Consider the following 72089-nt stretch of genomic DNA (forward strand, 5'->3'; position numbering starts at 1 on the left):
GAGGATCTGTGTAGCCCAGAATTGGTTTGAGGATTTGAGGAGCTCGAGTAGTGAGGATCCGCTTCAGCTCGTTGAATGCCTCCTGGCATTAGTCGGTCCACCTATCATCAAAGGGCTCATGTGGATGGTGTAAATGGTCTGCAGAGTTGATGGTAGTCCTGCGGCTCCTCTAGTTAGGCAGGTATCCTTTGATGAGGTTCACAAGCGATTGCACGATGTTGGCATATCCCAAAACAAATCTCCAGTAGCAGTTAAAGAAACGAAACTCTGTAATTCCTTCAAGTTCTGAGGTCTTGACCAGGTGAGGAGGGCTTCCGTCTTTGCAGGATCTACAGGAATGCTGTCTGCAGAGATGATGATTTCGCTGTATTTGATGCTTGTCCAGCAAAACTGGCACTTGTTCACACTGACCTTTAGCCCTTGCTCCCTTAGGCAGTAATTCTACCAAAAATGCCCCATAGTGTCCAATGAAAAAAAGGGATCATACTCCGCCACCACCACATGTAATCTACTGGTAAATCTGCCAAACCATGTGGTGGTAACGGTAAGTCCAGTGGATTTACAGACAGAATACTGCCCAACTTGTAATCACCCCCATTGTCAGGTGAGATTTCGTTCAATTTCTGATTTGGCCTTGTACTAAGCAGAGCTTGATGTAACATTACCATTACATGAGTTTATGTTAACATAAAACACACTCAGGCCTATAAATACTTTCTTAAATGATTTCAACATCTTCACAAAACCTCTCTTTTACTTCCTTGAAGCATTATATATATGTAAGGCATTTAATGTCAAAGAGCCCACATACGAAATGTTTAATATCATAATACATCTTCATTAAGGAGACTTCAACATCATCACACACTATCCATGTGAGGACTTCAATATCATCACATATCAACCCTGTAGGGACCTCAACATCAGCACACACCACCCATTTGAGGACTTAAATATCATCACTTATCAACCCTGTGGGGAGCGCAACATCAGCACACACCATCCATTTGAGGACTTAAATATCATCACATATCATCCCTGTGGGGACCTTATCATCAGCACACACCATCCATTTGAGGACTTAAATATCATCACTTATCAACTCTGTGGGGAGCGCAACATCAGCACACACCATCTATTTGATATTAAATATCATCACATATCATCCCTGTGGGGACCTCATCATCAGCACACACCATCCATGTGAGGAATTCAATATCATCACATAACATCCCTGTGGGGACCTCACCATCAGCACACACCATCCATGTGAGGACTTCAATATCATCACATATCAACCCTGTGGGGACCTCAACATCAGAACACACCATCCATGTGAGGACTTCAATATCATCACATATCATCCCTGTGGGGACCTCACCATCAGCACACACCATCCATGTGAGGACTTCAATATCATCACATATCATCCCTTTGGGGACCTCACCATCAGCACACACCATCCATGTGAGGACTTCGATATCATCACATATCAACCCTGTGGGGACCTCAACATCAGCACACACCATTCAGTTGGAGGATTCAATATCATTGCATTCCATTTCTATGGGACCTTGAGCATAAATACATACTATTCTTATGTGGGCTTCTATACAATGACACACCATCCCTGTGAGGACCTCTATGTCATCAAACAACATCCCAACAGAGACCTCAACATAACCACACACCATCCTTTTGGTGGAATCAGTACCATCATATCAGCTCTATGGGGACTTCAGCATCATTACATACTATTCGTATTCACATACCCTTGTATGGCCAATTGGGTGCATCTGTGGCTTCATTTGCATCACATGAATGCATTTTCCTTCACCTTTTGGGTATTTTTGGGTGAATTGGCCACTATTTTTGGCAGTGTTTCGTTCGGTATTTTAACCTGAAGATAGGGTGGAATTAGCATTTTTATTTCCAGTGGTAATTCCACTGGACGATTTAGCCCTGGGGGAATTATCACTGGTTTTCATTACTTATTCCTCCAGCGCTCATTTCTTCAGGGTTAATCCCACCAGAGGAATTAGCGTCCATTTTCAATAACACTTATATCAGCAGATTGATCAAAGTGGCGCCAATTCCATTACTGCCACTTTTTCCCCTCAGAGATCAACTTTTAATGAAACCAAATGAGTATCAATTAAACATCAACCTTGTGAATATGTTTTGAATAATCAGACAAAATGTGATGCCAACATTCAATTAATTCACATATCAGACTATAGACAAGATGACATCTGTGCACATAATGTGTTGTCTTGACAGTGTAGAATTCAATTTCATCACACACCACCCCTATAGGGACTTCAACAAAATCACAGAAAAATAAGAAAGTAAAGTAAGTCACATTGTGATTCGTTTATTACAAAAGTAGTCAATGCTTGAAATGAATCTGGAAGTGTGTTGTGCAATCAATGAGGGAAGACTTACATTGCATATCAATTATATCCAATTCTGTAAACATACAAAATACACAAAAAACAGCTTAATTTCATTATTTAACATTTAAACGCAGAGTTCAGGCCATTTAAAACATAATTGTATTTGTGTATAAATGGTTGCTATGAATCTGCTGTCTGCTGCCTAAGCATGTAGGGCATCCGATGTATCAAGCGTGTTTAAATTCCTGTCCATGTGTTGATGACTGCAATACCACACCCAGCCTGCGGGGGCAGAGCTGAGTAAAAAATCGACACACCAAAATAAACACAGGTCCCCACAAGGCCATTTTTTAAAAAGTTATAAAAAATTGGCACATACGACTTTTAAGTTGTTTTAAATCATTTGGAAGGCATTACCATGTGGGGACTTGGATTTAGGTCCCCACAGTGAAATCAAGTCCCCACAGCGTGTTTGTGTTTTCATACCCAAGTCCCCACAAGGATAGTAACACAAACTCACACACACACACACACACACACTATATACCAGCTCGTAGTGTGTGCATCCATCCTGTACGACATTATAATCTATTTGTTACAGTGTAGCCTGTAATGAATAAACGAGCATGATACCTGCATGGCCATTTGCTCCATTCTTTCCTGTGGTGAGCACATTCACCCGGTTTCCTCTGCCCAAGTATTTCAACACTAGGAGTAAACCATTACATCTGGCGACAAAGGAAGTGAACCACACTCTGGCCATCGACTGCAACGCCTAAAACTCTTCTATACTTGGGTGTGCTCCTCTGCTGCGGAGTCCTGGGAGCTGTCCCATCCAATCCACTATCAGCAGCATGGCATGTGCTTTCCCCTTTGAGCTGCTCGCTGTAAATAGGCTATTCAAATTCCATGGTGACATGTGCTCAAGTAAAATACAAATACAGAATATAACCATAGAAAGTTGTGACAATAAGGTGCACATTCAGAGGTTAGATGTCTTTATATTGAGGGAATATATAACAAATGCCCATACATCAAATCTTTTTTCTTGGAAACCTTTATAGTGAATGCATTTTATTGATTTTTTTTGGGGGGGGTTCGCTCAACACCACTGTTTCCCACCACCAAAAAACCCATCACAACCGTATCCCCAACAAAATGTAACCCTTTGCCCCACCACAAATACATTCACTATAAAGGTTTTCAAGATAAAAGATTCGATACATGGGGATTCAATATAAAAGATTCCATATAAACACTGTATACCACATTCAGAGCCCATCATAACATATTTTCAAGTTAAAAGATGGTTAAAAACCTTGGCTTGGTAACAACTCTTTAAACAGCTTTTAGACATGACTGAAATCAGTCAAACATGGAAGCAGATAAGAATTTAGCACTCAAATAAAATAACAAAAACATTATTTTTGTTTTTCATAGCATACTATACAGATAGTAGGACAGGCAAGAAAATAATTACTAGTACAGGAATTCAGTCAATTCACAGTAAACCGCTGATTGTTACTTTCCTAATATACATAGCCCTCCTTAAAAATCCTAAACAAGCCCAATGGCCATATGGGTGCTCAGCTAAAGGGAGAACAAATAGAGCCGGCCAGCATTGAGTGAAGTTAAGTTGCTTGAGGACAGGAAGGATGTTGGCTTGTCTAACTCGATGATATGCACAGCAAGAAACACCAAATGCATAATATCAATCAGATCCCCACAAAGGGGCATTGTGTAATATCCGGTTCAGCCTGCCAACTCGCCCAATTTGCACTGAGCATCAGGCAATTAAACCTGACTCTGGTAATCAGCCACCAGTCTGATTATTTTGGCTCCAAACCAAATAAGGCTGTAAAGTATCATGAAGACTGATATAGCTGAACGCGTTCTATTGGCAGTGTCATACGACGCAGAGTTTTATACTTGCGTTTTTGAGCATCCGATAGCAGGGTGCATGAACAAAGTGCTAGTACCAGTAATAAAATTAGCTGTTTATGGATAAAAGATAACCACGATATTCGACGCCAATCAACCCTGCGAAACAAAGTTTTGATGAGAAAATGTGTCAGCACTGCCTTGGTGTTGCACCAAAGACAAAACCAATGCAAAACTGGGGCAATGTGCCAAGCATCATCTACATAACCTGCCCCTAGTGCATTATGGACTGCAACATTTGGTGCTGACAGGGAAGGCCCAATAACTTAAAAATATATATATTTTCCTAAATCTGCAGTTCGTTGGGACTAGAAAGTCCCCACAATGATGCACTATGAGTTGTGACTGCCGTACTCTGGTCCTCAGATACTTTCATGATCATGTCCAAGGATTGGCCCTGGCACATGGCCATGAAATGGGAAAGGCCACCAACTGCTTGGCACATTCTAGATTTCTGTTTATGAACATGAGCAAGGCCAGTGGCCACAGAGAAAGATTGAATGCCAGATAATCAACATCCTTGATCCTTGGAATTATGGCCCCATTGCAGAGCATCAGAAGCATTTTAACCCCATTTCTGCCATTTGCACAAGCTGTCACAGCTGGTTTTGTGATATTGATCTTAAAGTCCAAGTCGATCATGAAATCGGTAGAGACCTGCATCCATTTTTGCAGAGCTTTAGTTGTGTGGAATTTAAAAGCCATATCATCTTCATAGGCCAGGTTGGGAAGTGCCCTGCCCCCCACCCTAGGATAATCCGCCCAGGAGTTTATCAAAGCCTTATGCAGACCATTAATGTAGAAAGTAAAAAGGCATGGGACCAAAACACAGCCCTGACGGACCTCAAGGTTCACCTAAAAAGAATCGGTACACTGGTATCCAGGGCCATATCAAAAACAGGCCTGGTTTTCCCTATATATACATGATGGACCATGATGCAGTGAGTTTAGAGACGAGGTCATAAAACTTAAGGTGTGCACTCACCTGGCCTATTTCGTCATTAACACCGAAGCACTTGCTAACTTCATGTGCTTTTTGGAATTCCATACAATGGAAACCAGACCTATCCTAGTACTGACCTTAAAGTATTATCCTGGGCCGCAAAAGGCCCTGTGCAGATTCGTGTCAAGTTCACTACGTTATGATGATAAAAAGACAAGGCTGTGTTGGCCCACAGACATGTCCTGCAAGGGGGAGTACCGGGGTTAACCTTTGTAGGAAGACAAGCTGCAAAAACCATGGGAACAGCAGCCGTTAACTTTGTATATTTGGTATGTTCATCCTAGTATCAAGAAACATCCATCACTGTTTCAAGGGCTGGGAAATGGCTACTTTCATTGAACAAATGTCCCTGATAGGCCGCCTTTGCTGAACAGTGGCCTGTCAGGAAACAATGAGTTAACTTACTGTGCATTGCTGCATAGGTAAGAAACTGAGTGCATGGAGGAGTGAAGTAGTGGTGCATGAATAGCTCCTTGATCATGATCCATGATGGGGTCATGCCAAGATACCTCACCCACAAGAAATAAAGGCAGAGAGGGAATGTCATTCAGGTGCTTGGAGAGGGTGCATGAGTACTTCTAAGGAGTAGCCATCCAGGGAACAACATTCCAGCACAGCTGACGCTTCACAATGAGTCACTGCTTGAGGAGGCTGGCTAGACTTGACGACACTCTGAAACTGATGTGAGAAATACATTTAAAACTACATAGCTATTATGATGACTAGGTATACCCTGACCAAACAGCAAGGACTACATTAGAAGATGGCACGGGTAAAGAACAGGACACTGGAAGCTCTCCCACCAACCAATAGTAATGCTGAAAGGGTCATGGAACAATAGGTCTGGAGGATACAGAGAAATGAGTGAGTAGTGGGAAACTGCTATAGAGCAAGCAGTTGGTTAAGAGAAAATGCAGGCTAAATACAATTCAGGAAAGGATGTACAACCATTGGCCATAGGGCAGGGTGGAAATGATGTCAAGATTGCAGAGTAGGCCATGGGACCAAGAAAAATAATTAACAACCAGACCAGACAAGCAACTGATGCAGATACCCAGGAATTGTGGCAGGAGGAGCGGGTGACTGCAGGCAGCATTTAAGAGGTATTCAAGACCCTCCGTGGGCGTGTTAACTTGGTGTGTGTTTTTTCCGTTGACTGCCTCCATTTCTGTGCTCCCTTGCCCCCTTCTCCCCTTCCGTGTTGTTTGGTTGTTTTCCCTCCCTCCCTCCCACCTCCCAACCCTCCCACTGCACTGTTATTGGCATGCTCTCCCCCTACTCTTTACAGACAGCCCCTTGGCTAAGGGCCCCTAAGGCAAAGGCCAGCTCCCACCATAGCGGCTCTTCCTACTGTGTCTTCAGGTGTCTGCAGGGGACGCCAGTTGCCAGTCAGTCTTCTGCTTAATCCCATGAGCTTCTTGCCACCCTCAGACACTGTCTCAGTTGTATCATATTCCCTGTGTTGTGAAACACCAGTCCTTTCTCCCCTTTTTAGGATTCTCAAACTTAGGTGGTTTTCTCCTTGTTGTTATAATATGCACTGTATCAGTATTTAAAATTGCATTTGAAAAACCTGGCCTTTTCTCCTCATTTTAGGATTCTCAAACCTAGGTGTACCCTCCTACCTGTCTCTAACCGGCGCATTCTGAATACTCTCATCCAGAGTGTTGCTGTTTGTCCTATTACTGAACTCGCTTGCCTCTCGCTGTCTTGTCTGCCTACTCCAGGGACCTTCTCTAGTGTCTTCCCCTCTCCCTTCCTCCCCCTCCTCTCCCGCCTATTCTATGGCGCTCTCTGTCTCTCCTATCTTCTCAAACTGCTTCTCTATTGACTATCCTGCTAACCTCACTAAATCTGGCAGAAAGAAGTTTGAAAAGGACATCCTGGTCTCCAACCCAAGCCCCCCTATCGCCGACACCTACACCAGTGCCTCCTCCAAGGAAACTCGTCAGACCTATGGACCCTTCATATGGTCTCTGTGCTCTCCCCCTTCTCCTCCTCCCCCATTAACGGTGGCATCAAGTGGGACACATTCCTGGCATCCTTTCATTCCTCTAAGGTCATCATTAATGTTCACTCTAATGGGACTGTCCTTGTCCAAGGCCTTCAGGCCAACCTTCACCTCTTTGTCAGACGCTTCCCGCACCTCATCAACTTCCTTTCTTCTCCTGCTGTCCCCTCTCCCCTTTCCTTGGCTACCTTGCCTTCCCCTTCCCTCTCTGCCCCTGCTCGGGCTCCTTCTACCCCTCTGCAGGGTGTACCTCTGATCTGTACCCCTCCCCGGAAGTCCTTCATGGAATCTCAACCTTCTCCATATTGCCACTCTTAACTCTCGCTGTGCTGTCAAACACTCCTCTGATATCTGCCGCCTTCTAGAAGAACTTGACCTTGATGTCCTCGGTCTCACCGAGACATGGTTCATGGCCAGCACTGTCACAAGCTTTGATACTCTCTTACCTGACGGCTACAAGATCCTCTCTGCACCCAGGGCCAACCGCTCTGGTGAGGGTGTAGCCCTGATCTTCCCTGAGTGGATTCCTGCCTCTGTCACTCCTACGCAGGCCTACTCCTCTATTGAATGCCTCGTCTGCAGGCTCTCTCTCTCCCCTAGCTATTCACTCACTGTGGCTACTATCTATCGGCCACCTGGTCAGAATTCAACCTTCCTATCTGAGTGGGCTGACCTCTCTGCCTCACTCCTGGCCCCCACTACTCAACTCCCCCTTCTTGGAGACTTCAACATCCACCTGGATGCCTCCTGTCCTCCCTCTGGACTCTTTCGCAATCTCTGTGACTCTCTCTCACTCTCCATTCTCCCCTCTGGCCCAACTCCCTCTACAGGGCATACTCTGGATGTTCTGATCTCTTCAGACCTTCCCCTCTCTGTCCCTCTCACCACTCCTCTCTCCTGGAGTGATTGCTTTCTCCTCTCCTCCCACCTCACTCTCCCTACCCCTCAGGCCAAGCCACCTCCATCACTGCCACCCACCTTCTCGGTCATCCGACCCATGAAGCGCGTGTCAGCTGAGACTTTTGCTACCACCTTCTCACTCCCCAACCCCCTCAGGCTGACTCTCATCCTGACAGAGCCCTCTCCACGCTCCACTCTGCTATATATGATACTCTTGATATCCTTGCCCCTGTCATGAGAATCTGCCTGAAGCCCAAAGCCAAGTGGAACTCCTGGTTCGACTCAGACCTCGTCACCCTTAAACGCAAGCGTAGGGTTGCCGAGCGGAAATGGCGTGCTTCATGTGCATCCTCTAACAAGATGGTCTGCTGCCTGCTGCAAAGGCAATACCGGCTCTCTGTCGTAACCAAGAAGAGAGCATATATCCAAGCCAGCGTCTCTGCAGCATCTAAAAACTTGGTTGGGTTGAACTCTTTAAAATCTGCAAGGAACTGGCCAATCCTGCCGCAGTCTCTACCTCTCCCAGGCCCTCTGTACAGCACTGGCTTCTCATTTCATCTCTAAAACGCAGGACATCCTGTCCTCTCTCTTCTCCTATCCCCTCCCTCCCCCTACTCCCTGCTCTTCCTTTGGCCTTTCTGCAGCCTTCTCTCCTCCCTCCTTCTCTGCCTTTCCCCTGTTCTCCACTGACAAGGTTTCTTGACAAGTCTGATATATGAAAGTCTCGTCAAAACAAGTTTACCCCTGCTCTTCCAAAACCTTAAAGGACTGCATTGATTCCCTGGCTCCTGCCCTGGCTGATTTCTGCAATCACTCCTTTATCACCGGAGTCTTCCCTTCCACCCTGAAGCACTCCCTTGTTCACCCTCTTCTTAAGAAACCCTCTGCCGACCCCTCCTGCCCGGCTAACTATCTCCACATCTCCATCACTCCCTTTCTGGGTAAACTCCTGGAAAAACTGGCCATCTCCCAGCTAAATCTCCACACTTTTATTGGCTGGTTGTCTTCATGACCATCGGTCTGGCTTCAGAGCTGCCAGAAGCATGGAAACTTCTCTCCTGAACATCCGTGAAGACCTGCACTCCACCCTTGACTATAACATCCCTTGTGTCCTCATCCTGCTTGATCTCTCTTCTGCCTTTGATACTGTCAACCATGCCATCCTGCTCAACCGTCTCTGTGATAACCTGGGTATCACTGCTCAGGCTCTGACAGGGCTGACTTCTTTCCTCTCCGACTGACCCTCCCAGGTTCAACTCAGGTCCTTCCTCTCTGCTATCTTTTTCTCTACCTGTGGTGTCCCCCAGGGGTCTAACCTCTCTCCCTGGCTGTTTAAACAATACCTGGCACTCTTGGCCCACTGCATAGCTTCTCTCTGCCCCAACTTCCAGTGCAACGCGTTTGACACACAGCTCATCTTCAGGCTACCCTCGGCCTCCTCCTCTACTTCCCTCATCTCTAACTGTCTGTTTGCTATCCAGGAGTGGTGTGCCGCCAATGACCTCTGCCTTAATGCCAGTAAGACTGAGATTCTATTCATCGGCACACCCGCTCCCTCCTTTCCTGTAGCTCTCTGGCAGGCCTCTCTTGGCCCCCTTCGCTTTGGTCTGCAGTGCGGGGCCCATAACACAAATAACTCCATTCACAAATATTAAATCAATCAGGGAAGAGGAGATGCCGTTTATCCATGTATGCGTTGTCCCCGTCGCCACCACAGGGGGAAGAATTAAATCAAACTAATCCAAAATGGTAGTCTAATCTGTATCGCATCCCATGCTAGATTGACCCTTCCCCCATCAATATGAGGAGGCAATCCCTGCAAGCAGTTTTTGTTAAAATCCCCTGCCAACAGGATACCACCCCTTTTGTTATGCCCCAACCATGAGTGGAGTGTATCCAGGACAACCTCAATGAGTTCACAAGTGGATTTCCCCTGGAGGATCATATAGGCCCAGCACCAGGGTATCTAATGGGGTAAATGGAAAACCCATATTCTTCTCAAACGGCAAAAACCATGCATTAATGGATCATAAAACACGCTCCTTACCACATGGATAAGACTGGTAGTATATATAAAAGAAGGTGTAAAGCATCACACACAATATATCCAAAGGAATTGCACCTACACGAAAAATCCGTGTATTGCCTACTTTACTTCGTAAAACATGTCTTTATTTGATTATAACACTCTTAAAATGATCATATTACATAAAATTCATAATCCAACACACAAGATATAAAGCATATAAAAAGACTAAACTTCACAACACACATGACGATCCCAAAAATCGGGTAATTCAGCAAATTTTTACATTAGCTCCGTGTGGAACTCCACACTGAAGAAATTTCTTTTTTATATCGATATTATTAGTGCTTTCTCAATAACCCACCAGGACCGCTACCAGTATGTTTTTGTGTTCCCCGGTTCTATCTGAGCGTGTACACATTTTTTGCCCTTATGCATAGACCACCTTTGGGGTGTCCCCTATGTATGGGGGGGTAGCCGAACATTTTTGAAAAATCCATCTATGTGAAAAGGGGTCATTAGCCACGTTTCCTGCAAAACGAATAGGTCGGGCATTCGCAATTTGTGACTGCCTGCAGGATTTACCAGAAAGCAACAGTGACCACATGTGTTCCAGGATAGCATTGTAAAGTACACCACCTGGTAGACCCAAGGTCATTCTTCTTTATTTTGGACTTTTAGCCATCTACCCTGTATTCTAGCAGCGTTTACATAGTTTTCGGTCCCAGACAGAGTACAAGCCCATTTGTGGCATGCTACACCCCCTCTTTTTGCACACCTCTACCCCTGTATAATACCCTCTTGTCCCTCCGAGAGTTCACAGACTCAAACATAAAAACTTCCAGACCAAGCTCATTGAGAAACTTAACATTCACGCACAACCGTTCTGTTATTATTGGTGAGATAAAAGTTACCAATCTCCAATTAGTTTCAGCTTCAATCATGACTGAGGATATCGATTGCATAGAGCTCCCAAAATACTTTACTAAGTCCGGTATTAGATTTAATAGATTTAGTAACTGCGACCTATTGCAAAATGGTCTAGAAGCAGAAGGCTCTATTTCCACCATTTTTAGATGTTTCAACAGTGTCCTTTTGTGATTCCTGATTGATGGTGTAGGGAGCTGCTTGGTTGCTAGAGTATACCCTTCATTAGCGCCCACGGGGCCCAGCTGACACATCCCATCTCGTTCAAATTGACTTTTTGGCCAAACCTGTGGACCAGCATGAGGGTTAGCATTTTCCTCTGTAATTTGGTTGCCTCTGAGCAGACTTGCTGCTTTAACACAGGAAGCGGTATCCGCTGCCATGTTTTCGTCAGTGTGTTCCAAGAGGACCCTCGCACTGTGTGACACCTGGGCAGCGTCTCTGTGCTTCAACACTGATGCGTGGACCCAATTTTCCAGCGGGCCCCGCAGTGTGACTTCGCTTACGGACCCATCTGCCTATTCTTTGTTCACAATGAATTTCACATTTCCACAGGCCTTGGGACTGTTAGTCCTGGGGAGCCACCGAACAGCGCCTTTACTCTTGGAGTTCAAGTTTCTACGCCCTTGGCCCCCTGCAGAATCTGTGAATGGGTGGCATGTTTTTTTATGCTTATGCCAGCCAGGTTCTTTTGGTGCATTTAATAAGGGCTTGCTCCATGGTGATAATCTCAAGGGCCTGCTCTCTAGAATTGCCCATAACACTGATGGTTTCATGCGGATCAAACTGAGTAGCCAGATTACAAACTCAGCTTGTTTGATGCTAATGCAATATCTGCCACAAGTCCCAGCATTTGGTTTGTTTCTCTTTCCTGTCCTCTGCCAAGTTGGTATATAATAGGAACAGGGCATCAAGTATGTCAGCCAGAGAACTCAAAGCCTGGGGTTGGTGCTCAATGCTAGCTGGGGGACTTTGTTCATAGTTATTTCCAGGCAGCATGTCACTGGGTAATCGTCATACACAGAAAAATCAGTATCACTGTCCTCTGTATCCGAGGAGCCTTCCATAGTTGTAGCCAGTTTCTCTAGGTCAGGGCTCGCAGACAGATCCTCTTCAGAGTCCTTGTGTTGCTGGTCACTCCTCGCTGGTAGCGTGTTTCATTTTTGGCCCTTGCATGAATTTAGCAATGACACGTTGTTATCAATCGAACAAGAGCTATCAGAGTCCACTGGAATTGCAGCGGAATTTGAGGTATTGTCTGGATTTATGGACAGCAGAGGTGGTATAGGTGTGTTTCCGTGTCTCCCTGGGCCCGGATCAAGGTCATCTGCGGTCAATATAATAGGGCCCTTCTTGGCCACAGTCAGGGGCACTGCTTTGTTTTAAAAGAGAGCGGAAATATCCCTCTGGGACAACACCTTGTTCTTCTTTGAGTCTTTTTTACCCTTTTTTTTTCACGGCGGCAGGGAAATGCCATTTTCTTCCATTACTGGACTCTAGGCACGTTTGCCGACACTGACCCCTACACTGCGTAGGCCAAGTCTGGTAGATTTGATTCTCATCATTTTGCTCATCCGACGTGTTCTAGAAGTGTTTGGGGCCAGTTTAATAGTATCATTTTTGCAGGCACCAGGGCTTGTATAAATGTGGTCATGGTAACCCACTACCTGGTTCCCAATGTTTGTGTCACAAGACACTCATCACACACTGCAATGTGCTTCTACTGGAGGCTGAGTCTGGCGATGTTAACTCCTCCCCATTAGATCTACCGCGGGAGGCCCTATCATGAGAGCCGAGGGCACCACTGAACAGATGGCAGGGGCAATCATAAAGTGTGTCATGAATAACAATTCTTTAGGGATAACAGGCACTTACCTGCACCATCCCCACCGCGGACCACAGCAGACCACCTCTGAACCACCTCTGCTCTGCATTACGCAGGTTTGTAGAGCTTAAGAGTATTTATGTATTTATGTAATTATTTATTTATTTGTATCACGCCAGTCACCCTCAGGCATCAGGGTGTCACATAAAGACACATAAGACAACAAGTAGACTAACATGGAGACGGAAAAATATATAGCTGGTAGTGTAGTTCTGGAGTTATTTGAAGAGGAGGGTTTTTAACTTTTCCTGAAGGACAAAAGGTTGGTTTCTACTCTTAGATCTACAGGCAGACTATTCCATTTGACAGCTGCGGATATGGGAAAAGCCTTGCCCATTCCGTTAGATCTTTTGTGGGCAGCTCCTGTGATTTGGCTTCTGTGTTCAGATCTTAATGAGTGGCCTGGAATATATATGGAAATGTTTGATTTGAGGTATGCTGGGGCTTTCCCATAAAGGCATTTATGGACCAGCGTCATGGCCTTTAACAATACCGTGTCTTCCACTTTGAGCCAATGAAGTTCCCTTCTGTCATTACTAAAAAATGTGTTCAGTCTTGGGTTTCTGCTTGATAATCCTGATGGCAGTGGTTTGTATGTGTTAGATGTTTGTGGTGCACTGTTTATTTGCACTAAGCATTAGTGAGTTTCCGTAGTCCAGCCGTGGTATTATAATTGCTCTGGCTATTGTCGTACAGTTCTCTTCACTAATGTAGGGTTTTACCGCTCTTAATAGTCTAAGATGATATAGGCAGTTTTTGTGACATGCGCGGCTTGAGCATCAGTTCTCATGATCATACCCCGTGTCTTGACCTTTTCTACAACCTGTATTGGGAAGTCCTTGATGTGGAAAGATTCATATTGAGGAGTTATTTTGGCTTGCGCTTGATGCGAGCCAAAGATCATTAGCTCGGTTTTCTTGCTGTTAAGGTGGGAGGCCACTCCTCCAAAGCAGTTAACGCTGAAGAAACACTCTGGGATTCTCCTCAGCACAGCACCACAGCAGACTACCACTGCACCACCTCCATTTGTGAACAATGGAACTCCACTGGAAGTTTTGAAGAAATGAAGCAGGATATCACTGTAATGAACAGGGCTCATAAACTGTCACAGATGTTATATATGAAATACTATCACCACAACAAGCTTCCGATGCGAGCACTTCTACCACACAGTTTACCCTCGTAATCACAATAATAATTGTAAGAATGATTGTTTTTTTAAAATAACGCTTTGTATAGGACAGATTTCCGTACATTACTATTATTTCCCAATCGATCTGCAGATCAAACACAGATTACAGCAATGAGTGTTACACTTGCTGAGCCATCATACCAGTTAAATGCCCTTACAAGTTGCAGTTTGGCTCACAATGCACGCAGCTACACACAGCAAATTCATCACTCAATTTCTGAATAGCATGGCAGCTTCTAGAGATTACGCCAGAGTCCTTTGGTTCGAGACCCAGAAATACCCAGAGCTAATGAAGCGAATGAGTGTGGAGGATCTTACGTTCCCTCTGAGTTGGTCAGAGGCAGATTTGTCTATTGTGCTGCTGATGACATTGACTTCCTCAAGGATATACTGAATGGTAAACAAACTTTGCGCAGCCCATTTATAGTGGTCTAACAAATCGAGCAGGAGTCAGATGTCCTAAACCCAAGTGAAATGTCAGGACCATCATCACTTCGATCACTGCAGAAGATTCCTTAGTCCCTGTCTGAGGTCATGTCTTGCAACATTCCCAAAGGGTGTATTACACAGAATCCTGTAAGCAGTCAAATCATTGATTATACAGAGAGGAATAAGGTTATTTTAGATTCCAACAGACATGATGACATACTTTATATGATGGTGGAAGTCTTGCCGTTGTGTGATTTTCAACAAAGTTTTAATGAAGAGTTGTTGGATGCACATTATAATCTCACTGAAGTAACCGAGACTGAGGAATGTGAGACAGAGTCCGAACCACTCACTACAGTTCCTATCCGGTCAGCTTACAATTCCATTATAAGTGATCCTCCATCTAAAGAAACTAGAGTCTGTGTGTACTCACACATAGATGCCAACAAGCACACAAACACGGCTCACATTAATGAAGAAGTTGGAGAAAATAATATCTGTTATCCCCCAGAATCAAAAACAGTTGTAGCATTGGGTCATGGCCATTACAAGTCTGTTTTCAAAAAGGTAAAGGTGCACACAAAGTTGTTAAGACAAAGGTATCAAATACCATAATATAGTTGAAGGCAGATCGTTCTTTGTTCACACGTTTGTTGATTGCTTCACAGAGTTGACTGGCATTGATCTACAGGAATGCTTGAGTAATTACGAATTCTCTGCAGTACCTCTTTCAATGTTCAAATTAGATGGTGCAATGATTTTAGCTGCAAACAAAAGCAAGCTGATGAAGATACTGGAAGAGGAACAACATACAGAGGTTTCTAACAACATGACAGAGGTTATTACTGTGGACAGATTATCTGTACCAGAGCAAACATATTCAGCAGCTGTCCTTGATGGTGTTAAGTTGTGTGTCCCGAGGACGGGGCGTACCTGTATCTCCAGAAGTCTTGCGTGCCGAGGTAGCCAGGTCGTGGTAGAGGTAGACATGTAGCTGATGAAGTCTTCGCAAATGAAGAGTAGCGACGCAAAGAACCAACCCCGGACCCGTCCTGTAATACAGGATTGAACTGGGGCCGGCTCCTGACGCCACGAATGACGCTTCCCAATATTAACGTGGCGTCAGAACAGTGCAAGCACTGACTGGGAAGGTCGTAGATGTTTCTGGCAGGTACCGGCAAAGTATCCCAAGCGGCTATCCAGGATAGTGAAAGTACAAAAGTAGCCAGTACAGGTAAGCTGGGAGTCCAAGGTGCCAATGCCGGTAAGCAAAGAGTCTATGGTACAGGTACAGGTAATCAGTGAGTCCAAGGTACCAATGCAGGAGAGCCGGGGAAGCAGACCAGGACCACAGGAGACTCAGCAGGAGGTGGGCAACTCAGGCAAGGATGGAAGCAGGAGGATTCCCCAGGGAAATAGACCAGAGTACACAAGAAGACAGGTAAGGGAAGGGAAAGGGGAGCCAGACAAGGGTAGGGGCAGGAAGGACACAGCCCAGGCACAGGATCAGGACCCAAGAACCTCAGAACCAGGGAGCGAAGCGGAAGGGAACCAACCGCGTTGAGACGCGATGGGAAAACAATTCGGATCGCTTAAGTAGCGGTCCTGTGTGAAAACGAGGCTTGAACCGCACTGCAATGCGCATGCGCGAATGGATGTCGCCTCGCGAACGAGGTTTGGAACGCAAACACGTTCGAACAGCTGCGTGAACGACAACCGTGCCCCACACGGGCCAGGACAGAGCAAATCCGCCGGGGAAATGTGCCCGGGGCGGCGCGTCGTCTCCACAATCTGAGACGTGGGTACAGCCGCCAGGAACCAGCACGCCCCCCAGAGCCCCGCCGCCCAGTACAGGTAGGTGTCCTAACACTATGCTCCCCACCAGAAAGACCCGGAGCACCCGGTTTCCAGGGATTCCTACGAAAAAATTCCCGTAGTAGACGGGGGGCATGAATGTTCACACAAGGTTCCCAAGTCCGATCACAGGCAGGGTAACCCTTCCAGTCCACCAAAAATTGAAGCCTACCCCGGAAGAAACGGGAGTCACAAATCTCCTGCACCTCAAATTCCGGAGTGCCTCCCACATCAATGGCCGTGGGTCGAGAATGCGAACGACCGTACGGATCAGACCGAAACGGTTTAAAGAGAGACACATGGAAGACGGGGTGAATCCGCCAAGACTGCGGCAAATCCAACTTGAATGCCACAGAGGAGATTCGTCTGATCACCCGGAAAGGTCCCAGAAAACGGGGTGCTAATTTAGTCGGGAGATTGTGTACTGGTAGATTCTTAGAAGAGAGCCATACCATGTCCCCAACCTGGAAAGCTGGCTCACTACTCCTTCTCCTATCAGCCTGTGCCTTCATACTTTCACATGCCTTGGCGAGAGCTCCCGTGGCCTGGATCTGATTCTTCTGGATGTCAGCAACCATCTGATCCGCGGAAGGAACTGTACTGGAAGGAACAGGATGAAATGGAATCAACCTGGGATGAAGACCCGAGGAACAATAGAAAGGACTCATTCCAGTGGCTGAGTGTTTAGAATTGTTATAAGCCACCTCAGCCAGATCCAGATGTTTTGCCCAGTTGGATTGAGAAGCATTGGAAAAACAGCGTAAGTATTGCTCCAAAGTCTGATTTGTCCGCTCAGTCAGGCCATTGGATTGTGGATGATAGCCGGAACTGAGAGCACGCTGGACACCCAAGTGACGGCAAAGTTGCTTCCAAAAGGCAGAAATGAACTGAGATCCACGGTCTGAAATAATCTTCTCAGGAAGCCCATGTAAGCGATAAACAGAATGTAAAAAGGCCTGAGCCATACTACCGGCTGAAGGTACCTTCCGGAATGGAATGAAATGGGCTAGCTTAGAAAAACAATCGATGACCACCATGATGCATGTATATTCTTCCGAGGGAGGGAGGTCCACAATAAAATCGGTGGCAATAGTATGCCAAGGATATGGTGCTCTCTCGGTGGGTTGGAGAAGTCCAATAGGTTTCTTTCGTGGAATCTTGACCTGGGCACACACTGGGCAACATTCCACATATTCTCTTGTCTGCCTAGCCCATCCTGGCCACCAAAATTGGCGAGAAATCAGTTCCTGAGTGGATCGAATGCCGCGATGTCCCCCAATCTTAGAATCGTGTAATGCTTGCAGGACGGCAGTCCGAAGTACCTCAGTGGGGAGGTATAACCGATTGTGAAAGAAGAGTAGGCCACCGTTCTCCCTAATTGAAGGGTGTTGGAGAAGTAAGGAATACTTGGGATCCTTTTGAGTGTCCTGTAGGATGGTATCCAAGCATTGAGATATAACCAACAAGAAGTGTTTAGAAGGAAGTAATTGTTGAGCTCGATGATCTAGTTCAACGTTGTTCTCCAGGGAGCGAGAAAGAGCGTCAGCCTTCAAATTGCGTGACTGAGGGATGTAGGAAATCGTGAAATCAAATTGGGAAAAGAACAAGGCCCAACGAGCCAAACGAGAAGTACGACACTGTAAGGAGCGTAGATACTGTAGGTTCCGGTGATCAGTGCGTACTTCCACTGAGAATCTTCCCCCCAGAAGATGGTGACGCCATTCCTCAAATGCAACCTTTATGGCCAATAGCTCCTTTTCAATGATTGCATAATTTCTTTCGCTGGATGTTAACTTCCGGGAATAATAGGCAACAGGAACCTCCAACCCTGTCTGTGGATCGTCTTGAAGAAGGACAGCCCCAACAGCAAAATCGGAAGCATCTGCCTCCACGATGAATGGCCTGTTCTCATCAGGATGATGTAAAATCGGGGAAGTACTGTATGCCTCCTTCAGTTTCTTGAAAGCACTGGTTGCTGTTGCAGTCCATCTGAACGGAGTCTTGTTGCTGGTCAAATCTGACAAAGGCGCGGTTACTTCCGAATAGGCAGGTATGAAACGCCGGTAAAAATTGGCGAATCCTAAGAAACGCTGAAGAGATTTCAAATCGGAAGGTTGTCTCCACTCCTGAATCGCCCGTACCTTGGCAGGATCCATGTGTATTCCGGATTCACTAATAACATATCCAAGAAATTCGATACTACTCTGATGAAAGTGACATTTCTCAGCTTTGGCATATAAGTGATTGTGATGTAACCGACCAAGAACCTCCTTCACATGACGTGGATGTTCCTCTTTCTCTTTGGAGAATATCAAAATATCATCGAGATATACCCATACGGATACACCAATCAAATCCGAGAAAATGTCGTCCATTAGACGTTGAAAAACGGCTGGAGCGTTGCACAGACCAAACGGCATTACACGATACTCAAAATGCCCTGCTGGGGTCTTAAAGGCCGTTTTCCATTCGTCGCCCGGCTTGATACGTACTAAATGGTATGCCCCTCGGAGATCCAATTTAGAAAATATACGGGCATTCCGCAAAGACTCCATAATGTTGCGTATCAAGGGCAACGGATATCGATCCTTTCGTGTGATGTCGTTTAATTGCCTATAGTCCACACAAGGCCGTAAAGTGCCCTCCTTCTTTTTCACAAAGAACAAAGGGAATCCCGCAGGTGACTTAGAAGGTGTTATATAACCTTTCTGAAGACAGTCATCCAAGTATTCTTGCAGGACCTCTCTCTCGTGAGGTGATAAGGAATACAATTTGCCATGAGGAATTACTGCATCGGGTAGTAGTTCTATGGCACAATCAAAGTCTCTGTGAGGTGGCAAAGGAATGGTACCAGGTTCAGAAAATACCTCATGGTAATCGTTGTAGTCGGAGGGTACCGAAGACAAGGTACACACGTGGAACGGTCCTGATCCTTCTGTCTGAGTGGCAATAGTGGAAGATCCGGTACTAGGTCCGAAGGTGTTACACTCCCGACTACATCGATTGGAAGCGAAGGTCAGGTTACGGGAAGCCCAATCAATAATGGGGTTATGATGTAATAGCCACGGCAACCCCAGAATTATCGGGTATGAGGGTGATTTAATCACATCAAGAGAAATCAGTTCGTGGTGTTCAGCTATCTGTAACTGTAGTATTCCGGTATGTTGGCGAACCGGACCGGAGGCCAAAGGGGTTCCATCAATTACCTCCACCAGGGTAGCACGATCCTTATCAAGCAGAGGTATCCCGTTCTTCTTGGAAAATTCAAAGTCCACATAATTACCTGAGGCTCCACAATCCAGAAGACCCAATACAATCACTGATTTGCTATGCCAGGTAACCCGGATCTGAAGAGCCATAAGGGCCACCGGAGTCATGGGTGGATGGGTCGTCACAGGAATGGGAAGGACTGAAGAGATCGAAGGGCCTGTCACTGCCTTCCTCCGTTGCGACAGGCCTCTTAGTTTTCCACCTTCTTGATTGGTCGCAATGGACAAGCACTGAGAAAATGTCCGGCAGTACCACAATACAAACAAAGACGGAGACTTCTCCTGCGTCTTTTCTCAGCCTCCGATAATGGTCCTCTGAGTGCTCCTAGCTGCATTGGTTCTAAACCCATCTCCGAACTGACAGGTGCGCCTCCAGCCTGAGGAAGTGGTCGGGGAAGGAACCTCTCTAACCGACGTCTCTCACCTCTTCGTTCGGCCAGGCGATGATCAATACGTAGGACCTGCTCCTGGAGTAACGGCAGAGTCTCAGGTTCGGGTATGTAAAGTAACTCGTCCTTGTATTCTTCTCTTAGGCCGCGTCTGAACAGAGTTTTTTGCGTTACTTCGGGCCATTGAGAGTCCGTAGCCAATTGACGGAACCGACTTATATAAGTGATAATATCACTGGGTCCTTGTTTTAAATCCATCAACTGATTCTGTGCCGTAACAGCCAAATTGGGAGACTGAAATACCTCCAAAAATGCTTTCTCAAATGCCACAAAATCATTAAGAATGGGACTGTTAGCCGATACCAAGGGAGAAGCCCAAGCCAAAGCACTTCCTGTTAGATTTCCCAAGATGTAGCCAATCTTAGCCTTTTCTTGTGTGAAATGTGATGCCCGGAACAAAAAATGTATCCTGCAATGGTTGCAGAATTCTGCCACACGCCTAGGATCACCATCAAACTTCATGGGTGCGGTAGAAGCCATTGGTGTCTCCGCATGTGGAATAACAGGGGTTCCTTGCATTACCATCTGGCGGAGATTGAGATTCTCCTGACGTAATACCGCCATTTCTGCTCTTAAGGCTCTGACTTCGTCATGGATCTCCTGGGATTCCTCCATCTCCGTCTCAGAACTGGGGATAAGGCGTCTCAATCTGTTAAGTTGTGTGTCCCGAGGACGGGGCATACCTGTATCTCCAGAAGTCTTACGTGCCGAGGTAGCCAGGTCGTGGTAGAGGTAGACACGTAGCTGATGAAGTCTTCGCAAATGAAAAGTAGCGACGCAAAGAACCAACCCCGGACCCGTCCTGTAATACAGGATTGAACTGGGGCCGGCTCCTGACGCCACGAATGACGCTTCCCAATATTAACGTGGCGTCAGAACAGTGCAAGCACTGACTGGGAAGGTCGTAGATGTTTCTGGCAGGTACCGGCAAAGTATCCCAAGCGGCTATCCAGGATAGTGAAAGTACAAAAGTAGCCAGTACAGGTAAGCTGGGAGTCCAAGGTGCCAATGCCGGTAAGCAAAGAGTCTATGGTACAGGTACAGGTAAGCAGTGAGTCCAAGGTACCAATGCAGGAGAGCCGGGGAAGCAGACCAGGACCACAGGAGACTCAGCAGGAGGTGGGCAACTCAGGCAAGGATGGAAGCAGGAGGATTCCCCAGGGAAATAGACCAGAGTACACAAGAAGACAGGTAAGGGAAGGGAAAGGGGAGCCAGACAAGGGTAGGGGCAGGAAGGACACAGCCCAGGCACAGGATCAGGACCCAAGAACCTCAGAACCAGGGAGCGAAGCGGAAGGGAACCAACCGCGTTGAGACGCGATGGGAAAACAATTCGGATCGCTTAAGTAGCGGTCCTGTGTGAAAACGAGGCTTGAACCGCGCTGCAATGCGCATGCGCGAATGGATGTCGCCTCGCGAACGAGGTTTGGAACGCAAACACGTTCGAACAGCTGCGTGAACGACAACCGTGCCCCACACGGGCCAGGACAGAGCAAATCCGCCGGGGAAATGTGCCCGGGGCGGCGCGTCGTCTCCACAATCTGAGACGTGGGTACAGCCGCCAGGAACCAGCACGCCCCCCAGAGCCCCGCCGCCCAGTACAGGTAGGTGTCCTAACAGATGGAATGGCAGAATTGCAAGCACTGCTGAAACCGTCCTATGTGAAGACATGCCATGACCTTGCAATTGAGTTCAACAAGAAAATAGAACCTTATCTGCTCAAGTATGATGAAACTCATATAGTTTTTGATATCTACCTAGAAAATTCGCTCAAGAACTCAATGTGAAGGAAAAGATCAGGAAAAGCAACACCTGTTGAGTGCAAAATCACAGATTCGACAAATATTGAAAGATTTTCCATGAGAACCCTCATGTTGCATTCTAAAACTAAAGATGAGTTAAACGCTTACCTCTCAAATAAAGCAATTCTGCATGCACAGAGGATAAAAAGAAGCCTGGTAGCCAGTTGGAGAAATGAAACCAATTCATCAGATGGAAAGGATGTTGAAGACATTGAAAGCACACATGAGTAGGCAGATACAAAAATAATTGTTCACTCCCTTTATGTATCACGTCATCATGCTACTAACCTCCACATTTTTTTTACCTGATACCGATGTTTTTGTCCTTTCACTGTGGTGGTCAGGTTTTCCCCTTTGACAGCATGTTTGTCACAGGAGTTGGAAATAGTAGAAGATGTATAGATCTCAAACATGTGTGCTCCTGCTTAGGGCCTACACAAGTGCAGGCTTACAAGACTGTCATGCTCTTTCAGGGTGTGATGATACTGGGTGCTTTACGAAGAAAGGAAAACCTCTTTCTCAAAAGTTTTCAAGACTTCAGAAAAATAAATCATTTAAGCTTTGGGAAGACTTGGAGGTCTAGAAGAATTTAATAATCAAGATGAACGATTGATAGATTGATTAATTTTCCAAGTCCATTTGTGAGGAACAAATATTTCAGACATTGGTCTACTGTGCTGGTGGATATTCAGTAAAAAAGGGATGCAAAGTGAAAATATGCCACCAACTAGATCCTCACTAATACCACACACCTTAAGGACTCATTATCAGGTGAGGGAAAGGTGACGTGCAGATCAATAACACCTGAATCTCCCAGAGCCATCACAATTCGGGTAGGAGAAGGAAGATAATCAATATTCTCCTACTTTGTGTACGCTTCCATGCGCACCATAATCAATCATCCAGCTGGTATGGTGTGCTTGTGTCAAAGGACGGTGTGCTGTGCATTGCAAATGCCCAGCTCAGTCACTAAGGTGCACACAACTGTGTTAGTGTGGTGGCGACGAAGAGCTCTGTGATAACAACAATTCTGTAGATGATGAAAATGAACTCCAGGACTCAGAAGATGACCTATAAAACCTTAATTTCTCTCATCAAATGTAAATAGCTATTGTAGTTTTAATAAATAGTATATTTCAATAAGAAAGTTACAAATCATTTCAAACTTTCTAATTTAGTAAGCATGCAATTGAAGGCTTGCGATGAAATAGCCCTAATTTTGGAGGCTATGCTATATCTGGGAAACAGTAAAAGATATCAAATATTTACTGGTATTAACTTTTCTATTTCTTTGATCATGTTCAACAAAAAACCTACTTAGCAAATGTTTTCATACAACCACCCTAAAAGCAGTTACATCTCAAAAACAAAATTAGTATCCGTAACAGCGGCCATCTTGGATTAATGACATCACACAGGCCCTCTGCTACAAATTCAGACAAAATACCTGGTAGCACATGATTGTATGCTTCATTATCAATGCATCCCCAGTAGGCATACCTTCCCTTCATTCAAAACCCCACATACAAGGTTACTGTAACAGATGCCCGTCAACTACATTGCCTTTGCATAACTGACTGAGCAAGTTACTGTGATGCTTCATGTGGTTGTTGGCACACTATAGCCCCTGCTGTAGACACTGAGATAGACTAAAAAGTGACACAATGGATGTGATCCCCTTACGTTTCTGAAAGTAGCCAGAGGCCAAGAAACATACATTATCCTACTCTATTACATGGGCAGGGAAGGTATGGAAGTGGTTAATTGAATAAATAATTGGATTCCCACCTTTACCTCTGTGGCCATATCTAGATTTACATGTGTGTGTGCAAACAGCACTCCCAATCACTGCTTTGTCTGATATGCCTGAGAAAATAACCCTTCTTTCTGCTGCTATGCCTGATCAGCTGAAATGCTGACACACAGGCTAAGCATGCCGCAGGATAAACATGCCACCCTTCCAATGTTTCTTCTTGGGTACTTTATTCTTTTGTACACAGCACCTGCCTAGGAAAGGTCTAAAACACAGAAGGTGCAAACATGAAGATGCTGTATGGTTAGCCACCAACAATTCTGAGAGGTCTACTGCTCTGGTGCATTTCTCATTTCAATTTTGTGCCTACCTATGGCTAGTTCTTGGCCAATTCTTCATCAGTATCATTATTCTTTGATTAATGCATTTATGATGTCATCGTCTATGGAAGAGATTAAGTAAATAAGTGATACACTCCTGACTACTTTGGTATTAATTCTGGCTTCACTCATCAGAATTTGGATGGTTTCCTGGCGGTAAATGCACCGGGAAACCGCCCAATGCTAATAGCAACACCCCTATGCGGGCTAGCGCTATAAGCGCCAGATCCTGAGTTGCAGGGGAGGCATTGGGGCATTCTGAGCAATAGGACCGCTTGCGCTAATAGCGCAGAGGTAGTAGCACAGCAAATGGGTGGAAAGTGGCAAGATTTACCAAGATTTACCTCCAGCTCGAAGCTAGAAGTAAATCTGCAACTTTCTGTCCAAACTAGGGATTAGGCAGAGTGATAATGCAGTGGTAATAGCGTTACTGATGCTTTTTTACCGCTCCACCCAAACTGTAATGAGGCCCTAAATCTATCTTGGGGTGGTACTAAGTTGCAAGTTCATTATTCATAGGTTTCACAGCCAGATGATGAGAAGTGGGTTGAACTTCCTCTTTTGACTCACCCATTTTATGGTCTGCAGGGAAAGCTTTGATGTAATGATCTCCTACTTTAAGGGGAATGTCTTGGGACAGCTGTTGATCTCCCTGAGAGTGTCATTCTTTTCTGGATCTCTCATCCTCTCTACTTTCGGGAAAATATCTGGGTTTGCCTGGTGACGGTTTTCTCCTATAGCTTCGAAGACCAAGAATCCCAACAAGTCACCCCTTTGGATTTTAATTGGGTTGGAGGAAAAATGAAATAGTATAATGTCTAGTCTATTTTCACATGAGAGGAGAGGCAATATCTTCAAATCTTTTGTTCCTCCAGGCATAATATTCATAAGAAAGAGCCCAGCCAAGATGGCCGCGAGCCTGTGAGCTCCTACACACCAACACAAATCCAGACCATATGCAGACGTTATCCCAACTGACAGACAACATCTGAAAGCGTTATTAAGCAGCTGAATTGTCATCCTCTGCGTAGAACGAGACACTGGTCAGAAGTGGTGCCGGGATAGTAGTTTTCTGGAAGATACACCCATGCCACGTACACCAGCCGCGAGCTGGTGAAGAGAGGAGGAGGAAGCAACCAGGCGCGAAATCAAAGACTTTAAGTGCAGCCCCCTTGGACATGGGAGAGGACCGATCAAGTAACCTGCACCGGGTGGAGTGACGCAGAGGAACTAGCAACAGTCGGGGAAGAAGACACAGTGTGGCGGATCCACTGAGGAACGGTCTCCCGGGTAAGCAGCCTGCAGAGTCTGCAGAGAGGCGACCTCCAGAAGCAGGAGCAGGGCAGAGTGTCCACACATGTGCCACTTGTCGGGCGCAACGCAGAAGTGGTGAGCGGACCCGAGGAGACCATCGGACAAGAGGCTGCACGGGGCACGTAGACCATATGTGGTTGGAACATCGGAGAGTCGGGAAAGCAGTTATGTTATGTTATGTTATTATTATTTGTCAAGCTCACGTACACCCGAGGGCATCATGGTGCTATCGAGAGGGACTGAAGGGTGGAGACACCGAGGCACCACTATTTGAAAAGCTTCTGCCGAAATGTGAGATAATTGATCGTCTCAAGCAGGGAAAGAGGCAGATTGTTCCACCCATTAGCAGCCGCTACCAAGAATGAGCGACCGCCTTTGCGGGCGAGCCTAAAGTGGGGTACTATCACCTGACAAGGCTCTTGAGAACAGAAGGCAGGAGTAGGCAGGTAACGGGGGAATTTGGCTTGCAGGTATTCAGCTCCAGTGCCATAGAAGGCCCTGTGCACCAAGCACATGGATTTGAACATAATCCGCTGAGCCACGGGAAGCCAATGCAGTTGACGTAGTAGAGGGGTCATGTGGGCACCCAATGGAGGGTGGATGATAGATATGGCCGCAGCATTCTGAAGTAGTTGCAGCCGTCCCGTCATGTAGGCAGGTTGAGAACCTTTCAGATGATCCAGAGTTTAAAATGACTAGATTTTCATACCGCACTGACCTGTTCATCAATGGTCAGTGTAGCCGAGATCCTTACACTAAGATTACGCACGGGTGGTACAGGTGTGGGACGAGAACCAAGGGAAATGGGCCAGAAATCAGTAGTCCAGAATAATTGCGGACTGGGGGTGCCCACAATAAGAACCTCAGTTTTACTTCTGTTTAGTTTCAACCAATTCTGTGACATCCATATTCCTAGTTCCTCAAGGCAGTGTCTGAGACGAGATGCCGTTTCAGATTTAGTTAGATCAAGACGGACCAAGATCTGGGTATCGTCCGCGAATGAGTAGAAGTGGAACCCCCTCCCACATAGATCGGAACGGCTATCCAGCAAATAGCACACCAACTCGGTGTCCAGACAAGGACACCGCTGCCAGAGGGCTTCAGGGCAGAGACAGCAACAGACAGCGCTCTGAGAGAGGGGAGCTGATTGGGGAGGATCATTGCATTATAGGTCAACCCGGATAAAGGGCGACCTGGGTAACCGCTGTGTGGGCCCGCACTGGTGTGGTGGGGGCGGCAAAGCCCAGTGGCCCTTACCCTGGGGCCTGCATTAATGACTGTGGCACCCATGAATAACACCCAAATAAGGCACCTACTGTACCTGCAGAAAAGGAAGAGTGGGAAGCTGCTTCCCACTGAGGAGGCCACAGGCTCCTGCACTGGCAGACCAAGGAGAAGGATACGGTAATCAGGAGGAACTGATGTATGACCCCATGGCTGGGTGAATGCAGACCATACCCGGGAAACTAGCTGGGACCACTCGCATCGATGACCCTTGGTTTGACACAATGCACAGTGTCTACGTGTTAGGGAGAATTCTCCAGAAAGGCTAATTTCCCTTACCTACTGAGTCCCTAAGCAGCTTTGCTGGATTTCTAAGGTTTATGTTTTTCACCTAGTAAGAGTGTGAGCCTTTTTTCCCACTCTTGCATGAGTTTTTGCTGTGTGTGTTTACATTTCTGTGTTCATAGACTGTAGAGCCTCACCTACTCCACAGGCATCATTTTATTACTGTGTGTTACACAGCACCTTCAGTGCAGTGACGCAGGGTTGTCTTTTAGACTTCCCAACTCAGACTACATTTTTTGGGACTGACTGCTGTCTACCAGAACCCAGAACACATAAAGGTGCCATTAACTTTATTAGCCTATGTAAAACCACAGACCAGGTACAAACCGTCTTACATGGAGTACTGGAAAGGGTTAATAATTATCCCTTTTTGTCTGTTTCTCTTGGAGCATTGTTTTGCTCCCTTTTCATCAAGACTTGGCTGGTGGCAGTGGTAACTATCCTATTTTTCCAACCGCAATTATCTTAAATAACCTTGGTGTTGTTTTAGGCTATCTTGGTCATCTCGAACTTAAATCCGCTAGACCATATATGTTTTATTACAGTTCCGGCTGGGTTTATTCACCATTTCTTTTTGTAAAAGTCTTTCTCGTGTTTTACTCTGCGCGCCAAACCAGGTTTGATTCCTTTGGTCACTGTCTTTTCGTGGGCTTCTACGCAGAAGCCCTCCTTAGGTGCCTGTATGTCTAGGTGGGGACAGGATGTGAGGGAGGGGTTTTGGGCTTCCTGCACAGGGTCTCCTTGGAGACCCATGTCACACTCTGAAATGATTGGCTGTGGTGACTGTACCGACGGAACAGCCACCCTGCTTTGTGATTGACAGCCAGGCTGTGTGAATGGGGCAAAACTGCATGAAAAGCAGTTCTCTGGGTCTGGAAAGGCAGAGTCGCCACTGGAACGAAAGAACCAATGAGGAGCTGATAGAAGAGGACCCCTACCACGACTGAAACGCCTGGTGAAGCCCTGCTGCAGGTCCGAATCCTCGAACTCCAACGACAGAGAAGATCCTCCAGGAATCTTCTTCCCCTGAGCAGGTGGGACCAACCAGTTCACCCAAACTGCAAGCCAGGACTCCCTCCTCTGGTGGAATTCACTGTACAGAGCTACAGTGGGCCGGATAGCCAGGAAGGTCAGACCATGCTTGGGTTTTAAGGAGCACACCTTTTACTTGATGCTTTGCTCTGCTGCTGGTTTCTTCCCTGGCTAGTACAGAACCCGCCAGTCTTCCTACTTCATGTCAGTCCGACAGTCACTTCAGGAACCGTGAGCCTGCAGGAACTACCAGGAACGTCCGTCTCAGCTACAGCTTCTTCTCCATTTAAAGGTACTGTGCAAATCCGGTTGTGCATTTTGTTCAGCCGCAGTGAAGTTGTGTGAAACCTTTCGTCAATCTGAGGGCTTGTCCTTCTCTTCTCTTTAAACTAACTTTTCTGCTGACCAACTTCGTCCGGAACTCTTGGCAAAGACTTAACCGCAAACTAGCCTGAACTGAGTGATCTTGAGCAAATGATTGTGTCCTATTGACTTTGGCCCTAAGCCTATTTGATTTGGTTCCATCACTGTAGTTCCTCTTTCTAGATTGCCCTGCTTACTTGCCTGTTGGTGCTGCTCAATTGTATCCTCATTTTATTTTTCCCTCCTTCTTTAAATTGCTGGAGTGCCATTTTGCTCACACTTCATTTTGAGTTTAAACTTGTCCAGAATCTATTGGGAGTGGTGTAGTGTATTGGTAAAGTGATTTTTCAACTGCTTTACTTTAGTGAAATGTTATACAACTGATGTGTAAATAAATGTATATTCTTTTACTCAGAAACATTGAGTCAGTGTTTGTTTGAATCATAGTAATTGCTGTCCTTTGTGTAACTATTTGATACTGCTCACTTACTCTTGAGATACGTCTGGCTGCTCAGCCATCGCTACCACTTTTACTGTGTAGTACAGGCTTGTACCAAAGGTGAATTTGTACTGTCAAGTGTAGTCATAATTGTGTGTGGTGTTCCCAAAGGGTACTGCATAAAATTCTGTCTAACACTGGTGTACAGTGGTGAGGATCAAGTATAGTAATTACACTTAGAGTGCTGCTATTACCTTGGATCAACTGACCACAAGGCTAACATCACTCAAAATCAATATTAATTATGTCTGATATGGAAAGCTACAGTCAGGAGACCCTCCTTAGTTACACTGTGGATTATTTACAAAATCTGTGTAGAGAAAGGAATATATCTGTTAAAGGCAAAAAGTCTGAATTGATTGAAAGATTGCTAGAGAACAAAGTCTGGAGGGTGGGTCTGAGATACCTGACCCCTCAGCAAATGTGGAAAATAATGAGGATGATAATGTGTCTATTATTGATGAGTTGGAGGAAGAAGATGTGTCTCCTAATTTATGCCTCACTGCTCCCTTGTCTGCTCAGCAACCTCAACCTGTGTCCACTGGGACCCCACTAGGTCCTACACTCAGTCCTGAATGCATTGCTCTAGAAAAGATGAGGCTTGAACTGGAATTCAAACGTTTAAATGCTCAAACTGAACAAAAACACCAAGAACTTAAGCTCAGAGAAATGGAGTTGAATCATGAACTAGAAATGAAACTGTTATCTCTTGAAAATGCTTCTCTCCCAGAGTCTTCTAGGTCTTCCAGTCCTAAAAGACCCCGTATGCCTAAAAACATTGTGGGTATGTATGAGGTTAAGCTTGATATTTTGGATTGGTTGGCAAAGATTGAATATAAACATGGTATTCAAGGTCTTACCGGGAATCAGTTGCTTCCCTGGCTCTTCTCTGGGCTACCCACTGTTGCATCTGACGCTGTGATGGAATTTGTTTGAGGTGGATAGGATGGATTATGAGTGTGTGAAGCTACCTTTAATTGATAGATTTGGGAAGACCCCTTCCCAGTACCTTAAGAGGTTTAGGACCCTCAAAAAGCATGATGGTACCCCTTGAGATACCTGGGTATGTGAATGTTTGAAAAACTTAGATGGTTGGGTTAAGGGTTACAGAGTGAACACTTATGAAGGTATGAGAAATCTTGTTGTGTTGCAGTCAATTTATGATGCCTGCCCTCCTGAGCTCAGGCAGCACTTGGCCGATTCTAAGGAGATAGATCCAAAAAAGTTAGCTACGGCTGCTGACTTGTGGGTTGCCAACAGGGCTACTCACAAAGATTCTGTGGCAACTCAGAAGAAGGATGAGGGAAAGCAGCCAAAGAAAGATAACAAGGAGAATTCTAATACCTCCAATCCAAAAGAGGGCCACAAACAGCAACATAAGGGTAAACCACAGGGAAAACCGAACCAGGCTAGTGCACCATCTGGACCCACACCAGATGAAGGTCAGAACAAACCCCCATTCATCAAGACATTTGGGAAATGTTATGTTTGTGGGTCAACTGACCATGTGAAAGGGGATCCCATATTTAAGGGTAAACCTTCAGGGATCCACGCTGTCTCCTTAGCCTTCTCCCCAGAGGAAGAAGTACCTATGGCAATTGGAAACTTGCACCTACTGGCTGATGAACCCATGAGAGTCTCAGCTAGTGTTTCTTTAGTGTCCCTGGGCTTGTGGGAACAACAGAATTTAAATGTCTACAATTCCATCCCAGATAATACTAAAGAGTAATATAAAGATAGTGTTCTTGTGAAAGGTCAGGAGACTCCTGCCATCAGAGACACTGGAGCCAGCATAAATGTGGTGGATGAATCATTTTTCAAGGTGGAGGATGTTGCTAAGGCACCAAAATGCCTCACCAAGTTAGCTGGAGGCCCTGTACAAATGCTTCCCCAGTTACCAGCTCACATCCAGTGTAATTATATGACTGTCAAAATACCTGTTAGTGTGCAGAGTGAAGTGCCTGGGAGACTTCTGTTGGGTAATGACCTGAAAACCCTTGGAGTTGTGACAAGTAACCCCAGGCCTCCCAGTAAAAGGAGACAGGAGCTCACTAGGCCTGCAAGGGGGAGGTCTTTAAGGGGATCTCCAGAGGAGCTGATAGAGGAAACTATCACTCCCACTCCACAGGAGTTGCTCACTGCCATTTCTAAAAAGACAGAGGCAAAGGGGAAACCAAAGGCCTCAAGAAAAATGTCAGACAGCACCCCTGTGCTACCAACAAGGACATCCCCAAGATTGTCCAAGATCACACCTGTGATCCCTCGACCTGCTGAGGCAGAGTGTGAGGTGCAACCTTGTGGGGTTGAGCCAGTTTCTGAAGAATCAGATCTGGAAGAAGACATTGTTTTGGTTGGAGATCTTCACCCTGTTGACCATCCTGAGCTGCAGTCTTTACTGGCAGAAGGTGGACCTAACAGGGCAGACTTCAGCAGAGGACAAAGAGAGTGTCCTACTCTTGAAGGTCTTCGACAACAGGCTGCTAACCGACTTGATGGGAAAGAAGTTGGAAAGCAGAGGTTAAGCTGGGAAGATGGCCTCTTCTACAGTGAACCGACTGAGACTATCCCTGGGGACTGCAAAAGAATTGTAGTGCCCCTTGCCAACAGACTCCAGTTCCTACAGTTGGCCCATGAGATACCTTTGTCTGGTCATTTGAGTTTCAAAAAGACCATGGAAAGACTCTCCTTATACTTCTATTGGTCTAAGATGGGTTCAGTAGTTGACAAATTCTGTAGGAGCTGCCACACTTGCAACCCTCTGGCAAGAATGGAGTCGAGAATGTGGCACCCCTGGTGCCTCTCCCAGTGATGGGAGTTCCTTTTGAGAGGGTTGGCATCGACATTGTTGGACCTCTTGACCCTCCCACATCTTCAGGGAACAGGTTTATCCTGGTTGTAGTAGACCATGCTACAAGATACCCAGAAGCCATACCTATGAGAACTGTTATGGCTCAGGCTGTGGCCAAGGCTCTACTTGGTATTTGTATCAGAGTAGGGTTTCCTAAGGAAGTGATATCCGACAGGGGATCCCATTTTATGTCCCACTACATGCAAGCCATGTGGAAAAATTGTGGTGTCACCTACACGTTCTCTACAGCCTATCATCCACAGACAAATGGACTGGTAGGGAGGTTTAATCATACTATGAAGAGCATGAAAGGTGCTTTAGAGGAACCCCTTAAAAGAAAGTGGGACCTTCTACTGCCATGCCTTCTCTTTGCTTATAGAGAAGTCCCTCAGGAGGGAGTTGGATACAGTCTATTTGAACTTCTCTATGGCCATCCAGTCAGAGGTCCATTGGCCCAGATTAAGGAGGGGTTGGAGAGTGCTCCTTCCCCCAAGCCAGTCAGAGTGACTGACTATGTGATAGGTATCCAGAGGAGAATGTCACACATGATGGCAGAAGACAGTGATAACTTAAAAGCAGGTCAGGCTCTGGTCAAACATTGGCATGACCAGAAGGCCAGCATCGTTGAGTTTACTCAAGACCAGCTTGTATTAGTCATGGTGCCTACAAGGCAGAGGGCCTTTGCAGGACAAATGGATAGGACCCTTCAAGGTTGTGGGCAAACTTGGAGAGGTGAACTATTTGGTGAACTTAGGCAGACCTAAGGAGCCTCCCAGAGTCTTTCACACCAACCGTTTAAAGGCATATCTCTCAAGACCAGAAGTGGGAGCTTTGCTTCTAGCTTCAGCTCAAGAGGAGGAGGAGAGTGAACCTCTACCTGACCTTCTCAGGGGCCAATCTTTGTATGATAAAATAGAAGAAGTTAATCTCTCTTCTCAGCTGACATCTGAGCAACAGGAGGATTGCAAAGTTCTGTTAAATCAGTTTGCCTCCCTGTTTTCACTTTCACCATGCTTGGCCCCTCGGGGCCAGCATGATATTCTCACTGCTGACTGTCTACCTGTAAAAAGCAGGGTTACAGAATGTCAGAACATGTAAGATCCCACATCAAAGGAGAGGTCAACAAAATGCTTGATCTTGGGGTTATAGACCCCTCTACAAGTCCATGGTCTTGTCCAGTTGTTCTAGTACCAAAAGCAGGATCCTAGGAGTTGAGATTCTGTGTGGACTATAGAGCTCTAAGTGCAGTCACTAAGAATGATGCCCATCCTTTGCCAAGGACAGATGAACTAGTGGATAGATTTGGTTCAGCCAAAGTACCTCAGTACATTTGACCTAATGTCATGCTATTGGCAAATAGCACTGACAGTCCATGCCAAGCAGAAGACTGCATTTTCAACCCCAGCAGGCCTCTACCAGTTTAAGGTTATGCCTTTTGGACTAAAGAATGCATGTGCAACATACATTCCAAAGGATGGTCAATAAAGTTCTGAATGGGATGGAGGACTTCTGCATGGCATACTTGGATGACATCGCAGTGTTCAGCCCTACATGGAAATAACATATTGATCGGTTAGGATATGTTTTGCAGGCTCCTGAGCAGGCCCATCTGACCATAAAGGCAAGCAAATTTCAAAATGGTCAGAGCAAAGTGGTCTACCCTGGTCATGAGGTAGGAGTAGGTGAAATAAGGCCATTGCCTAGCAAAGTACAAGCTGCAAAAAACTGGCTCACCCCTGCTACTCAAACCCAAGTGAGAGCTTTCCCAGTTCTCACTGGGTACTACAGGAATTTCATAGACAACTATGGGACCATAGCCTTTCCCTTGAATGTGATCCCCTCTCCAAAAGTCCCTAAAAAGGTTAGATGGAATGAGGAGCACACTCAAGCCTTTGAAAACCTGAAGAAAGCCCTTTGTCAAGCTCCAGTCTTAAAATCTCCTGATTATCACCAACCCTTCATTGTGCAGACAGATGCATCCAATACAGGTATAGGTGCAGTCCTTAGTCAACTGGATTAGAAAGGTAGGGAGCACCCAATTTGCTTCATCAGTAGGAAACTGAAGGAACCAGAAACAAGGTGGGCAACCATAGAGCGTGAATGTTTTGCCATTGTGTGGTCTCTGAAGAAGTGTATACCATACTTGTATGGATCTACTGTGTGATTCAGACAGACCACCAACCCTTGAGATGGTTAATGCAAATGAAAGGGGAAAACCCAAAACTTCTGAGATGGTCAATCTGCCTGCAAGGGTTTGATTTCACTATTGAGCACAGAGCAGGATGTCACCACCAAAATGCTGATGGTCTTTCTAGGATGTTTTTAACTGACTAGAGGTAGAGATACATCCAGGAGTGTATGAAATCCTTCTGTCCCTTAGTCTGGGGGGGTGAGTGTTAGGGAGAATTATCCAGAATGGCTAATTTCCCTTACCTACTGAGTCCCTCAGCAGCTTTGCTGGATTTCTAGGGTTTATTTTTTTCACCTAATAAGAATGTGAGCCTTTTTTCCCACTCTTACATGTGTTTTTGCTGTGTGTGTTTAACATTTTTCAGGCATCATCTTTTTACTGTGTGTTACACAGAACCTTCAGTGCAGTGACACATGGTTGTCTTTTAGACTTCCCAACTCAGACTCCATTTTTCTGGGACTGACTACTGTCTCCCAGAACACATAAAGTTGCCATTAACTTTATTAGCCTCTGTAAAACCACAGACCCAGTACAAACCATCTTACATGGAGTACTGGAAAGGGTTAATACTTATTCCTTTTTGTCTGTTTCTCTTGGAGCATTGTTTCGCACCCTTTTCATCAAGACTTGGCTGGTGACAGTGGTAACTACCCTATTTTTCCTACTGAGGTTATCTTAAATAACCTTGGTTTTGTTTTAGGCTATCTTGGTAGCCTCAAACATAAATCCGCTAGACCATATATGTTTTATTATGGTTCCGGCTGGGTTTATTCGCCATTTCTTTTTGTAAAAGTATATCTTGTGTTTTACTCTGCGCACCAAACCAGGTTTGATTCCTTGTTCACCGTCTTTTCACGGGCTTCTAGCCAGAAGCCCTCCTTAGGCGCCTGTATGTCTGGGGGGACAGGATGTGAGGGAGGGGTTTAGGACTCCCTGCACAGCGTCTCCTTGGAGACCCATGTCGCACTCTGAAATGATTGGCTGTGGTGACTGTCTCGGTGGGACAGCCACAATGCTGTGTGATTGACAGCCAGGCTGTGTGAATGGGGGAAAACTGCATAAAAGCAGGCCTCTGGGTCTGGAAAGGCAGAGTCACCACTAGAACCAAAGAACTGATGAGGAGCTGACGGAAGAGGACCTCTACCACGAATTAACTGCCCGGTGAAGCCCTGCTGCAGGTCTGAATCCTCAAACTCCAACAACAGAGAAGATCCTCTAGGAATTTTCTTCCCCTGAGTTGGTGGGACCAACCAGTTTGCCCAAACTGCAAGCCAGGACTCCCTTCTCCTCTGGTCGAGTTTGCTGTACAAAGCTACAGTGGGCGGGATGGCCAGGAAGGTCAGACCCTGCTTGGGTTTTAAGGAGCGCACCGTTTATTCGTTGCTTTGCTCTGCTGCTGGTTTCTTCCTTGGGTAGTGCAGGACCCGCCAGTCTTCCTACTTTGTGTCAGTCCGTCAGTCGCTTCAAGAACCGTGAGCCTGCAGGAACTACCAGGAACATCCGCCTCAGCTACAGCTTCTTCTCCATTTAAAGGTACTGTGCAAATCCGGTTGTGCGTTTCGTTCAGCCGCGGTGAAAGTGTGTGAAAACTTACGCCAATCCGAGGTCTTGTCCTTTTCTTTAAACTAACTTTTCTGCTGACCAACTTCGTCCGGAACTCTTGGCCAAGACTTAACCGCGAACTACCCTGAACTGTGTGATCTTGAGCAAAATACTTTTGTCCTATTGACTTTGGCCCTAAGCCTATTTGATTTGGTTCCATCACTGTAGTTCCTCTTTCTAGATTGCCCTGCTTACTTACCTGTGGGTGCAGCTCAATTTTAGCCTAATTTTGTTTTTCCCTCCCTTTTTAAATTGCTGGAGTGCCATTTTTCTCACACTTCGTTTTGAGTTTAAACTTGTCCTGAATCTATTGGGAGTGGTGTAGTGTATTGGTAATGTGATTTTTCAACTGTTTTACTTCAGTGAAATGTTATACAACTGATGTGTAAATAAATGTATATTCTTTTACTCAGAAACCTTGAGTCAGTGTTTGTTTGAATCATAGTAATTGATGTCCTTTGTGTAACTATTTGATACTGCTCACTTACTCTTGAGATACGTCTGGCTGCTCAGCCATCACTACCACTTTTACTGTGTAGTACAGACTTGTACCAAAGGTGAATTTGTACTGTCACTTGTAGTCTTAATTGTGTGTGGTGCTCCCAAAGGGTACTGCATATAATTCTGACTAACACTACACAAAAGCCATTAAAGGTACTGAGCAGCAGCTGCTAATGCAGGTATAATTTGAATGGGCTCATGGAGGGCTGCATGTAAGCTGAATAACCTGAGACTCTGGGCAACTGGTCTCCACAGATTGGAACCTAGGCGATCCTACTCCGCCTTAAGAGACGGAGGTCTTGATCTTCACTGGTGAGGACACTCAAGATGCCAAGACCCGAAGGCATCGCCGCAGACATAAACTGAGGGGTGAAACGTCGATGACACCCGGGGGCAAGTGCAAGGAACAACATTAGGGGTCACCCATGACAGTCACAAGTAATCAGGGCTGGGGTAGAGGGTCTTCCTGAAAGCTGAAAACAACTAGGACCAATCGGGAAGGTACATATTCAACCTGAAGAGTTTGTTCCGTGAGAGAGTTTGGAGTGCAGGGAACTAGCAGCTGAGTTGCGGAGGAAACCAGTCAGCCCAGTGCAGAAAGTGTGCTCCTTCGTCAAGTTCTTTGATTCATAACACCGAGCTTGAATGGGACAGGCTTGGAGTCTCTGTACATGTGACTGGCGATAACCACTGAACTCCAGTGCTGGGAATCAGGGCTTGAAACATCAAGATATTCCCACGCCCACACCTATCCCAGGCAAGCATATGACTACACCTAGGCGGGACAGATAGGAGTAACTGTGAAGAAAGTAAACCTGACGGCAGCAGGTAGAGGAATCCCCTAAGACTCGGAAGCTGAATTTAAGTGCCTTCTCTGTACAGTCACGTAAAATCAGGAATGGAAGAGATGTCCAAATCCGGCAAAGAGAATAAACACCAATCTAAGCTGCAGATTGACAAACCCTTGCAAAACAAAAACAATAAAGTAATGGAAGGCCAGGCCGAAACGGTGACCCAAATGGAATCACAGGATCCGCCGGGAGCATTTCAAGATATCAAGGCGATGTTCAACCAGCTGTAAGCCAGCATACAGTCCTTGGATGGGAAGTTGGACACACTCACTTGAAAAGTCGACCACATGCAGGTCCGACTAGACAAACATGGAGAAAAATGGGACGAAGTGGAAGGGAGAGTGTCAGGACTTGAAGACGGATCAACGTCACTGACCAGGGACATGTTGACAGTACAGCGTACATTGAAAGAACTCACCGATAAGCAAGATGACTTAGAATCCAGGTCACGAAGGAACAATCTCAGAATTGGCAGTGTTCCAGAATCAGTAGATCAGAGAAATATGGAACCGCTCGTGGAAGAAATGCTGCGAGAAGCGTTGGGCTCGGAGGAATTCTCGCCAATGACCATCGCGGAAACAGCACACTGAATATCTAGCGGAAGAAGACCAATCCCAGGGGCGTCACCTGACCCAATCATAGCCTGCATGTTAAATTACCAGGACAGGGACACTGCTCTCTGTAAGGCTCGGGAGAAAGGGACAGTAACCTACAAAGGGGACACAATCAGACTCTTCCCAGACTTTTCAGACCAAGTGCAAGCCTCCAGGAGAACGTACATCGACGTTAAGAAACAATTATGAGATAGAGGAATCCGATACGCCATGTTGTTTCTGGCTAAACTACGCATAGAACATGAGGGAAGAGCAATCTTCTTTCAAACGCCAGAAGAGGCCATCGCATCCTAGGAACCCTCAGCAACGGGGGAATAATGGATGTTGAAATACCTGGAACTCTATATCCTTTTTGAAAAAATAACCCACTAGACATTGACCGTTGCATAGGCCCAGTAGGATTGGGAACCACTCAGTCAGTGTAACGGTGTGTGTGGAGGTCTGGACTTCTAGCAGACCCTCAAGTGGAAGCTTAAGTTTTGTGTGAAGTTATGAGGGGGGAGAGGCTGACAAGTTGGGAGTTGGCAGAGGGTGGGGGGGATGTTTGGAGGGGAAAAGGAAGGGGGGAGGTGCTACACATCACTGACGAATTGGGGTTGTCGGTGGGGGATGGGGAGAAACACGATAAACATACTGCAACGATCATGCACCTTAAGGCCCAAACAGTTCAAGTTGATGACCCAGGCTCCTGCCAGCACTTTAAACATGCAATGTGTGGTTTACATGAGGGAAGGACGGCAAGATACAAAAGTTACACTGGTTTGGGAGGACCAAGCATACGGGCAGGGGTCAATATCCTAAGAGATAGGGATGCTACAATTAACTTCTGCACCTGGAATGTTAGGGGACTAAAGTGTTCCACAAAATGCCAGAAAATGTTGCTGTACATGCAGCGACACCAGGTCGGAATAGCATTCCTGCAAGAGACTCACCTAACAATAGAAACAGAGTCCGAATTTGGGAAGGCCTGGGGACGCCACAGATATTTTTCATCATATTCCTCATATGCAAGGTGGGTGAGCATCCTAATACACACCACAGTGGCTTCCAACAGACTAAGGTGGTCAGGGATGCCGAAGGCAGGGGCTTCATAGTTCAGGGCACTATCCAAGGTGAATTATACACGTTAATTAATATAGCCCAAATCAAGATATAGTAGATACACTGGATTGGATAGATCGACAGCTAAGGGAGCTACCTCCTTGGCAGATAATTTGGGCCAGCAACTTCAACGCAGTAATGAACCCGAACTTGACCGGACAGGGGGGGGGGCATGTGACTAGAAGTAAGGGGACTCAATGGCTGCAGTGCATGGCTCTTTCATGGGAAGTTGCAGATGTATGGAGGGTGAGAAACCAGTCGGCACGGCAATACACTTGTCATTTGGCATCCCATAATTTGGCATCAAGGCTGGATTTTATTTTTGGTATCACACTCACTATTAGGGGTGGGGAGAGAAGTGGGGATCCTGGCCCGAACCTTGTCAGATCACGCCACTGTGACGCTTGTGGTGGGGCTGTCGGACCGGGTTAGGGGGAGGCTCCCATGGCGGTTCAAAAGTGAAGGTCTCACAGAAACAGTTTTCCGTGAGAGTCTAGCATCGGCCATAAGATACATTTTTTGATATAAATGTGGGATCTGTGGGGTCTGCAGGGATACTGTGGGAGAGCTTTAAGTGTGTGATAAGGGGAGAATGCATATCCAACGAGGCAGGGATTCTTAGACGGATTAGGAAGGAACTGGCAGCCAAGGAAAGTAGTATACAAACGTTGCAGACGGCAACTCTGACTCCGATGAAAATAGAACAAGCAGAGATTCTGAAGCAACTGCAAGAGTTCCAGGCACTAGCATTCCGGGAGGTTAAATATATTGGAAACCAGGTTAATATCCGTCAATATGAGGAGGCGTAAAAAACGGAGCGAACACTGGCAGGGAAACCCAGATGGATAACCTAAGACGCAGGGTCCAAGCTATAGCAGATGAGCAAGGGAGGGACCAGTTTGAAGACACAGAGATAGTACAACAATTCTTTAGATTTTACAATCATCTATACTCCTTCCATATTCACGCCTTTCAGGCGGATATTGGATCAGGTAGCCCTACGCTGGTGCACCAAAGGGAACATCTAGGTCGCCCCCTGTCATTAGCAGAGGTACCGAATGTCATGAAAATGTTGCCAAACGGGAAGTCGCCGGGACCCGATGGGCTTACGGCAGAATTTTATAAGTATTATACGGATAGATTAGGCCCCCATCTGTTGGAAATGTTTCAACACAGTTTAGAGATGGGACACCTACCGGAAACACTGAGGGAGGCAATGGTGGGAGTGTTATTGAAACCAGATAAACCCAGTAACGAATGCTCTTCTTACCGCCCAATCTCATTGATAAATATAGATAATAAAATCTTAGCAAAAATTCTTGCATCTCTACTATCGCCAATGATGCGACTAATGGTGAGGGCGGGCCTTGGCGGGCTTCATCCTGGGGCGATCTACATCGTACGGACTCCGAAGAATGTTTGGGCTGATCGCAGCAGTACAACCTGAAGATTCAATTGTGGCAGCCCTGCTGGATGCCACCAAAGTGTTCGATTCAGTAAAATGGCCCTTTCTGTTCAAAGTGATGAGGCACATGGGAATGGGAGAACACTATGTAGCCATGGTTAAACTACTATATACACAACCAGTGGCTAAGGTGAGGGGTAATGGTCATTTGACACCGACTATGGCATTCGAAAGAGGGACATGACAAGGGTGCCCCCTCTCACTGCTGGTCTTTGCGCTGGCAATTGAACCATTTGCTGAAAGAGTGAGAGAACTACACCTACACCGCGGGGTTAGGTTACATACCCAGAGGGTAGTAATATCATTATATGCATATTACATGGTACTGTTTTTTAAAGATCCCAAGGTAAACCTAGACACAATCATGGGGGATGTCCAACGCTTCGGGGAACTCTCGGATTTCAGGTAAACGCCTCCAAGTCAGTACTCTTCCCACTAACAGAGAAGGTCAAACAATACCGAGACATATGGGGATTTCAATGGCACATGACCCAAACCCGCTGTCTGGGAATCTATATAGCCAGGGATAATAATGTGGTATATCATAGTAACTACCTGAGAGCCTTAGATCAAGCCCACAAGGCCATGTCAAGATGGAAAAACCTACCCTTAACCTATACGGCCAGATATCTGTCATCAAAATGACGCTGCTACCCAGGTTCCTCAATGTCTTTCTGAATGCCCGATGGGGTCCCCGGAGAATACTTCAGTGGTCTGAAATCAGCTGTTTCACAGTTTCTATGGGTGGGTAAATAAGCCACAGTATCTTGGGACAAGCTAACAGCACCCATACACGAGGGGGGATTGTAACTACCCGATTTCGAGACCTATTACAACATAGCACAAGTGGGATTTCTTAAATACTGGTACGATACGCAAAAACACAGAAGGCACGTGGAGGTAGAAAGGACAATAGCAGCACCGGAGCTGCTTAGATCGGTCATCCTAACTGTTCCGGGTTGAGTGCAACAAGTAAGAAACTTGGTAGAAGTAACCAGCAGAGCCGGGATGCGAATAGAGCATAGACCTGGGGGGATGTCCTCTACTCCCCACCAACTCCCAGTAATTCACGTGCCGGGAATCCCCATCACAGGTGAAACGGGGCATGTGCGAAGAGGTTGGGGTGACACACTTTGGGAAACTCTTTCCCAAGGGGAAGTTTATCACACTGGAAGGGCTGAGAGAGAAAGGGGCATTGTCAGTTTTGGATGTATTTCTATACTATAGACTGAAGGTGAGTCTGCATCAGGTATTCATCACATTCCCTGATCAACCACAGGTCGCCCACATACTGCATAGACTCCAGGGTGCTACAGATCAAAGGGTGACCTCTGCATTATACTCCATGTGTATACACTCCAAGGAGGGGGTTAGAACCTCACAACGGGAGAAATGGGAGAGAACCTTGGGATGGGAGATTCCAGAAGAAATGTGGAAGTACTGTTGCAAGGGGAGCAGAAAGGGGGCCATCAATGTCCAATTTAAACTAATTCATTTTAAATACTTGCATCAATTTTATCACACACCAGTCAAAATGAAGGAATACTTCCAGATACATCGGGGAGATGCAACAGATGTAATACAGGACAGGCTGACTTTCTTGATATGGCCTGGGGTTGTCCGAGCAGACAACAGTTCTGGGAACAGGTGTTCGATACGATCAGTGGTATTACGGGCCAGACTCTGGACCCAGACCCACTGATGGGCTTACTAGGTTACACTAAAGAGGTTCACAAATACACCAAGAAATTGGTTGTTCTACTCCTCATACTAGCAAAAAGAATGCTGGCAATGCAGTGGGGAAGGAAATGGAGCCCACACAATTCGCAATGGAGGGCTGACATACTGTATTGTAACGATATGGAAAATGGACGGGGGTCACTAACTCAAGGTCGGTGCAACGACATAAGTATATGGGATGCATATACATGATTCTTGATCCAACAACCTGATGGTGTGGAAATAGTCTCCACTGCACCAGAAACCGAACCTTGATTGGCAGGAACGGCACAAATCATGGTATAGGTGTCCATTAAATATGATAAAGGGCATGATCAACAATCTCCACTCAAGAATGCAAACTCGTTCACTTTGCTGTATTGTGTACATTATAAGATGACGTGGTGTATCGGGGCTGGGAGGAACAGGATATTGTAGGCACGCAGTGCCAGATGTTGTTTTTTTCTAAAAATGGCAATAAAAAAGAAGTAAAAAAAAAATCTTTTCATAAGCATTTTAGAAGGGATGTCTACCCAGAGGTTTAGGGAAATTATGATCTGTTCTCTATTTGGGATCATTCCTTCCTAGGAAGAATAGACTGGGCTACTAAAGATTGAAAGGTTCTTCCCAACCTTGGACTGAGAAGCATTTGGGTGCAACATTTTCCTGACCTTCTCTAGTGTGGTGGTCTCTACTCAGCAAAAGTGGGCCACTTAGCCTCTAACATTTGGGAAAATGACTGGTGGGTGAAAATATTTAGATTGGCTGTTTCAACTCTACCAGAGTTATTCTCAGGGTTAGAGATGCCACTATCTAATCACTCTGATTGTGTCAATCCCTCCCTGTTGTTACTTGTGTTCATTTTAATCAGTGGAGGATCAGAGGCTCAAGCAACTTTGTCACTTACAAAGGTTCACGACTTGTATCAGTTGAACCGCATCCCCCTCTGACATAATTTGTCAAGGCATCATGAAGCAAGACACAGACAACAGATTCAAAGTTCAAAATAAAATGATTTATCAACTAAAATGTCGGGAGTGTAGAAGTCCTAACTTGCCCAAAGGTGTGATTTCCCTACCTGAATGAATCTAAGTAATGCCTAAAGTCAAAGAGTTCAACTTAATAGTGTGTCTGTGTCCCAAACCTACCCTTGCCCTCACAACTAAAGCTAAACAATGTGTAGGTATGTCAATAATAAAAGAAATGCTTAATAACACAATGTTCTGTGCTTCTTTCAGCTCTTAGCTTCCTTTTCAGCTCCCCTTTCCCAAGTTCAAGAACGTTCCAGTCTCAAGATTACCTTTTTCAAGTTCAAGGTAATACAGTTCTGCAAAATCCTTGTGGTTTCCATCCTTAGGTTCCAAGCAAGAGAGTTCAAAAATAAAGGATCTTGAGTCTTCGTACTCAAGACAACATTTGCAGTACCTCTAGTCTCAAGGTTACCTCCCCCAAGACATTAAATCAGACACATGTACTTTTTCAGTCTTTTCAAAGGTTCAATACAACTCTAGGTCACAATGTCTTTGGTTTTCAAAATTTAGGGCTCACTGGTCTAGGCACAGTTGTCAGACCAATCTGGTCAACCCATCACAAGTTGCGCAACCAGGATTCCTAGGCTCTTCAGTCCACACAGGTTCTTCTGTACTTGCCCCTGTGTAAAGAGTCACATTAACCTTCTATTTGTCGGCCTCTTGGTTTTCTGTGAAGTTCTACACTCTTCTGGCTTCTCCTGGTTAGCTGCTTGGCTTTGCCATAGCATCTCACACACCTCTTTCCAGTCTTTGGCCTTGCCGCAATGCATCCATTCAGAAAATTACATTTGTGGTGGTCTTCTTCATGCCCCACCATTCTATGGCACTCACTCATTCATACTTGCACTCTTTCCATGGGTTGATTTCACATGCACACTTTCCCTTCGGCAGTCATTTGCTATGCCCATAAAGTTTCATTCAATTCAGTGTTCAATATGCTTAATTTCAAGCGTTCATTCAGTTCGGTATTCAATATGCATAATTCAGCTTTGTTTCAAGTTTTCATTCAGTTCAGTATTCAATATACATAATTCGGCTATGTCCTAAGTTTTCATTCAATTAGGTATTTGTTATTCAATATGTATAATATAACTTGGTTTCAAGTTTTCCTTCAATTTGGTACTTCGTTACTTATGGACAGCGCCCTAGGAGCACCCTGGCTTTGAGTGGCTCGGTGTTACCCCCCCAGAGGCTCCTGCTGCTTCCTTTCTGCTTCTCAGGCTGGTGGGCCGTCCTCTGTGAGACCCATTGCATGCAGGGTACTGTCTTGCACATTCCTGCAAATCTGCTGCCTCTGCATGGACACGGACGGGGTCCTCTCTTCTTTCCAGCTTGCTCGCAGCTCCAGCTGCTCGTTCCCAAAAACAGTGGCTCCCACACTGGTGGTGGCATAAGAGCCCAACTTGCATTGGGCTCAACCGGTCCTCTGGTATTTCGGTTGGCATCCTGGCTCCTTCTCAGTTCCCACCACGGCTGCCTCCTCACGAAAAGGGTCCCCTGCTGTTCTCCCTCACACAAGCCTCCCTGTTGCTTTCTCTACTCTTGACTGTAAGGCTTTTTAAAAAAAAAAAATTCCCTTTCCTCCCTCATCCTCCCTACCTCCACTTACCTTCTTGTTCCTGTGTCCCCGGCGAGGGACGAGGGAAGCCTCCAGCCATGTGGAAACTCAGAGCGGGGCCATCCCTGCTCTGCACCTCCACACGGCTGGAGGCTTCCCTCGTCCCCCACCGGGGACACAGATATGCTTTTTTAAAAAAAATGTTTTACTTTTTTTTTACTCCCATTCCACTCCCGCCCTCCCAACCCCACTTACCTTCTTTTTGATCTTTTTTCGGGAGTGGACGCACTGGGAACACTTGTGTTCCCATCGGGTCCGCTCCCTATGGCCGCCATGGAAAGGGAAAATGGACTCCATTTTCCCTTTCCATGGCGGCCATTTTCTTGGTTGTTTCTTTTTTTTTTTCGTCCCAAAATGCTGCAGCGTTTCGGGACAGAAAAAAATGCTTTTAGTGCCCCAGTCACGCACATAATGCGGGCTGCGGTACTAATAGCAATATGACCCTCGCGGCGGGGTCATTACCGACTCAGGTAATGCCCCGGGGCCTTCGTTAAGGCCCGAGCGACAACTATGGGCCCCGAGGCATTACCTGAGTAGGTAATACCCCCGCGCTCGGGTCATATTGCTTAAATATTCAATACACATTTTTGTCTTGTGGAAAATGCGTATCTAGTTCTAGCATGCACCATGGAAAAAAGAAGAGTTCATTAATATGGGAACTTGCGTCCCCTGCACACTATCATTGGCTCGGTAATAAGGCCCAACCTTTTTAGTAGATGTTCATTTTCTGATCTGAGATTCTTCATAAGTAATATACAAGAGTTTTTCAACAGTCCAATAATTGGATTTGTAAATGATTCACTTCCAAATAGTTTCAGTTTGAAACTTTCTATTGCCCACCACGTTTCGAGATGGAATATCTCTTCTTCAGGGTCTATTTTTCTATAGATAATGTATTCAGAAAACAATGTAATTAGTCATTTAAAGATTATTATGATACATCAACATATTGAATTTAACAAGTTTCTTTTTTTCAATAAAGTAAAAAAACTATTTTGAAATGTATGACTCTTTTCCAGACTGACAGTATGTTAAGTTACCTTGAAGTAGTTTATAATGTTTTTATTGGCTATGCTTTTATTGATTCATAGTATATTCTATGATCAGATTATGTCATTTTTTGTTGGTAGTTCAAATTTAAGTATAATAATTGAACAAGAAAAAATTGTGTGTTTGATTAGATTATTGGTCATCTTCAAGATAACTTCAAATGCATCAATTATGTCTAGACAGATGTCTTAATTCTGTTTTTAGCTTTCCAAATAAGAATTGACTTTTGGTTATAGAAAAACCTTTTTACACTATAGAGATTCTTTTTTGTAAAAAATAATGGAGTGCTGACCTGTTTATACTGTAAAATAAGAAGCCATTGATATCTGTGAATGACATGTTAGGTCTAAAAGGATTTGTCAGTAGATACAATTCTACGTACTATATTCGAAAATGGATGAGCAGTTTGAATGCAAAATTTCAAGAATTGACCCTAATTGTTTGGATTACTATGGGATAGGTGGTGGCATAATCTTTTTTTTGGATTGTGGTATGCACAGGATGCTCAGCATAGCGATCACTTTCTGTAATCAAGTTGGATGTAATTATTAATTATGGTGGAGTTCTAGTGCTCTACTAAGTTCTTTTTTATGGTCAGATTCTTAAAAGTAGAGATTTTTACCAGAATTTGGTGATATAATTCCGGCAAGAAGTTGTCTGTCCGTGTCATCCCTGTTGATGTGGCAACCAAATGGGTGCTTTGTGTATTGATATATTTATGTCAACGTGACGTTACTGCGTTGATGTCTATGACGTCATTAATGTAAACATTGGATGTCACTCGATTGTTATATAAATGGGTAGAATGTCCTCTTGTGCCTGTTTTTTTGGTTCTTAATAGTAATTTCATTATTAAAATATTGATGACTGATAAATTGAATAAATATGTGTTATTGTAGTGCAAGGTAAAATATATGATGATATGTTACCAAAATACAAAACTCTGAGATGTCTACATAGTATGTATCTGGTGTGGCTGAATTATTATCATTGAAAAAAGGTCAATGTTATTGGAATGTTGAGAAACTCTTGTATATTACTTATGAAGAATCTCGAATCAGAAAATTAACATCTACTAAAAAAGTTGGGCTTTATTATTGAGCCAATGATAATGTGCAGGGGGCGTAAGTTCCCAAATTAGGCAACTCTTCTTTTCTAAGGTTTCCCACACACAACGCATATGCCAGGGCTGTATTCTCGCCTCTGCACCTTACAAATTCACAAATAACTCCTCTTGTTTTATTTTTATTCATGTACATTTCATTGATTTTAATCCTAAAATAGGAAAGTAGAGTGCACGGTACAGAAGGAACATATCTAGTATGCACTATGGAGCAATGTGTGTATGTTTTCATGAATAGCCGGTTTCGACCCTTCTGGACTTCATGGTCCTTGATGCACCGGGGCATTAACTCTGTGACTCATCCAAGATGGCCGATGAGTCAGAACTGTTGCAGTCTAGTCTTTGCGTGCACTCGCCAGCTTCCTAGAAAACCAGCATGCCCCCGCAGCTCTGCGCGTCTCAACTCTACCCCTACGAGTTACTAGACGTTGTTCGAGTTCGCTCTCTGTGCTTCGTGCATTCTATCTTCCTCATTGTTCCTGGAACCCTTTTCCCCTTTATCCTTACCTTCTGATATCTTCCTTCCTGGATTTATTGACATTGTCCCAAGAAATCGAACGCTACCGGCTTGGCAGCCGGCTTTCATGCTGGAACCCGAGGACTCGTGTTCCGGCTTGTACAAGTCACGGTCGGTGAAAAAGAAAGAAGCATCATCCCGGAAGAACACAAGCAAGGAGAAAAAGGTGAGAAAGAAGGAAGCTTGTGACAATGTTACTAAGGATGATTTTTTTTATTGACAACTTTCATGCAATTATTCAATTTGAAAAAGGACAGTATGCTTAAAAATGCTGATGGCATTTATGTATTGTTTAATATTTTTTCAGTCCCTTGAACACTCTGTGGTGGAAGTCAGAATTTTACAAAGCCAATTGTTACTCTGGGGTCATTTTGAGTTTGGTGGTAGTAGTAAAAAAAGGGGTATTTGCAAATACTTTACCAATGAATGTCATCATCTCTGTCATATTTGGCAACAGTTGCCTCTCAACTACCACACATTTATTAAGTTGCCTAAAGTCCACACACAGATGCATCTAACCATTCTGTTTTCCACAATTACCAGAGGTGACACCCATTCTTCTGCTCACGCCCTTTCAATTATCCCCTTTCTACCCAATTGTTCCAATTCCTCCTTCACACACTGTCTCAAATCCAAAGGGACAGGCTGCAGCTTTGCTGCATCAGGTATGCTCCCTTCCATCAACACGATTTGATGCATCATCCACAACAGTTTTCCCACGGCCTCTTGAAGACTCGCTTAAAACTCTCTATATCTCTCCGCACACATCTTCTTCCCACTTGTAAGACTTCATCAACCTTGTTTGGATCCATTTGTATGTATAATCTGTTTTGTTCCTTCCAACCCAACAGCAAAACTGTTTTCGTCATCACATACACTTTTCCCATTGCTTCGCTTCCCTTAAACTCAATATCTGCCACAAAGTACCCCACGAACTGTATTCTATCCATATTATACCCACTTGGTTTTGTGGGAGGTGGTATTAAGTCACTCACGCTCCCTCTCATCTCCTGCTCATGTACCTCTCGAGATATGAGCGACACCTTCACACATTTAATCAGCCATTGTCAATCATTTCCTGCCATTCAATTATATCTCAGCCTCAGGACTTACACATTCATCATCATCCTCTTCTCAGGGCGATAGCTCAGGGACAGCACACTCCTCTTGGAAGCAAGACGATGAGGAGCAGCACAAGTTCGTTCCCGAGGTCCGCGCTTATAAACCTCTGGGTATTAAGTGCATTATAAATAATCAATTATGATTATATTTTATTATAAATATATCATTATAATTCGGCTTCCCCATCATGTTCACCATAACCATCTCTAAGATATTTTCCTCTTCCTCCTCGTAAAACATACATTTCTCAACACTCACAAACTGTATACTTTTTTTTCTATTTTCCCCAAAACACCCTTGAAAGTTTTTACAGAAATTGGCATAGTGGCCCCATCTCTTGCACTTTGAGCATCTCACCTTTCATACTGGGCACACTGGTGAACTTGCTAGGTGAATCTTGCTCCCACATCTGAATCAGAGACAATCCCTGCTAGCCATTTTTCTAATTTTAGAGGGAGCACTCACATTATGGCCAGGTCCCACAGTACGCCCAGTCATTCCATTCAAGTGGGAACCATTCAGTAGATACTTCCTTGGTCATTTGTCCTCCATATCCACTTTAAGTGTGTTACCTCCAGAATCCTTGCTTTTCGCTTTGGTGAGTTTTTCTACGCACGCCAAAAAATGCTCAACTCACTTTTCAATGTTTACAACTTCCTCCACGGGGGTGTCGTCCTTCAGCCATAGTACTTCTCGAGTTCTGTTATTATTGCAATGAATCATGAACTGGTCATGGAGGTGCTTGTTCAAAATCCTGCCGAAATTGCATGTCAAAGCTAAATGTGATGTGCTCTTCCCTGGTCTCATCTGACTCTTGAGCACAAACTCTGAAATTGTAATGTTCCAGAATTGTGCTCATCTTTGGGTTAAAATGTATATCTAATTTCTTCACGGCTACCTCCAGTTCATTCATGTCCTCTGACCACGCATCCTAAGGGATGCTACGCAATGCCTCATAAATATTTGGACCCTCATAACCTAGGAAATGCATCAACAGTGACACTTTCCGGTCAACAGCAAATCCAGTCCTACATGTAGCCTTCACATAGACTGAAATCTCTTTACTATTTCCCAGTGGCGGCGAGGATTAAGTTAAAAACCGTCTGCATTGTCCACAAGGCCTTCTGGGGCCTGGGGCCTCAATACCTTCAACTCTCTATTCCTAAATATCTGCCATCTCAAGCCCTTTGCTCATCCGCCTCCATTTACTTCAGGGTCAGTCGCTTCTCCAAGCAGCGAGTTGGTGGTAGATCTCTGTCTTCTGCTGGGGCCTCCCTCTGGAATAGCATCCCTTCCTCTCTGAAACTTGAGGAGAACCTTCTACGGTTCCGGAAGCACCTCAAGACCCTCCCCTTTGCTTCTGCTTTCTCTCCTCCTCTCACCTCCTCTCACCTGCTGATCTCCTGGATGAATCTGCACTGGTTACCTTGCTACCCTCTGATCTCAGGCCCCCTCCCCGCCAGTTGCACACCTGCACTGCCTTGTGGCAACCATTGCACTTGGGGACTGTTTCTGTATCCCTACAGCCCCTACTTGCACTTGAGCCCTGATGTTGGCTCTTACCCATGCACTTGCCACCAGCTGGCCGCACTCTTTAATTGTTATCTTTATTTATTTTACTGTTATCCTATGTACTTCACTGCCCCCTCCCTTTTCCCCCTGCACTTTTCGCTTGCCCTCCCCCTGCACTTGCGCAATCTCAATGTCACCTGGCATAGTAGGATCGCTGTCTGTCTTCCCTCTGTTTCCCCTCCCTTGCCTCGTCGAGCCTCGAAACACTTGTGTATAGGCGCATTATAAATGCCGTATCATATCATATCATAGTGTAGTGTAAAAAGCCCTTTTTCCATTCAGCCAAGTTCACATTGGTAGGTCCAGGAGATGGCATAACACGATGGGGCCCGGCACATTCTGCATTGACATAGCTAACTTCTACTTCCAGATAGAGAATATCTAACTCCTTTGCCAGTAATCACACCCCTGTGAATTCGTAGGGTCACGGTCCTATGTTCTGAGCAGCGCACGCCGCTGTGTCCCAGGACACTAGTGATCAGGAGCACTGTTTACACACTGCTGGGCAAAGTTATGTCTATTATACACACTGTGCGTGAGTACGCAGAAGGGTCCTCTCTTCTGATGGTCTTACATTGGAGACCATCGGTAACTGCGCATCCTCGGGGTGCTAGGGAAAGCAGTTGCAGCAATGACTGGATCTCAGGTGATGGGGTACTTCAGGATGGATGGGGTAGACAGTGCTGGTGGTGTCCTGACAGCTAAGTTTGTCGCCAGTTTTTATATATAGAGTACACAGGGGTCATATGCGGTTGAACTTATCTTTATAATAATAATAATCATTTTATTGTGATTTAGTTCCAAACTAGAACTTTACACAGACTTAAACCAGATAAAAATACAAATGCTATCTTTATTTTCTTGTTCCATTGTCAAGTTCTATTGAAACAAGCCCCCAGCCATCCAGCTTACCCAGCTCTTTCTCCTCAGACACAACCACCAATGGATAACACTGGTGCATCATCATCGATGCATATACGTTCTACATTCCACCACGCACTCCCAGCTGCACAACACTGTCTCTCCCCATCCATACATATAACACTAGGGGGTCATTCCGAGGTTGGTGCTAAGGGAACAACGATGCCAGTTAAGGATTACCGGCATCGATTACCGCTACGGGCTATTCTGACCAGCCTGACCGCTATTAGCGGCATCGTACATTACGGTGCCATTAATAGCGGCATGGGCGCCGGCACGCGGGCCATCATGCCGGCAAAACTGGAGTAGATCACAAGTGAAGCGGACATGCAAATAACGGCATCATGAAGGCGGAAAAGGTGCGTACCGGCATGCTGTAAATAAGGGCATTGCAGACCAACCATAAAATGCCTTGAGCAGTGTTCCCAACTGCCACAGGTGCACACAATCAGCACAGGTGGAGGCAATGGAGTCTGGCCCAGTACAAAAGGAGCACACCCACACACCACACCCCCTCCCACACCAAGATGATTCCAATACTAGTAGCATTACTGGAGCTGGAGGACATGCTTGCATTGCCACAACATCAACAACAACAGCAACAACCGGCACCACAGAGGAGACGCAGGAGGAGAAGGAGGGTGAGACAGGCCCAGCATGCCCCACCAGTGCAGCCACCGTTACCACGCCGGCAGCCCCCAATCCCTTGCATCAGAGCCAGTCCTTTCAACCTAACCCCTGAGCAGATCCACACCCTGTACCGTCTGGACAGGGACACCATCACCACCATTGTTGACATGATACACAACGACATTGTGAGCCTCATCGAAATACGCACTGCCATCCCCCCTCTACTGAAGGTAGTGTCTGTGCTCTACTTCCTTGCCACAGGCACCTACCAGCACAAAGTGGGGCACATGCATGGCATATCACAACCCTTATTTTCTCGGATTCTGGACCAAGTGCTGGATGCCCTCCTCAAGCACACAAGGGACTACATATCCCTACCACGGACTCCCCAGGAGATATTTGATACAAAAGTTGGCTTCCATGCACTGGCAGGCATGCCAAATTGTGTAGGTGCCCTCCACTGCACCCACGTGGAGTTCGTGGTCCTGCATGCCATGGAGGTGGATGTACCGCAACCGCAAGCAATACCACTCCATCAATGTGCAGATGGTATGCGACGCCAGCAAGATCATCACACATTGTTGTGCCCGATATCCCGGATCAACTCATGACTCTATAGTCCTGCGGAACTCCATGCTACCACGCTACATGGAACGACATGCTGGATGACATGCCAAGCTGATTGGTAAGTTTCAGGACTGGCACATCACATTGAAATGGGGGGAGAGATGCACACACCACCATGCTGTCAATGTTGATGTGACTGTATGATGTGCACATCACCTAACACTGTGCCCCAAAGCATCACAAACTGTCATGAACCATGGACATAGCCCCTTCTGGTCTTCCTGGTCCTGGTCCAGACGGAGAGTGTGCTCCTAGATACTTCCAACATGGCCGTGCCCAGTGCCGTGTTCCGTACTAGCCTGTATGTCGGACACGGCACGTTCTAGAAATGGGCCACGCCCCCGCGCCTCCACGCATCTCAACGCTATCTCTAGGTAGTGTCTCGACGTGTGTGTGCTGCTCGGCGTTACCCTTCCAAGTTCCTGGCCAACTCCCTTATTCTTTCTTCCCTTTTCCCCTGTTTCCAGGATCTCTTACCTTTCTTCGATCCTCTTCCTGGACGTCTTGGAACACGCGACTTCCTGGAACTTTGAACGCTCGCGCTGGAGTCAGACTCGACTCGCGCGCACTTATACAAGTCCCGGTCCGGCCGGGAGAAGGAGTCCTCCGCGGAACGCCACAAGAAGAGAACTCAGGTGATCCGGGGGGAAACTTTTGACACAAACGGTACATGACACCCAAATCCCATATGAATGAAGTAAGGTCGACACCTATCACTACATGACTAACAGGAAACCAACCCACATCTCACAACACGTGCACCATGCATCAGTGGCTGTCACCCTCCGTAACGCCATCCAGCACCTTGCAGTCCATATGCACTATGTTGCTGTCTCCAGCATATCAGCACACATGACAAGCATCCCTGTGAGTGCATCAAACTGAACCAACTAGGGAATCCACTGTCTGTCACAGGGCTGCCACACCCACAGAAGTGCTGCATGTCACCATTGGAATCAGCGCTGATTTCTCAATATTGAACATACTACTGCCAACGCTCCCTCTAAGTAAATCTCACAGAACACAACACCTCACTAATTTGACACTAACACAGCTGTATGCGTACATGATGCATGTGCAGAAAGACGCCAGTGCACACCATGTGTCATCTTGAAGATGCAACCCACACCATTAGTCCATGGCAGAGGACACATTGAGGGACTGAAAATGGTGTAATACATCCAGGGACATGTGCATGTGGGCAACGATAATCTGCAGGCATGTGTGACTAGTACAGCTGTGCATCATGAATCTACTAACATTTACCTTTTATTGCCTCTCGTGCAGGTGATAGTCGCTATCCCTTAAAGCCGTGGCTCCTCACCCCTGTCCGAAATCCACAGAACAGGCACAAGGAGGACTACAATCGTTCCCATAACCGTACCTGTGTTGTCATCGAGCAGACCTTTGACCTGTTGATGGCACGATTTTGCTGCCTCAGCCCGTCGGGTGGGGCACTCCTATACAGGCATGAGAAGGTGGCCAAGATCATCGTGGCATGTGTCATGCTGCACAATATGTGTATCCGCCAGAACGTGACCCTGCCCCTGACATTGAACTGCTACCACATGGTGATGATGAAGGGGATGAAGAAGATGTGGCGGGACATCATCGTGGTGCCGATGCACAGTAGGGATGTGCTGTGCGCCAGTCAGTGATTGCACAATATTTCTGACATACATGGCAGCAGAGGGTGACATGATAGTTGGACAGAGGGCACTGGGTGTGGGGGTACATGTACACTATGCAGTGTATATGAATACATGACACATGCGCAATTATGAATGTCCACTCAGGTCTTGCTTTTCACACAACGGGTGTATTAAATATAACAATGTTAACGAAAGTGAACAAACCCTGCACCACCCTCAGCCCCCTCCCACTCCCCCCACAACTCCCCCACACACTCTCAACCCCCTCCATCTCCCCCAACCCCCACAGCTCCCTCGCACATGTCCCATCAGGTGTCCAATGCCTACATGAGGCTGCCCTGACTTTCAATTGGCACTCCCTGGTCCAGGTCGTGGCATGTCTTGGCGGCGCAGGGTACGTGCCGACCTGCGGAGCGGGCTCGTTTGGGTCGAACTGGAAGATGATGGAGTGGCCGCCTGCTGGGATTGGGTAGCTGGATGTCCTGCCTCCATGGCATCCGCTATGCGGCCTAAGACCTGGCAGAGGGCCGAGACCTCCTCGCAGAGGCGGCTGGTGTTGTCTGCAAACGATTTGGCCATGGAGGCAGTGTTGTCGTGATGGACCAGCCTAGAGAGGCAAAGTTCTCAAGCCACTGCTGTCTGGCCACTCTGTTGTCCTCAACAAACTGCCACACAAGGGCAATAAGCTGTTCCGACAGCTGCGGCCCTACGGGTGCACCTGTGGATGTTGTTGGTCCCTGGCAGTCCTGCTCAGCCTGCTCAGCCTCCCTCCTTGTCAAAATGGGAGTGAAGTGCCCCTCCATCTGCTCCTGACCAGAGTGCTCTGGGGTGGTGGCGTGCTCTGTATCGAGGGACGATATTTGTGGGGATGCCGGTGGACTTGGCGTAGGGACCATGTCCGATACATCGTCCTCAACGGGCACCCATATGTCATCCAGTGGTTCCTCCACAGCTAGGGGTGCTGTGGCTGCCACCTCTCCAGCCAAACTGGACTCCTCTGAATGTGGTGCTTTGCCCTCTACGGGCCTTGGCGGCACTGGTGTTATGATTAGCTGGGGTGTCTTGCCTGTTGGTGCACGGCGGCCCCTGGGTTGTCCCCTCAAGGTCAGAGGGTGGTTGGCATCATCCCAGGACCTCTTCCACGGTGTGGTCTGTGCAGGGGTTGCATCCTGCCCATCGCTGTCATGGTCAGATCCTGTGGGGGTTGAAGAGAGGGACGGCATGAGTGATGTTTTGATAGGCATCATACATACATTTGGACAATTGATCATCCACTAAATTGGGGGTTGTAGGCATTTGTGTTTGGATGAGCACGTTATTTGATACATGGGTGGGTTATGCAGGCATATGTCGGCGTCACACATGTTGGCCAAGAGCAATGCTATCTGACATGCATAGTATTTTGGGCCTAGACGCTGTATGACTCATGGCATTTACATCTTTGTGTGGTATGTGTAAGGTACGCCATTGCCTTGCATCAGGCATCTGCATCTGTCTGTGATGCATACGCCTACTTTGCTGGGAGTGGGTGTGTGTTGGACCATGGGTTGACTCTTTGTAATGCCAAGTCTGATGAAAGTCAACCAACATGTCAGTCCAATGTTTTCTTAGGACACTTACCTCCATCACCCGATGTTGTGGCGCCACACTCCATCTCTCCAACACCTTCTATCCCTTCCATTCCTATCATGCTGGCGCAGATGTCCTCCCATGGGGTGAGCTCGATTGGAGAGCTGGGAATTCCTCCTGTTCCCATTGCCTGGATCCGGTTCACTGAGAGAATGTTTTGAACTCTCAGTCGCAGGTCATCCCAGCGCTTGCGACAGTCTTTGATGGTGCGTGGGGTGTTCCCAACAGCACTGACCTTCTGAGCAACAAGTGCCCAGATCTCCTTTTTCTTCAGTATTGCCTCCCTCTTCATGTTATTGCTGAAACTATCCCAGCATGCTCCTGCAGTGTGTCAACCAGCATCTGCAGCTCATCCTCATTAAATCTTTCTTTCCGCTGGTGGGCAGCTGCATTCTTCAGGGCCTTGGGCATAGTGGTGTAATAGGAGGATCTTTTCACGACAACAGCAGAGTCCAAAGGGTCCTGTGTGGTGAGGATGGCAATAGATTGTGTTTTTAAAGATGGTCGCCGTGCTCTTTCCCGTTCCTGTTTGATGACGCTACTTCCGGTTCCGTTTATTAGCGGTGACCGTTATTGGCAGTCACCGCTAATAACGGCCACCACTAATGCCGCATTGGACCTTGTCGGTAGTGCTATCTGCGCAATGCTTGATGCCACTAAGGGCATTTAAGTTGCCTTTAACGGCATGGCGGTAATGACCTTACCGGCATGGCGTAAAGCTCGTGCCTGTGAAGTCATAATAGTCCTCTACTAGCGGACTGATGACTGCCCGGACACGCTATTTACGCCATGCCGGTAAGGAACGTTACTTATCTCCAAACTCGGAATGAGAGCCGAGATCATGAAAACCCTTTCCATTATCGCCTGATAAGTGCATGCGGAAAACAGCAATTCCATTTAGTTGTGCTTCCTGAGGTAAACCAGTCAAATATATGATTGTCTTCTATTAATTGTCTGCTTGTCTTTTTTACCAAATGATGGACTTCCATGTTTTTCTTGTTGGCATGGATGGCGCTCCCTCTCAAAATGTTAAACAAGGAATATTTTAACTTCCAAATAAATTGAATAACTTCAAGATTTTTAGGGTTAGAATTATATAACTTTTTCTAACTGGGAGCAGCAACCAAACTAAGTTGTCTAACTCATATTATCGCAAAGCAAGTAGGTTGCCAAGAAACAATGTTAATGTAATCTTATCCCTGTTGTGATAGGAGTTTACCTTTTTGAAGATAATGCTGCAAGAGTAATTGCTTCATTAATTTCTTCAACTGGCCTGGTTTGTAGCAGATGGAGCACTGTTATTCTAGTTAGGTCTTCTTCATGTCTTAAGTCTGGGAAGGTAAGTATTCCATAAGAGGGCTTTACCTCCTATGTGATTACTTGCTTGTTACACAGCCTTTACACAATGGTGATAGTAATTGGAGGAATCCCCATTGGAGATACAGACCAAAGGTCACCAGCTGCTAATTCTCGTTCTCTGAACTGGATGAAACATATATAAAGTGAAGGCACCTGAAGCTTTTCGACTTGCCATGATATGAAAGATCAATTCTCCGGACGTCTGTCCAAATTACAATTTATTTATTTATTTATTTATTTACATACACATACAGCAAATGAAGGCTTTGATGTTTCCACTTGAGTACATTGTAATTGTAGACTTGATGTCATATGGTATGCAAACAAATCTATTGAGAATGAGTTCAACCTTGAAATACATCAGAAATGTTGGACTATACAAGCATTGTTGAGCTCAGCTTGTTTCTCATTGCAGCATGTTTTAGAGGCTTGTTTTCTGGCATTTTTAGATGCACTTGTTTATTTCACTTAGAAAAATTGTTGACTAGATCTGTGTCTTGTTTGTGGCCACCACCCTCTTTGTCCTGATGGGAAATGACATGGCGTATACATGTGTCTATATACATACTGAGACCTGCAATAGGTTATTTTCTTCCTCCCTGTTGCCTTTCTTCTTTGTTCTATGACCTCATGCTGAGCAACTCAGCATGTGGTTTGTTGAAACATCCGTAGTTTATGTTTCTCAACAAAACATGTGGCATTTTTGTTTTGTTTTTGGCAGTGTCGTGCAGAATTTACAATATATAAGCAAGCAGTTGGCCAAGAATTGCATAGCAGAACTGTCTCCTGGAAACAGCCAAACAAAATTAATGTGCAGAAAAGAAGGCATTAGAGCGATAATTTGATTTTCAAGTTTGATCTGTCATTTTTAACGAGCTGTCTAAGAGAGCATGCTCTCGAACATATGGAACATGTTACAAACACACAATTGCGAAATTTAGAATGGAGCATGACTCATTGGGATGCGATGCAATAGCCATAAAATCTGTGGCAAAAGGTTGTTGTTATTTGCTGATGCTCGGGCCTCATTATGAGTGGTAATCGCAAACATCGGTGGTATTTGAAATACCTACGATTTCTGATTCGGGGTAGCATGTGCTATGCATGGGCTATTTACCACTGGGGCTATTCAGCCAGTACTGCATGAGATACACAACCTACATCTACCTTATTAAGTACTTTCTTTGAAGCCCATGCGGTAAATATCCCAACTAGTCCCAACTCGCAATCTGGTGGTATTTAAAAAAAAGTCATATTTAAAGTAACGGATGTTAAGTTACCACCATAGACATGACGCTCACAGTATTTTAAATTAAAGACCTCCCATCATTAAACGTGCATCTAATTATGTGGTGGAATCACAGAGAATATTTACTGAATAGGGCATGCAGGAAGCAGGGACTGGGGTAGCGGAAGTGACATCACACGACCGTTGACCTCTGATGACATCACAAGAAGTGATGTAATTTGACCCCAGCCTGACGTGATATCGCGGGTTGCGATTCTACACGACCTTTCATCCCTTGACAAAACAGGAAGTGACATCACATAACATTGTTCCTAAGTACACTATGAAAAAAATTGTACGGTATTACTATAATGTGATATACATTTCATACAAGAATGGATCGCATATGTATCGTTAAGATTAGTGTGTAGGCCCATATTACCAAATTACTGTGAATGCAAGCAGACGTCCATGGCAAAATAATGATGTGTTATTATATAGCACTTAAGCTTAATCGCTTTATATTGAAAAAATATACATACAATATCATTCAACCTGTGTTGGTACTCATTTATCAACCTCAGAAGGATGAAAGGCTGACTTGAGGTGTTTAAGAACAGACTAAATCAGTGACCCACCCCCTGAAGTGTGCCTAAAATAAACCTTTAATAAGTCTAGAAATTATTGTACAGAATTCCAGAAAGACACATTTTTTGGTATTCCTATTCTTTCTTACTTAGGGTAATTGCTGCAAGTGTTAGACTTGTGGAACCCCTGTTTTTTTTTTTCCATTTTTTTTAAGAGGCCTGAACAATAAAGCCAGCCAATCCAGAAGCAAAGAGCCACATGGCGCTGGCCACAATTAAAAAAATAAAAAATAAAAGACACTTTTCTTTTTTATATTTTTTTTTAGGGATAGCAAGGGAGATCACAGGGGTAGCAAGGAAGACCACAGGGGTAACAGTAGCGCCCCCTAGCGACCCCTAAATGACGTCCCTGGTAGGAAGTACTTTATGGGTTAAATAACCCAGATTTATCCTAGGCAGGATATATTGCATGCAATACTTTATAATAATTATGTAGCATTTTAAAAACAAGTAGTATTACCACAGGGCTAATTTTCTCGAAATCGTACATTCCCTTACATTTGCAATTACGTGCAAACAGGTCCCCTCTGGCACATTTTTGACATTTGCACATTGGAGTGCAAATGGTAAGTGTATTGAGGCATTGGAAGCCTCTTCACACTTCTGTTTTGCGCTCTGCAATGAACATAGAGTGAATGCTGCCTGTCATGCACCCATGGCAGGCAGCATTTACAATGATTTCCCAGGGAATGTGCCTGCTTTTTGCTGGTGTTAAAGTGGTTGGTTTCAATAGGAAATCAATGTTTTACCCCAGCATGAAAATCTCATGCTGGGGCAAAACCAAGTTGTTTTTGAAGGCTAAGGACAAACGGGAGGGCACCCCATCCTTCAAAATAAAATCCCTCAGAGCATGTATGGAGGCTTTACGATGGACCCAGGTAAGTAAGAGCTGCAACCCAGCTACTCTGCGCACTGTCCCATGTAAGTAACGGCTGCACCACCAGCTACTCTGCATGAGGTCCCACATAAGTTATGTTATGTTATGCTAGCGAGATTTGTAGAGCGCACGTAGGCCAAAAGGCATCATAGCGCTAAGGGAAAAAAGGAGAGTGCAGTAAGTTAGAAACAAGTGCGCTCTAGAATAATAGAGTTTTCTATTTCTGCTGGAAGGCAAGATGATCAACGATCCTCCGTAGATCAAGCAGATGTGCATTCCAAGCCTTCGCCGCCACAATGGAGAAGTCACAACCACCAATGCGGGTACGCCAAAACCGAGGGACGACTATCAAGAGGGCAGAGTGGGAACGGAGGGCACAGGTAGGAGTGTGACGCACACATTTCGCTTGCAGATACTCTGCTCCAACACCATGTAAAGCCTGATGTACCATACACATGGATTTAAATGTAATCCGAGCCGCAACAGGAAGCCAGTAAAGTTGTCTCAGGAGAGGGGACATATGAGTACCAAAAGGAGGGCGAAGAATAGATCTTGCTGCTGCATTTTGGAGAAGTTAAAGCCGCTTGAGCAAGTATTGAGGCTGTCCTAGATAAAGTGAGTTGCAATAATCAACTCCACTCAAAACCAGGTCAGCTACCAAAGGTGCCTGGGAGGCAGTGGGAATGAAAGGAAAAACCTTCCTCAAAACCCATAGTTTGAAATGGCCGGTCTTGCAGACTACTGCCACCTGCTCATCCATGGTCTGGGAGGCAGCAATTTTTATCCCCAAATTTCTGACTGACGAGAGAGGCATAGGAAGAGGACCGAAGGAAGAGGGCCAGTAGTCCTTAGTCCAGAACAAAATAGGGGAGGAAGTGCCTACAACCAGGACCCCAGTTTTCCTAGCGTTTAGCTTGAGCCAGTTAGAGGTCATCCATCCCCCTATCTCTTCCAGGCACTTCCTCAGACGGGCTGCTGTGTCAGACTGAGATAGGTCCAGACGAACCAGAATCTGGGTATCATCCGCATCGGAGTAAGAGCGGAACCCATGAGACTGAAGAAGTACCAGCAGAAGTCTAATATAAACATTTGAAAGAGAATGGGGGACACAACTGATCCCTGTGGGACCCCACACACAAGAGAGACGGGAGCTGACCGAAAAGGAGGGAGGGATACAGATTGTGAACGGTCTGCCAAGAAAGCCAAGGGCCAGTCGATAAGTTGGCCAGATAGACCAGCAGCAGAAAGCCAGGAGACCAGGGTAGGATGATCAACAGTCTTGAAAGCCGCAGACAAGTCCAATAACAGGACAGCTCTGACACCACCCTGATCAACCAGACATGCTCGGTCATTGACCACTGAGTTCAGGACACATTCCGTGCCTCTTCCTGGCTGGAAGCCCGATTGAAATGCATCAAAGTGAAAAGTAGTGAGAGGACTTAAGGAAATTAAACAGGAGTGGAGATACCAATGCTTCCAGGACCTTCATAATGAACGGGAGCAAGGAGATGGGCCGATAATTGGCCAATATTTCTGGATCGGCGGAAGGTTTTTTTAACAAAGGAATCACCAGGGCGTGCTTAAGTGAGGGAGGGATCACTCCAGTGGTAAAATGAAAGATTTACAGCAAAGGTGATGTGAGCAATCAAGTCACCTGAGGTTTCTTTTATAAGGACCTTTTGTACAAAGAAGTCCTGGCTACCTTCCAGTAAGTTATGATGTATTTGACCCTTGTAAAAAAAAAGGATCTCATGCAGGTTGCTGTGTCTTCACATGTGGTTTTTATTGTCCAAGATGTGGACATATAGTAAAAGGAAGTTGTTCAGCCGACACGTGTTTCAACCCCGAAGGGTCTTTATCATGGATGATATTTGTACAGTATTGGTCACAGAAGTCACATTAGTGTTTCCACAGGGTAAAGTGTGGTGACAAAAGTGGCCAACGTGACATAGTGGTGACGAATGGGATAATGTGAGAGTGAATTCAATACACAATTTCATTAGGATTTAGGATTTAGATTGTGTTAGTGACATAATGGCAATAGATTTGGATATGCAGCATGGCGTAACAGTTAATTGCAGATTAATAAATGCAATGGTCAGAGAAGGAGAGAAAAGGTAGAGGGAGGTAAAATATATAAGGGCCAGAGTTCTGGCATCTGCAGAGGGAGGTGGACTTTAATCGCTGAATAGATAAAAAGAATATCGGAATGCGAGAAAAACAGGAAGGTGGACCAGGACCCTGTAGCAGGGAGGGGTTCAACAAGGACCCTACCAGAGATGGATGCTTTGGCCTCCTCGTTTATGGTGTCTCTAATGACCGATATTTTATTCACAAAAAAAGTGGACAGGGAGTCACATAGTACCTGAGAGGATGTCACCGAGGGGCGGTCAGACATCGCGTGGAGAGTGAATGAACTAAATCAAATAGGGCCTTAGGCTTGTTTAATGCCTCCTCCACCTTGTGGCTAAAATAAGTTTTCTTTGCGTTAATAATAGCTATGTGGTAGGCACCTAGGGTACTGCGAAAACGAGTTTTAGCTTTGCATGAGTACGTAGCATGCCATTTCCTCTCAGCTTTTCTACACTGAAGTTTAATGGCTCTAAGTTCCATGGTAAACCGGGGCTCAGAGGGGCGGCATTCTTTGTTTACAGTTTCATGTGGGCCAATAGATCAGCTGCAGATGCACAGGCCTCTTCCAAAGTAAGCAGGGAGCAGTTGTCGGCCAGACCACAATGAGCTCGCAGGGAGGTTGCAAGCTCATGGTGACTAACTCCACGCCAGTTTTGTTTAAAAATGGCTGTTTTAGGGCAAGGGGTGAGGGGGGGTGTTTTGATAGCATATGAGAAAGGAACAATAAAATGGTCTGACCAGGCTACAGGGCTAGAGGGGACAATATTAATGAGACTGTCCGGGCCAAAATAAATGTTGCCTTGTACATGGGTATGGTGTGTAACACTCTGAGGAAGGCCTAAGTCTAACATGTTGGCCGTAAAGGTAGCCACTTGTCTCACAGTGGACAGAGTCATGGGCAGATTGAAATCGCCAATAACTACCAAATCAGGATGTATAGTCTGAAGTTCCAGTACCAGGGCAGGGAACGCCATACAAAAGACACTATCAGTGCAAGGCAGCTGATATACCAGAAGAACAGAAAGAGTGTCATTGGTGGACACTAATCCGGAATAGAAGGCATTCCATTTTAAGGGAGTGATTGGGGGAGGTGCACAGCAGCTTGTATTTAGATTTGTAAATCAGGGCCACACCACCACCCGGGCGGGAAGAGTAACGGCTGAAGCCCAGCTACTGAGTGTGAGGTCCCACATAAGAAAAGGCTGCACCCCAGCTACTCTGCACAAGGTCCCACATAAGTAAGAGCTGCACACCAGCCACTCTGCACGAGGTCGCATGTAAGTAACGGCTGCACACCAGCCAATCTGGGCAAGGTCCCACGTGAGAATGGGTGCAACCTAGCAACTCTGTGCAAGGTCCAATGTAAGTAACGACTGTACCCTAGTTACTCTACGTGATGTCCCACATATGTAATGGCGACGCCCCGGCGAGCCGTCCCCCCTACTCCCGCCCCCCCCCCTACTCCCACCACACAGAAACTGCTCCCACATTCCCTGACGGCACATCATCCCCCTCAGGGACAGACAACATCCACCAGAGCCCTCACCTTTGCCACGACCCCAGGTAGGCCACTCAAGTCCTGACACCACCTACTAGCACCCATCACCTCTGTAATTACCCCAGGCAGCCCCCTCAAGTCCGGACACCACCCACCAGCCCCCCTCACTTCCGCTACCACCCCCAGGCACACCCTCAGGTCCAGACACCACCCACCAGCCCCCCTCACCTCTGCCACTACCCCAGACAGCCCCCTCAAGTTCTGACACCATCCACCTGCCCCCTCACCTCTGCCACTACCCTAGGAAGCCCCCTCATGTCCAGACACCACCCACCAGCCCCCTTCACCTCTGCCACTACCCCAGACAGAACCCTCAAATCCTGACACCACCCACCAGCCTCCCTCACCTCAGAATCTAACACACCCTAGCCCCGCCACATCAATGTTGAACAACAACATAATTGAACTCCCCTGACTTGCCACCAACATGAAGCACACAGGCCACATACCCACCCATACACCCAACACTGGGTGCACTGTTGCAGAATCCATGTCTGCAGCTCCTCACAGGAGTCCCTGGTACAGCACAGCCAGTGGTACAGCAACTGGACAGCAGGATTTAGCAGCAGCTGCACAGTGAAAGCACCATGTACATGTCACACAGTAAAGCAACGTGATGCAGTGTGACCTATCATTGTGTGCATGTGCCAATGCAATTGCCTCAAACTGCCGTAGGTGAATGACGTAGTAGGACACTAGTCGAAGACATCACTGACAGGACAGAATCACATGTAATGTCAGTTCATAGTAGCAAACAACACTCATTAAATTAAGGGACTCATGTAGGAAAGCATAGACTTCAGAGCACCTGCAACTAACAAAAGTTGAACAGGCATGCTTTGGGGGCGATGAGAAGGAGATCTGAGAGTGTGTGAGCCATGCAGAGGGATGATGGGTCCAGCCACATATAAACAAACTCACATGTGCTAAATAAGCATTACACTTTCAGATGTGCTGCATGACACAAGAGCACCCACTGGTTTATTTATTTATTTGAGTTATTGTTCACGTTTTAGGTACTTATACAGGACGCAAATACTATTTTAAAGCACCCATAGGGCAACACGGAGACATGGGATGATAGACAATGTAATCACAATGTTAAATAATTAATACAAAAATATAAGAAGAGACCATGGGGAGGGGAAGACAAACCTACTATGCCTTGTGAGTGTTCAGAATGTGCTAGTGCAGAGAGGAGAGGGGTATGGGATAGTTGCTATGGTGATTATGGAGAGAAGTAGGTGAAGGGCTATGAAGAAGGTACGTGCAACCTCCAGTGGTGGAGGGTGAGCCAAGGCAAGTGCAGAGGATGGACAGCAGATCGGATGATAAGATGTGGGAGGTCAGGGCTCCGGGGATGCATAAGGGCCCTGAACACCAAACAAGCTACTGTGTGAGTAGCTGGGGGAGAGGAAGGGAAGGAATGAGTAAAGAGGAAGGTCTTGAGGCTTTTCCAGAACTTAAGGAGGTCCTGCTCAAGACAAAGAGGAAGGGGAAGGCTGTTCCAAAGTAGGCAGCCCGCTGAGGAAAGTGCTCGACCATCTGCCCTCAGTTTGGCAAACCTCTTTACATAAAGGGAGTTGGTGCCAGAGGAGCACAGGTGTCTAGAGTGAGACTATTTAGTCAGAAACAGTTGCAGAAAGAGTGGTCCCGGGCCCCAGACAGCCTTGTGGGTGATGCAGAGTGATTTGAATTTAATCCATGTTGCGACCGGTAGCCAGTGAAGAATTTGTAGGGCAGGAGAGATGCAGTCCTTGGGATTGAGGCCAAGTATAAATCATGCTGCCCTATTCTGGATTAACTTGAGGGGTTGCATAGTGGACGAAGGTAGATTAAGGAGAAAGCTTTTGCAATAATCAAGTTTAGAGAGAACCAGAGCCTGGGTAACATTGAATCTTTGGGGGAAGGTGAGGAAAGGTAGAATTCCTTTCAGAAGGAAAAGCTGAAAGTGTGACTTCTTGGCAATGTCCTGCGATGAGGGAGGAAGGAGAGAGAGGAGTTAAAGATGACTCTGCTTTTTCTGGCTTTCGAAGAGGGAGCAGGGGGAGAGTCTATGGTAGAAGGACAGAATGAAGGGAAGAAGTCACGTACCAGCATCCCAATAGGAAGGATCTCTGTTTTGCTGGCATTGAGGCAGAGATAATTATAAGTACAAAGGCCTGGATGGCTGAGAGGCAGTCAGGGATAATGGAAGGTGCAAGGATGTCTGCATGATGTTTGAAGGGTTGTGTGTCATCAGCATAGCACTGGAAGTTGGGGGAGAAGGAGGAAATGAGGCATGCCAGCAGAGTAAGGTAGATGTTGAAGAGTCAAGGCAAAAGAATGGAGCCCTGGGGGATGTCACAGGTGGAGAAGAAAGTAGGGGAGAAGGAGGTGCCCAGTATGACTTTGGAAGAGAGGTCAGTTAGGAAGGAGGTCAGCTAGTCCAGTGCTTGCTCCAAGATATCCAGGGTGTCATGGAGCCTTTTAATGAGGATGGAGTGGTTCACTGTGTCAGATGCAGAAGAGAGATCAAGGAGGATTAGGACAGCAGGGGAGTTGGAATCAAGGGATGTGAGCAGTTCTTCACAGGTGTTTAGAGGAGCAGTTTCCATGCCTCTGGATGCTTGGAATCCAGATTGATGGTTAAGACTGTCAACAAGTTCAGTGTTAAAGTTATGTTGGGGCAGCGCCAACTTCTCAAGCAGTTTCCCCAGGAAAGGGGTGATGGAGATTAGTCGATAGTTGGCTGAGCAGGAAGGGTCTGCTGATGGATTTTTTAAGGAGGGGGTGTGCAAGGGAGTTCTTGAGAGAGGATGGAAAAGAACCAGTAGCAAAGGAGTAGTTTTAAAGATCAGCGAGACCAGCGGCGAGAGAGGAAACATTGTCCTTGGTGGTTTCGAATGATCAAGGGACAACCTGTTTGGAAGAGACCTTCATAGAGTTGACAGCTCTGGTGACCTCTTCCGGAGAAACAGAGGCAAAGGAGAAAAAGGAGGAAGGAGGAGAGTGAGTGGCCAGGGGTGGAAACGGGGGAGGGATGGGTTGGAGTATTGCGTGACAAGTTTGTTCAGTATGTCCTGGGTTTTGGAGGCGACATGAGTGGCGAGTGCATTACTAAGGGCCTAGGAAGGAGTAGGGTCAGAGGATACTGCAAATGGGTTGGTAAGTTCCCTGCAGATTTTGAAGAGTCCAGCCACATTATTGGACACGCCAGATACTCGTGCCTGAATGTGGGCCCCCTTTTGGCACAAATAGAGAGTCTGTACTGCCTTTGAAGCAAACGGCAGGCCAGTTTGTCAGAGGGTGAATTGAGGTGTGCCACTTCCATTCTGCAGCCCTGCACTTAGTTTCAGGTCTGCAAGTTCTGAGTCATACCAGGCGTTACACTTGAAGGCAGGTTTCAGGCAGATCCTCATGTCTGGGGTAAGGATGTCAAGAGTGTTGGAAATGGAAAGATAGAGGTTGCAGAGAGCAGAGTCAGATGTACAGTCTGAGTTGGGTGGGCAGGGGTAATGAAGGTGGATGTGAAGGCAGCAGCTGACACTTGTTTCATTGGACAGATGTTTGTGAACGAGGTTGGCAGGGCTTTTGGAGGAGTTCTCAAAGGGCCATAGGGACCCAGGTGGGAGAAGAGAGTGGTCAGACCAAGAAGGAAGACTGGAGAGGAATAAAAAGGTACACAAGTCAATGAAGAAGATGGATGCTGTGCATGGGTAGTCTAACTGTATGTTAAAGTCATCCAGGAGTAGCAGGTAGGGGGTGGTTGAGTTGGAGGAACACGAATCAGCCCACTCAGAGAGGAACAGAGAATAAGCACTTGGAGGCCGGTAAATGGTAGCAATGGTCAGGATGGAGGAGGGAGAGATGGCCAATTTGCAAACTACTCGCAAAGGCTCGCAAAGGACGAATACAGCTGAGTAGGTAGGATGGAAGAAGGAATCCACTCAGGGAAGATTAAAGCAACACTAGCGCCAGCCCAGTGAGGTTGATGCTTGGAGGTGCTCTTAATGCTGCTGGGTAAGAGAGAGTCAAAGGAAGTGACTGAGCTCGCATTGAACCAAGTCTCACTGAGTGTGAGTATGTCAAGGTCGGTGTGTTCAAGAAGAAGGCAGATGTCAGCAGAATGCTTGTTGGCTGAGCATGTGCTGAGGGTCACCAGGTGGAGACAGACTCAGCTGTGCAAAGCATATTTTTGCAGTGCAAAGTCAGAGCAAAGTTATTTTGTACTACACAACATACACTTTGCACAGTTCCATGAATCAGGGTTTGTGTCAGCAGTGCAAAGTCACATTTCAGCAGCGCTGTCACTTTGAACCGTGAAAAAAATTCCATGAATCGGACCCTTAGTGCACACCTCTGGGGCTTGTTTACATTGTGACATGATTAGGTATTATCAATCCAAATGCTAGCATGTTCTGCTATCCATCTCTCCCACCCATTCTAATCTCCCCATTGAAGTCAAACTATATCCCAGTAATTTGTAACTCTCTGGGAACCTAGTGAAGCTTCTTTTGAAGTCATTCATCGAATCTCTAAGAAGCAGAACTAAAAGGGATATGTAGTGTACTTGGATGCACTTTTAAATAATGGTGGTCATCAAACGTCCTTAGACCCAGCATTAATGGACCATATAACTGTGTCTGTTCTTCTGTGACTTAAGAGAGTTGACTAGAAAATGTGATTTACCCAATATCTTATTTACTATATTGAATAATGTATCCTTGTGTAGTGAGTTCTAACAACCACTCGTGGCCAAGAGCGTCGTGCAGGCTTGTGAACATAGTTTGATGAGCTGTGTCTGCCATGAACAGATTTCTTACAGGAGTTTGCGTTGACTTGTGGATCTTTCTGAACAGACCAGGCTTCATTGGAAGATCATGTACGCTCATTAAAAGTTCACAAACAAAACATTGCTTTTGGAAGTAGTGGTTTAGAGCAACTATTTATTGAATAATCAGCAGTTAGATACGTGCAAATGAAGTTGGTAATTCAGAGAAAGAAAAACATAAGAATTTGTTGTATGAGGCAGAAGAATAGTGTTAGCACAAATGGAATAGAAAAAAAAAGCACTTTACATAGTTTATGTACACAATTTTAATTGTTTCAGTTTATGGCCGCACATTAAAGGGGAAGTGTGCTCAAAAATGTTATTCTCCTGATTGTGTGGGCATGTATTTTTAAGCATACTGTAATCTATTTTAAAATGTGTTGCTATGCATCTTACCATAGTTTTCTTCACTTTTACACATGCAAAAACAACGGGTTGGGCGCAGCCATCTTGTGCTAATCTTATCCATTGAGGCATCGTACTAACTTCAAGGGCGCTTGCGGGAAGAAAATACATCGCCCACCCTGAACTGACATCACTAGACGTGTATGGCCCTTTTCACAATCAGCAGCGTAGGCAGGGTGGGGCATGAGTGGGCAATAACCACCCAATATCAGGAAATGTCCACTCAACAGCACTGTGTGGGAATTTACAAATGTTAATGTCACTGCAGTGGGCACAACTACATTAGCTTCAGGCCCCAATTGATAGATAAATCTGGCTACGCCTCTGTTCACAATGCCAATGCACGTCTTGTGTCAACGTTCTCTGTGCGCAAGCTCTTGATGTGTCTCCATGGAAATGGCAGGATGCATCTTTTCTAAATAAGTATAAACAGACCCCTTCTCATCAGACAGCATCGGAGTTGCTTTTTCAATAGTTTCACTGTATTTCATTTTGAATCACCTGGGACTCATTTCTGCTCTGTTCAGCTATCTTCGTAGTACAAAGCTCCTGCAAACAGATAATTACACTAGCAGAACTGACTTAAATCATTACTTGAGTTTTATTTAAAAATGTGTCATATAATGACAACAATACAGCTCTACCAGTACGAGCCTGAGGAAGAAGTAATTGAAAGAGAAAAATGCGGAAACAATGGGGAATCGACCGATAGTTGGGAAGATAATTCACCGGATCATGATCATTGAGCCTAGTTGCATGGAAGATGTTTCCACCTGGTGTACCTGCAATCGTTGCGAGGTGAAGCCAACCGAGGTGGAGAACTGCTGCTGCCAAGAAAACTCTGGATGCTTGGCCTACATATCAGAAGAAGACACATCACCGCTATGCATTACCGAGCTTCATGACTTCAGCACAGCCTGCCTCACAAGGTCCGTGTTGAGGATTATGATGGGGCTTATGCACGAACTCTGCGTAACAGTTCGCCTTGACAATCTAAGTAACGAGTAAATGTACTCTTTTAACTACTGAGATGACTAACATTTCATGTTTGTCTTCTACATTGTCGTAACTTTGATCGATCACTGATGAATGAATTTCGTCTGCAAATTGAATACATTTCTCTCTCTTTTTGGAAATCAGAGTGTTCATTGCTTAGCTGTCTTTCACTTTCAAATAAAAAACAATATTTCTCTGTGACCCAAACCATTATGTATTGAATGGGTGTTCACTTTTGTAATGTGTCGAGACTTTAAAGCCCAAGTTAATTTTTCTGTGTAGTAACTTTTGTAAGGGCAACTATGCGCTGGAATTTATGATGCATTTTCAAGTAAGGGTGGTACTCTTATCAGGTTCATTGAATTACAGTATGTATGTTTCTCTTCCACAGGTGGTACAGGCTGGTGGCCTACCGTTCGTTTCCATGGTGGATTTATGGGAGGCTTGGAATCCGCGTTCGACAAGTAATACCTGCCTTTGTCGTTGGAGCCATTTGCGTCAAATTCCACAGTGACAGCGGACAGTACAGGGGATTTTCACATACTGTGCTGCAACCTCAAATATACAATTTGTAGTTTGTTTGTGCCAACAACATCACCAAATTAAATAAAATACAAATGAGCATATACGAATAGTTGTCCACCCTCCATAATACCCCACACCGGAACTGGATGGGTGGGAACGGCCAAGGTGCAAAACACAATGGACAACACAAAGGGATCCTCCAGACTCCCCTCTTCAAGTCCCTGCCCCTGCAATCCACATAAGTGTGTGTCCCTTCAGCAGTGTTCCAGGCCTTTTGCGCTCGCCTCATGCCCACCCGTTCCCCCTCCAGTATCAATGGCAGTTTGCACCTGTTGTCATGCGCTCGCAAGGTTGCTGGGAGGATGGGAGATCTCAGGGTGCCAAACAGCATGTACACTTCAAAGGGATCTTCTGCACGGTGACCATTGTTCACATGGCCTCCCCAGCCCCATTCTCTCCAGACTCCCCTCTTCAAGACGCTGCCCCTACAATCCACATAGGTTTTGTCCCTTCGGGCCTTTTGTGCTCCGGTTGTCCCCATCCATCCTCCTCCCTAGTATCAATGGCAGTTGACACCTATAAACAGGGACATACTGGGCCATAAGATTGTCTCAGGCACCGATGAAAACATGGCACACAGTTCAAATTCGCTATTCATTCCTTTTCGAGCACTGTTTTAATATTAACCAAAAGGTGAGTATTTTGATGAAAAGGTGATGTAAATTGTGCATTTAAAATAATATATATTCATCAACAGTGTTCACTACTACTAGTCGCTTAATGAAGTAACTCATCAAACTGGCACACAAACTGGCCCATAAAAGCAGCCACTTTCATTAACAAAAAAAAACAAACACAAGCATTTTGCATTAGTGTTTCATCCTTGGCCCTATTGCTCTATAGGCTGTATGAGCAGGCCTATTCCTATGCACTCGCAAGGGGGCAGGGTGGGTGGGTATGGCATGTTTCAAATGTCGCCACCGAGCTGAGTGGATGTCAACAAACACGTCACACATTCACATATACACCCACTTTCCTAAGCCTTTATAAACACCTTGACATTTAACAGGCGAACATCTCTGAGATCTACAAGGTACCTCATCATCGTGATACCTGTTCCCCGGCTCCTTGCTCCACTGCTTCCTGAATCAGCTCATTTGTTCGTCCACGTAAGGTAGGTCACCTATTTACTTCTTATGTTCATCAATCGATTTCCACCTAATGTACCCAGTATTGTAATTTTCATTTATCTCAAAGACTTCACCATTGTCTAATATTTCAAATTGTTTGATCTCGGTAAATAGCACATTGCATCGCTGTGCATTGTAATAGAATGGAATCTTTTGTGGTCTATGTTTGCAAGCATGTTTCCTTTTGATGCTTGAAAGTTCATTCAATGGACGAGTAACACTTTACGATTTGCAGTATATAAATCAATTCTGTGAGAAAGTTATCGCCATGTTCATTCGACTAGGTTATACAGGTTTTTCTTTTAAGTAAAACAAATATTGCAGAAAAAGCTGTGTTATAATTTCTTCAATCATGTGCATACAGTATTATTTATTTTAATTATTTATATATTTTCATACAGATCCTACAGATATTTCAAGAATGCCTTCATGAATCGTTATCAGTTGCCCTTCTGTGAGCCATGCCAAAACTCAGGGCACAGTCCTGCATACATTCCCAAAGGATATTGATTTAAAAAGAAGATGGATTTTAAATTGCGGTTTTCCAGTGGACGAGATTGAAAGTAGAGCTGTCTAGGACGACGCCAGGGCCAATCGATTCTGCATTTGCAGCCTGCACTTTATCGACGATATGTACGAACAATCAAAGTACACAAAAAAACGTCGACCCAGAAATCTTCGTAAAATTGCTTACAAATGCAATTTCAACTCAATTTCAGCACACGCTGGCTCAGGTCAGTACTGGACGATGAATGTTATGTTTGTTGGTATGTAGGACAATGGTCTGCATAAAAAAGTATTCTCTATGATCTCTCTATTTAATTAAGGTAGTGTATTGAAAAGGTAACATGAACGGGTTAGAGCTTTCGGTGTATATTTACTTAAGATGTATCTTACTCAAGTTTCCATATCTACTAGATTCTAAAGAATTCTTAAATGTTTTACTTTACTATACTACATCTGTCCCCGCTTTCCGGAGC

The sequence above is a fragment of the Ambystoma mexicanum genome, chromosome 2q (assembly GCF_040938575.1).
Source record: "Ambystoma mexicanum isolate Mex_15411 chromosome 2q, UKY_AmexF1_1, whole genome shotgun sequence".
Classification (NCBI taxonomy): Eukaryota; Metazoa; Chordata; class Amphibia; order Caudata; family Ambystomatidae; genus Ambystoma; species Ambystoma mexicanum.